At 39.0% G+C, this 72,089-nt stretch overlaps 1 protein-coding gene across 1 annotated transcript; it reads left to right on the forward strand.

The window, feature by feature from the left end:
* The first annotated feature begins 6,188 nt into the window (after window positions 1–6,188).
* On the forward strand, window positions 6,189–60,559 carry LOC121506313 (semaphorin-5B-like). Its single transcript, XM_041782062.1, has 22 exons — window positions 6,189–6,275; window positions 38,077–38,265; window positions 39,722–39,821; window positions 40,023–40,068; window positions 42,597–42,659; window positions 42,774–42,872; window positions 43,097–43,310; window positions 43,392–43,677; window positions 43,812–43,947; window positions 46,774–46,981; window positions 47,066–47,273; window positions 49,020–49,137; window positions 52,107–52,291; window positions 52,614–52,757; window positions 52,874–53,021; window positions 53,239–53,464; window positions 53,696–53,917; window positions 53,988–54,158; window positions 55,004–55,153; window positions 55,423–55,458; window positions 57,129–57,340; window positions 58,922–60,559. Exons 2-22 carry the CDS (start codon window positions 38,121–38,123, stop codon window positions 59,081–59,083), a joined length of 3,279 nt encoding a protein of 1,092 aa, XP_041637996.1. The 5' UTR covers window positions 6,189–6,275; window positions 38,077–38,120; the 3' UTR covers window positions 59,084–60,559.
* The last annotated feature ends 11,530 nt before the right edge of the window (window positions 60,560–72,089 follow it).

The following is a 72,089-nucleotide window of genomic DNA, read 5'->3' on the forward strand; positions in this document are numbered from 1 at the left end:
CTTGTAAATGATTGGTATCTGCCTCAGAAACTGCCTAAAATACTCTAGAAGGTGTCATGATTCAAATGAAAAACCAATGACAATCAGTGTTCTCTACCCCCCTTCAAAAAAACCATCACAGAGTGGCTAAGGGGATGCTGCTTTGACTGCACTAGGCTGTATCGAAATATGTAACTTTTAGAATTCAGTCTTATGTCACTGAATCAGACTGAGCATAAACAAAGTGACTTTCAAAGCTGATAAACACAGGTGAGCTCTGGAGGATGGATGTGATTTCTTTGTTTAGCTAAACTAAATGTTTGTCTGAGTTAATGACATTTGTTGTTGACTTCTGCTCTTTGTTCATTTGCACATTGATGATACTGCAGCTGATCGACCGGCACTGTGGCTTGTTTTTCCTCTGAATCATTACGTACTCACCTCAGTCACCTACTCTTTAGTGTGCCTTTATGTAAACTGATAGAGACTGATTACTCTTCTGTCCATAACCGCTTCTAGAAAGGCCTCTAACATTTAGAGTTTACTACTCTATGCGGTGGTTCCCAAACTTTTTTCTGCCAGGCCCCCCAAGGGAATAAAAATACTTCCAAGCTGCCACCATCTCCCACCCCTCACCATACACATCAAAACATAAATGTATACGACTTACACTGAAAAGCCCATCTCACTCAAGTAGAATGTGGAAAAAGGATGGAGTGTAGCTCTTTCTTTATAACGACTATCATTGCACAGGGAACCACCGCCTTAAAGGTCACATATTATGCAAACACTTTTTCAGGCTTTTCTAACAAAAATTTGTTCCCCTGGCCTGTTCACAACCCCCCCCCCCCCCCCCCCTTCAGAAAATGTGTGCTGAAACAAGTAGTTTTCAGGTTTTCCCCTCATGATGTCATGTGGGGAGTTAGTCCCGCCCCCAGGTTTGGATGGCCCTCCCTGCATGGAAGAAAGTACTGCCCTCAGCTTTCAGCTGAGAGGAGGATCAGGAAAGCCACATCCATAAAGCCACATCCATTTCCTGAGAGGGGTGTGGTCAGGGGTGGGGCTAGGCAGCTCATTGACATTAAAAGCTACAGACACAGGAACAGCCTGTTCTGAGCTGGACTGAAACAGAGACATGCAGTAATCCAGTACTGAAGTCTTTTCACAGGACCAAACTTCACAGACATGCTTTGGGGACCTCTGAATATAAACTTGTCTTAAAATGTTAAAATATGTGACCTTTAAGATTCAGATTCAGATGGTGCAGGATTGAGTTGTGATATTCCTGGAGTGAATGATTGTCCATGAGGAGGCCCAGAAGTGTGGTGTTGTCTGGATATTGTCTGGAACCCCCATGCCACTCCATATGAAAGACAAAAAATATGTGAGGGAATTTGTGTGAGGTATGTACGCAGACAACTTCAGCAGAGCATCAACATCTTTTAATCATGGCTGTCTGGAGCAGTGTCAATGCTCAGCCTATTTTCCTCCAGAGGATCCCAGAGAGGGGTCTCATGCTTCCCTGATCAGCTGAGTGACCACTGTGTGCTCCAGGCCCCCTGGAGGTTTTCCTGCTTTCGGCGTGTCAGCCTGCAAAAAACGCTGGCTTACTCTGGCCTTTAAAGTACTGCTTTAGCCGATTGGAAGATTTTTTTAACTCCGACTTTTTCATACTCTGTTTGTCTTGGAGTATATTACTTATTGCTTGTGTGATTTCAAGCACCAAGTCACTGGATTGTGAGTTAAGAAACATGACTCTACTCACCCCACTGCTGAGCTGCCTGAACTGTTAGCAGCCTCAGTGAAAAGGTCCTTGAGTTGGAGCAGAGAGTTTCAAATCTGTACAAAATCCAGGAGGCAGAAAAGCACTTGGACACTATCTTGTTTGGTCCTGCTTCGACAACCGCCAGTGCCGATGGAATGGATGACACAGCTTGTTGTTCCAGGCTGCGGCTTCAGGATCTACCTCCCATGCTCGGGCAGCTGCTACTCCTGCTACTACTGCTGCTGCTACCGCCCCAGCTGGTCCTGCTCCGGGCCTACTCCCGGGGATTGCTGGCTTTGGCTCAGGGCTAGACCTAAAGCTCCAGTAAGCTCCACACCATCACAAAAGGTGCCATGGGTTCTTGTTGGCGATCATAAAAAGAAGAACAGGACCATCTCCTTCAGTAACCCGGGGTCCTGTCCAGTCCAGCTGCAGAACAGGTTTGACACCTTTAATTTCCCTCCACTGGCCGGTAATCCACAGCAGGAACCTGCTCACTCCCCTCCTATCAACTCACCGCCTTACCTGGCCGCCACCTCGGAGCATGTACCTGGGTGGAGGGCTCGCACATCGCGCCGTTCCCTGCCAAACTTCACGCAAGCACTGCAGAGGCAGCGGGTCACCCACTCCTCTGGCTGTCCTGCGGCAATGGCTCTCTCCTTGGATAAGAAAGTGGCTTCTCCACCTGCTGCTGTGCCGTCACTGAGCATGGCACAGCCTGCATCCCCTCAGCTACTTTTCTCTCCCTCCACACTGCTCATCGGTGATTCCATCATCAAAAATGTGCAATTTTTTAATGTTGTCACACACTGTTTTCCTGGTGCCACGGTTAACTGCATCCTTAAACAACTCCAGGATTTACTGCCGTCACTCTCCTCCTCCATTGAAAGAGATATAGTCCACGTTGGAACAAACAACACTTCCTTCCAGCAGTCTGAGATGACGAAATCTGACTTTGAAAATCTCCTGAAGTTCCTTGCTTCTTGTGGGAAGTCAGTCTTCATCTCTGGCCCCATCCCCCCTCCATGTCTCAAATTTTGACCTGTTCTGGGAAAGATAGCCTTTTTTCAGGAGAGACGGCCTCCATCTGAACAGTATGGGTGCTAAAATGTTAGCCGCTAACATACAGCACGTCGTTCAGACTTTCACATGTGATTGACTGTTTACCTGTCACTCCCACACACACACTCCCAATCATGTCCCTCTGCCTCTCCTACGTCCTCCCAGACCACAATTTCTCATAATAGCCCCCTCTCTCGGCCATCACTGGAAGTTCCCCCTGCCCAGGTTCATCATCACGTTCAGGCTATAATCACTGATGGTGTTTCGCGCATGCACCGTGCACAGCGTTCAGCTGTGGTCGGGCCAGTCCTCCAACACCTGCGCCCCTTGACTAGGGCTTCTGCTTGTCAGAGCAAAAGGCCCTGTGGCCATTAGGATGACTTTGGTGAATGCTCGTTCTGTTGTAAGTAAGTCTTTTATCCTGAACAGTTATTTCACTGCCAAAGGCTTGGATTTTATGTTTCTGAACGATTTTACACTCCTGATTGAACTGTGTCCACCAATAGCAATTTTATCTGCTCTCCTGGGCTCTCAGGTCGAGGAGGAGGACTAGCAGTGGTTTTCAGAAAGCCTTTTCATTGTTGTAGAGTGAACTCATCAGTGGATTCAAAGGAGTGTCATACCACTTGTACGCTGATGACATCCAATTGTGTATGTCTTTCAGACCCACTGAAAATGATAAAATTATTATGTTGCTTGAGTGTTTGTCCGCCATTAATAATTGGATGAGTAATAACTTTATTCAGCTAAATACTGATAAAACTGAGATTCTCATTATTGCCTCAGAGAACTTCTCTTCTCAAGTTTAGAAATGTTTTGGATCTCTTTCTTCCTCCTCAAGAAAAAAAATGTAAAAATCTCGGGGAACACTTGCTAATGCTTTTTGATGAACATATCAAGTCACCGACCTGTTCTTGTTTCTTTCACTTAAGAGACATCTCTAAATTGAAATCTGTTGTGTCTCAAGCTGAGTTATAAATGCTGATTCATGCTTTTATATCCTCCTGGCTTGACTATTGTAACTTCACCTGCTTGAATTAATCAACCCTTAATCGGATCCAATGGTTCAAAACGCTGCTGCAAGATTACTGACTCAGTCCACTAGAACAGCTCACATCACTCCGATTTTATTTTCCTTACATTGGCTCCCAATTATTAATTCATTTTAAAATCCTTGTTTACGTAGAAAGACCTTCATGGGCAGGCGCCCAATTACATGCTAGACCTGCTCCATCTCTACATCCCCAGTCGATCACTCAGGTCTTCTGACCAGGGTTTACTTGTTGTTCCCCGAGTGCATTTAAAAACTAAAGGCTACTGTGCTTTTGAATATTTGGTGCCTACTCTCTGGAACTCTCTTCCTCTCCAGTTACACTCATCTGCTTTGGCAGAGGTTTTTAAAAAGGAGCTTAAGACACATCTTTTCAGATTGGCTTTTAAACATCTATAACATTGATCTTGATATGTGCAATTGTTCCATGGTTTTTCATATTTTTGATGCTTTGCTGTTGTTTTTTGTTGTATTTTCATTTTAACTGTTGTGAAGCACTTTGTGACATTGTTCTGTGAAAGGTGCTATACAAATAAAATTGACTTACTTACTCACTTACTCTGACATCCCTAGGATGCCTCCCTTCTTCAGCTGCATCAATGTACTTGTTCTCAGTGTTGTAGTCGAGTCACCAAACCTCGAGTCTAAGCCGAGTCACGAGTCCTCCAAATCAGTACTCAAGTCGGACTTGAGTCTGAGTCCAGGACTCGAGTACTACAAGACTGCTTGTTCTTTAAGAGCCTGTCATCCTTCTGCATAGGACCCTAAAGACGATCTTTCCCTCCACACTGAGAAATGGGGTGGATCTGAAATGCTCTAGCTTCTCAAGTTCTTCTCCTTGAAAATCCAGACACCCTCTGACTGCCTTCATTGGTCCACATTAGTCACATGAGCCAGCATCATCTCTCAACATCTTCCAGAGGATTCTGAGCAGCACTGGACAGCGCTTGAACACCTTATAGGGCACTCCACTGGGCCCTGAGGCAGAGCTGGCTCTTTCAAATTGACTGACTATTTTCTGAAAAAAATAAAGGGTTTCCTTTTGTGAAAGTAAAGGTACTTCTACAAAATGTAGTACTTAAAAAAAAAACCTAAAGGCCTTTCTACAGGTATTTTTGTAAAACTTTCAGTTACTGTTTAATACAAAGTACTAAACTTACAACTGAAGGCCTTACTGGAGGCTGTTCTCCAACAATAAGTACAATTAGAACAGTAAATAAGAGATAACTAAATATTCATTTACACTAGAACCACCGTGGATCTCTAGATACCAAAACAGCCAAATGGGTCAAATTTACCTGTCATTAAAGTGCCTTGATTTTTAAGAATAGCACTGATCAAGGACTGTTAGTTAACCACTGACATTGAAAATCATCTTTGGACTGATTGCTAATCCCAAAACTTCCTCATCACTGGATTCTTCTTCATTAAAAAGCACTGAGATTACCTTTTGACATTTAACAGTGGTAAAAGTATTTTTTTCCCTGTTATATCCATGTTGAAGGTTGATCTATCGACTTCTGATTAGGCATTGCTACAACAGAGAGAAGGTATTTCCATTGCCCCATCTATTTATTGCTGGTGTGAAATAAACCAGTGGGAAAATCAAGGCTTTCTCATGGGGTAAATTTGACCTGCATGGTGGTTCTAGATGTCCATTAACAAAATTTGGGTTTATGGAAAAAAGATTATTTTGACACTTGCTGCTATGAAACAAACGTTTAGGAAAAGGCAAAGACAGTCTTTCAATTTGTACACATCAAGTAAGATAAAATTAAAAACAGCCTAGGGTAAATTTTACCCATTGGCAGCTCTAGTGTTAAGGGAGGCATTTCAAATGATCAAAGGAGATGAAAGAGAGGTGAAACATAAAAATCAGTGGTTAAGAGCCAAATTGGGGCATACAACAAAAGGTTAACTAAGGAAATAGATCAGCTGATAGGAATTTACATTTTCTCATTGACTCTTGAACAGTTGTATTTTTCTGGTTATCAGTGTCTCCCCCTACTGGCCATTAAAACCCCGGCATCTGCACTTCTGAGACAAAAGTAAAGAACCGCTCCGTGCCTGTAAGACCATTCAGAGGACAAAACAGCCTGAATGAACTAATTTTTTTCTCAATTTCAGAGCCGTGTCTCTCAAAACATAAAAGTACAGACACGCTCACTGAGTGCCGACGTCCCGGCTATTCACAGAACAAAGTTTGCTCTGCACAAACAGGAACGCTCTGCTCCCTCCTCCCTCCTTCACGCCGCTTTGCTCCGTCCCGCCTCACACCCCCCACCGTCCTTCACACACTCCGGTCAGCGTGCCACTGTGTGCCGATGTGTAACAGCTTCTCCGTCCTCTCTCCCTCTCCCACCATGTGAAGCTGTAGAGAGCTGAATCCTGGATCATCGCTTTGGTGATGGTGGAAAAGTAAGTTTGATGTGCTGTTTGTCTCCTTTCGAGCACTTTCTGACTCTTTTGTGCCATCTTTTCTGCCCGTTTCCGTGTCTGTTTGTCCTCTTCTTGTGCTCTCGTCTCGTCTGATGACCTTAAACCTTCATCACCTCCTTTCTTTTTAATTCCATCCTCGCCTCTATTCTCTCACTTCCGAGCCTGCTTTGGTGTGAATAGACACCAACAGGGCACAGTGAAATGAGCTGTGAGAGCTAATATAGGGTGAGGGTGATATGAGAGAGAAAATCAGAGGGGAGACTGGCTCTGAAAACCTTGGGTTTCATCCAGAATTTTTGTCTTGATGAGTGTTTCCTCTTTTTTACTTTTAAAAAGTCTTCAACTTTGATATTTATAACAGTTCTTTCTTGCAGTATCTCCGTTTTTTGTAAATTTTTTCGTCGCTTAACCAGGCTGAAATCATTGCTTTCTAACATTTTGTAGTTTATGCTTTTGTAATTAGCTATTCTTGCAGAAATGTGGGTATTTAGTCTTTGGTCTCAAAGTTTGGCTTTTTGTTCCTATGAGGGTTGCTCCAATTGTTTAGACTTAAACAATTTAAGTGAAATACAGATGCAGTAAATAATTTTTGATATCATGGCGCCTTAAACACCCTTATCTCTTGTTTTGAAGCCCTAAAAATGCGGGCACACTCGTGCACACACTCTAAAACACAGAAGCATTGGGAGCATTTCCATGCTCTCTCCTCTCTTTCTTGCAGCAGCTTAGAGGTTAAAATATGATCAAGTTCCTGTTGTTCAAGAATGAAGAAACTGTAGGAAGATTAACTTAGATTTTTTGAGTACATTGATCAAAACTAGTCGTTGTTTACATTACTTTACATATTTTCTACAAACTGCTTCTGATCAAATAGTGATGGGTCGCTCAAGAACAAATCGGTTCAAAGAGCCGGCTCTTTCACAGGGATGTCTAAACAATGGCCAAATGGGGCCTGTGATCCACTTATGATTGACCCATAGCAAATTAAAAAAATATAGTGAAACATGGCCCACGTTAAAACATGGAGCATTAGCTTCACTGTATTGTACTTCTTCTTTTCAACAGGAGGCAGTGCTACCGTGCTAATTCTGTAAACAAACATTTTGACATGAAGAATTTTTTCAATGTGTTTTTAAAATTTGTGACTAAACTAAGATGACACTGTAAAGGGTAAAAACATATTGGCAACCAAAGTAAAAACAATACCTCAATAACCCTAATTGATCAGAAAATGGCAGCACCAATAGCATTCCAGGTGCATAGTCTGTGGTAGCCAGGGCCAAGCAGGGCCCTCTAAAATCGATGGGCCTCCCCAGAGTCCTTGAATTGGTTGGCTATTTGCCTAGGAACCACTAACTAGCCTTGTGAGGACTCACAATCACTATGAATGTTTAACCTATATTAGATTGGATTTACTAAGGTTCAGTATACAAAAGCGGCCCCACCATTCTTATATATTTCAGTATGTGGCCCTCAGCGTAACAATTTTGAAAACCCCTGTATTACTACTATTGTTATTGTATTAACATATGCTTATGTTTGTATCTGCATGTTATTCGATAGATCAGTAAGGATGATCTAATCTCAACACTACTCTACAGACACACCACACATTAAGGACTCATGATAAATGGCCTAACATTAATGTTTCATGTCACACAGCCCAGCCAGGGAGCAGATTTCATCTGACCTGCAGTGTTTTGGGTAGAGGTGCACTGATCGATCGGCCAAAATCGGAATCGGCACCGATTTCCTTAATTTTGGGGGATCAGTGATCGGCTGATACTTAGATAAGATCTGTGGATAAGATCGGTTTCATATGTACCTCTACCTACTAAAATGGGAAAAATGAAAGACTAAAGGAACTGATATAATTTAGTAGTTTGGACAGCAATGCTCTAAACTTTTCATTTATATTTGAGAGAATTATCTCATGTGCAGTTAAAAAAAACAAGTTTGTATTGTTTCTGGGGTATTGTTCAATGTTTTTCCATAAAATAAGATTGGAACGTTGAAGGTGTATGCTGTCAGTTATAAAAAAAAATTTGGTATCGGCCAAAATCAGAATTAGCAGGTCAGGCTTTTTAAAGATCGGTGATCGGCCAGAAAATTGCAATCGGTGCACCTGTAGTTTTGGGGGTACAGTACATTTTGATATTTTCATCATATTTTCATCGTTTGAAAATATGAGCATAGTTGAAGTAAAATACCCAAATATCAATTATGTCATGACATTGCTAATTTTGGCAGGTCAAACGAAGCCAAACTGGTACCCGAATGAAGTGCCGGCTCTCCGTGTTGAGCTGAGTCAAATGATCCGGATCACTGAAAAGAGCCATTTTTCCCACCACTAATTTCAAGTAAACCCAACATGTAAAATAACTAACTCAGTTATACAGAGTAATTAAACAAATAAATTTGTTCTAAATAATTCATCTTTCCCTCCCCCAGGAGTAATTTATTAGAAACATCTTTTACCATCCTAGTATACTGCCCTATTCACATGGGACTAGTAATACCTAGGGACCTCAGGTAGTTTGTAATAATCTCACAGGATGTCTGAGTTTTTAATCGACCATGTCTGTGATTTGTGGAGCAAAAATTCCAGGGCAAATTCCCCATCATATCTCAGTGTTAATTTCAGCATCTGTGTAAAAATGGCTTTATTTTCATATTTATTTAAACGCTTATGTCCAAATGTGCGCACACACTGCTGCTTTCTTCATTCGCACAGCTCTTCCTCTTACAAGTGTTTGATCGCATATCAGTTTTATTTAGCTGTGTAATTAATGTATAACACAATTTATGATTTGAAAAGTGTTGCTGTTAAAAGTAACAGGAGAGGTTTTAACATGTGTAACATGAGGTTAACTCTTTGTATAGGACACATGAAGAAAACCTGCAGAACGTGATCTGCATCTTTTTTGTTTGAATTTTGGCAATAAAAATTGTGCATTTTCATCACAGCAGCAGCTATGCAGCACTCTTATGTTTTCCTTCATAAATGTGAGTACATTATAAACTTTATTCATCCCGTATGAATGCACCACACCAAACACTGATGTCAGGGGGGAATTCACAAATTACCAGAGGTCCATAGGTAATACTTATCCCGTATGAATAGGACATAAGATGCCTATAACCATACTTTACACTTCCGTGACTTACCTCACAACTAAAATGATCAAAGTAAGCTTTATTTCACGCTTTTTAGGGGCTTGTATTTTTTTGAGCAGATTTTGAAATCACTTCTTTTACCACTACAGAACTGAACTACACAGTAACTCACAGCGAGAGAACAACTCCACATCACATCGAAAAACATCCGATGCCTGCTGGGATTGTTTTGCTCATGTTTCTGATAGATTGTTGTTGTTTTTAATATGAGGCACATTTGCACCATGAATGAAGCTATCCACTGAGCTGGAGTTCTCACCGTTGACTGCGTATTCTTCATTAGTGTGCATTGACTTTCCATGAAGGTGATTCTCTGATTTTTTCTTGCCAGGAGACCCACCTTGCCACAGATTTCCAGGGGATTAAAGACCAGCCATTTAACTTAAGTAAATTCTAACAAGAGTAACTGAATGTTTATTTGCGTTCAATAGTTGTGTACTTTTTCCACCTCTGGTCCTCAGTCAACACTTAAGCTATTCCTGTTTGGAACACTCTTTATCACTTATTTGAAAATGCCTACAATGCACCACAGGGGACTTGGATAGTTCATGTGTAATGTAGTTTTTTGCTTTTCAAAAAGCTGTGAAAGTTGCCCAAACAACAAACTAAGTTGCCCTCTCTTAAGCCTGACCATTATGCCAATCATCAATGGAACTTTAAAACTGAACGAGCTAAAGCCACATGTTGCCTCATGTTTTCCCCTATTCAGAGAATGATATTAACTACACAGCAGGTTCCCAAGATAACATTAAATTTGCCCTTATTTTTTCCTTTTCTCCCAAACTGATCACTAAGAAGAGTAATAGCATCACTGACTTAAAATGTTTTGCAGATTTTTCTGTTTTATGGTATTTTAAGCCATTACAGGAATATAATAGTCACATTCCTGGCATCGTATTCATCTATCAAAATATGCTTCTGGCTGCAGCAGGGGCTGGATTTTTAAGGACATTCTCCAGGGCAATAGCAGAGGATTTAGTATTGTTGTAGAAATTGAAAAGTCTAGAGTTAAAAGATGCTTTAAGTATGGATCCTTAGTGAGCTCACAGGAAATAAAACCCCTAATTTGTTGTCTGCAAATAAGGATTAAGATTGCATGAACTTGAACCTAATAACTTTATTTTACCATTAACTAGACATCCTTGAGTGGTTGAAAACATTACATAAACACTCTTAAACTATAATTGATTCCTTACAAACATATCGTCCATTCTGCCAGTGTCTTTTCTTCATTTTAAGGCCAAATGTTATGAGTTTTCTTTGACTTTCTCATTATAAAATCATCCTTGTGGACATTCAAAGTTAAACACGTGACTTCATTTGTGACACTGGGAACAATCTTGGACCCTTTTTCTTTCTGGAGCTTTGACCCAGATCTCACAGTCAGAGTCTGACCCAAAATGTTGTCATATGACAGCAGGAGGTCCTGCAGCAGAGAATAAAGGTTGGAGACAGCTATAAGGGAGTTACAATTGTTTGATTTTTAGAGGTTATTTTTGCATGCATTTAAATATATGACAAATTTTATTTCTGCAGCCTTTGGCTTCAATCTCATTGTCTCTGTCTTGCATGAGTTCATAAAAATATTGATATTCAAAAACATTTCATGATGATTTCTAGCCTGGGCATGGGAATATTTCCAGTTTTAATCATGTGCCAGTTTTTCGATCTTTGACTTAGATTGCACTTTTTGTTCTTGCTACATGTCAATCTTGCAGTATCTGTTACTGGAGGCTAAATTCATCTATTTTAGGGGCGCTCTGGGGCAGAGCTAAAGCCAAACAAGCTGAAAAACAGAAAATGGTCTGCATATTGACAGGATAGGTTTGATTTTGATTGCCAACAAATTCTTAGTGTAAAATTTTTTGACAATGCTTCAAATTTTTTGCAAGATTTGTGGCCTCAGTCTTGACAACTCTTCTAAAACTGTCAAAATTTTCAATACCTTTCAGTATAACCCATTTCTAAATCGTAAGTTGTATTATAAAGTTCCATACCTTTTTAAAGCCCTCCTATATCACAAGATATGAGAGAAAAAACATACAAAAAGTCTTAAAAGAATAGATATGTTAAACATGAAGAAGTAAATTTGGAGAGTGAAGGAAATCAGGATAGAGAGTGGGGTTGATGTGCTTAAACCTTGGCTGCCAGCTTCAAAGACTAGCTCCCAAAAATAGGGTGCAACCTAACCACAAGGCCCTGGATTGTTTAATTTTTGTTGAACCCTCAGCCTTATTGCCTGTATCTATAAAGATAAGCCTGAATCATCTTCAGTCAAATCTACACTGTAGTTTGGCATAGTGCTGAACCCTTTATAGAGGGGTTGGTGATTGGTAGCCAGTCTGAGTAATGCCTACAGACAAATTATGCCTACTCTGCTGTGAGATAAACAGCGTTAGATGGCGATAAAACTCATCAAATCCACTCACTGACATCTGAAAACATCAGACGTGCATTTTCTCATCTATGTCCCCTTTCTGAGCAGATTCAGCAGTCGTGCTTACCATCTCCTCTGATGTCTCTCTTCTTTTTTGCAGTCTAATCAACAGATGATCAATATTTGTTAGTTCCAGCTCCAACATAATCCACTCATTTTCAAAGTGCCAAAAGGGCCAGGAACTGGCATAAAAGCAGCCTGTGAGCGTCTGAGAGGAGTGTTTATGCACTAATATGTGGTGCTCACAGTGCTGTAGTAATGGCAAAGATTGAACTCTGAAGAATTAACCGGGCTGTATTTTATTAGATATCAGATACCACCTGATATTCAATATGTCGATATTTCCAAACTCATTTTAGCTGATCCTGATATGTTATCACCATTTTTATTATAAGGAACGCCAAGTGTCCATGTGAACCGGAGCTGAGAGAGGGACAGGGAAAGTCTGGAGGTTGTTTTATGTTTGGGGCTTCATTTTGAATGTTCAGGGCTCACACTGGGCCTCCTGATGTTGCAGTTGTATATCTGTTGAAATTTAAAGCTGATATATGATTTAAACGGCTACATTGTTACTTTGGCATCTATTTTGAATATAGTTTTTAGATTCAACCGTTAATCAGTTCTAGTTACAGCTATTTTCACCCTCTAAAGTTTCAGGACCGTTTTAATTGATGAAAACTGAAACATTGAAGTCCAGTTTGGTCAATAAAAAGTCCTCGTATTTAAGTTTTTATTTCTAGTCACAATATTTATGCCTTTGAATTGATTTTATTAGCAATGTGTAAAAGTAAATTTAAAAGTGAAACGCTCATAATAATGCTATATCAATACTTTCGTCACTTTAAAACATACTGAAGAAAGTACTGACATGCATTGCTTCTGGTTGCATTATACCCACACTGGAGAAATATCGTGGATTTTGACTATCCAAAAGTCCAGCACTTACACTTTAGTCTCTTTTTCGTCCCCTTATTAAAAAGTAAACTTACTTTTAGAGTTTTTAATAATCAAAGATCTATTTTCAACTGATCGTAGTCTAGCCTCCTTTATGGAAAAAATGTCATTGATAACACAGTAACATAACACAGTAATATATTGGCTGTAAATATCTGCAGAAATGTTCATATCTGCTGATACCACCATGACAATAATAGCATGCATTTTCCTGCTTAATTTTGTATGTGTAAGCAATATCTCAGGGCCTGTGTCTTCTCTTTTCTTTTGTGCCTGCAGTGCCCACATCAGCTCCAGAACTCTTCTTATGGCGTAGGTTGGTCTTGATGTGGTGTTTGGCCTTGATCGGGTCTTTGAAAGATATCCGCTCGCCAGCTGGGGTCGTGATCCTCAGTGTGGCTGGATAAAGGAAGCCATATTTCACGCCCGTACACCGGCAAAGCAATCCTCTCACCTCGGTGAATGCTGCTCTTTTTTTTTTTCTGACGGCGGCCGAGTAATCTGGGTATATGTAGAAATGCTTGCCTTTGTAGGTGATGGGACCTGCACTCATGGCCTTTCGAAGAACATCCACTTTCTCCTGAAAGTAGTGGAACTTGACAATTATTGGCCTCGGAGCATCCCCGTCCTTCGGCCCCAGATGCAGGCTCCTGTGTGCCAGGTCAAGTGTCGGTGTATAGTCGAGGGCCAGTGTTTCCTTCGACAATTCAGCCACGGCTCTCTCCTGACTTGAGTAGACAGCATAATAACTGTAGCTTCAAGTGCTACAACCTGGTTAGCATGGTCATTAGCTTCCTCCTCGAGGTCATCGATGCGGGTTGAGAATGTGGCGTTTTCTTTCCGCACTTCTTCAACAACCCTCATAAACTGTAAGGGCACATTTAGGATTTCTGTCCTTAAGTCACTCACCAAGTTATCTATTTATCTATTTATCTATTTTCTTCTCAGATGAGATGATCTTGGCTAGCACACTCTATTCTGATTGCTTTATGGTAGCCATGATAGATCAGACCCTGACCCCTCTTCCGTGGCCAGATCCACTTTGAGTGAACCTGAGGCGTCCGGCATTGGCTTCGGCTTTGACTTTTAGGCATTTTGAGTGGCTGTGAGTTAAAAAAAACACAACTAATTAGAGGGACTTGGCACTTTAGAGACAAGTTTGCACCGGGAAAGACAAAAAGGAGAGGAGGAATATTTACATAGTGTTCAGTCTAAGCAGAGCTCACAGAGACGCGTCTTCATATGTCTCTGCCTCCTATCTCTTTCATGAATCCTTTTCTAATTAAATGTATCATGTATTTTAAGCCTCTTTCAATTGAAGAAAAACTGTGCTTTGGAGTCACACATCACCAAAAGAAACTAAGAAGTTTTTTTAGGGTTTGTGTTCCTGAAACCAGCAGAAGTCATGTGACAGGGAAGCACGTGGCTGCAGAGCAGAGTTCACTTCATGGAAGGAACTTAAATAAAGAAAAATCAAGGAAAATTTGTGCTAAATAAAGAATATGTTTATTGATCATCATTTCCAAACAGCCCATATTTCCTCTGAATGTACAAATCAGTACCTGCATGGCTGGGTAGTGGGGCAGGTAACAGGGGCAGTGAACTGCGTAGAACCATTTGGCGATGTCCAGATCACTGATCTGAACTTTGCTGATGATGCTGTGATACTCTTGAAGACTGTATGTCTTTTGGGGGCTCTTAGTTTGCTGAGTGAGGAGGCTGATGTGTTGGTAATGCACATCTCCTTGGCAAAAAAAAAATAAAAAAATAAAGGATCCAGGCATTCTGGGACACCTTGGATATGTCCATCAAGTTTGTGTCGACGTGAGAGCCTAGAAGTTGTAGAGCAGATCACCTGTTGTGGCAGTGTAATCCATAAATCTGCTGACTATGAGGCAGAGATCAACTGCAGACTTGGACTTGTACATTGGGTGATGGCTTTGCTGAGCAAGACCGTGTGGCATTCTGGGCATGCAGACCAAAGTCAGGACATTGATGTTCTTGTGTTTCAAATACATGGGCCAGACGTGGCCATCAAACAGGCCGGGTGGATCTGGCACCGTGTAGTTCCTAGAGCATTGGTCCTTTCTGACTTACTCTTGTGAGGCCTGGACATTGACCAATTCAACGCATCTTTGGGGATTGTCAGCATGACCGTGCGTCTAATGCTGGCGTGCTGCTACATTTCCTTGGGCCTGATCAAGCTCACCACATACTGGGTGCCCAGGACCAGTAGGCCTGGTTCAGCTGCTGGGGATGCTCCTGTGCATCATGGAGAGGGTAGCTGGGATACCTGGAGAGATGGGGCATGGGGACGATGGCCATTGGAAGGCCAAAGCAGTACAGGACCGAGGCTGATGCAGCAAAGTGCTGAACCAGGGTCTGCTCCTAATCTGACCTACTTGTTAAAATGTGAAATAGGATTGTTGCTTTAAGAAAATTTGATTAAGCTTAATTCAACATTTAGTATTTTAAAAAGTAAATGTAATTTTCAACATTCATTTGAACATACTTCAATATAAAACTTTTACCTTATACAATATTTCATTGCATTTTTTGCTAAAGATACTCCCAATGCAACTTATGAAATGTGTTTTTCAAAACTTAAACGTTCCATCCAGAAATCGTCTGCGTCAACTTGAGCTTATGTGAAAGCAGCAAACGAGCAAATTATGGAATAACTTTTTTGGCAACGTGAGAAACATGGATGAAATTTTCTCTCTCCTTTGGCTCTGATGTTGAGCTAAACCAAGTCTTTAACAACATACATGTCCCTTGTAGTTCTAAATTAGGGCTGAACAATTTGCAAAATGAATCTAATTGTGATTATTTTTCCCAGTATTGTGATAGTGATTTATTGTGCGATTATTTTTAGGTTCCCTATCCTATGTGTTGTTTAACAAACATAAGCAATAAATCACTCTTTATTAAAAGAGCACTATATAAGATAAATAAAAACAGGAATAAATAACTTTAAAACAAGAAGAGCGAGTTTGATTCATATGGAAAATTTAATATCAATTGTTATATTGAAGGAATGATCTTTACTTGGTATTCTTGTTTTGAGTAAGAAAAACACATACATGAGAGAGAAAAGTAGTATTTTTGTAATAAAATAAAAATCCACAAAAGAAACTCTGTTTGCATATAGTGTAGAGCAGTGATACTTAACATGTGGCTTGTTTGTGATGATTTGTGGCTCTTTTATGTCTGAATCTGAAATATTATTCCCCCAGAAAACCTCAAAAAACTTGATGGCCATTTTCACCATTTTTGCCACTTCTCACCTATTTAAGCTACCTTTTGCCATTAAATACCCCTATTCCTTTTTTTGGTCCATTTTGCAACTTCTCTTGCCACTTTTTCCCCATTTATTTCACTTAGATCCAATTTTTTTCCCTTTTTCACCATTTCTGCCACTTTTTGCCCACTTAACCTACCTTTTGCCATTAAATACCACTTGTTTCCTGTTTTCCCAAATTTTTGCTTCTTCTTTTTGCCACTTTTTCCCATTTTTGCTCTTTTTTTCACCATTTTTTGGCCACTTTTTGCCCACTTAAGCTACCCTTTGCCATTGCATACCACTTGTTTCCTATTTTTCTGCCCATTTTTACTACTCGTGATTGCTTTTTGCTTATTTTAGTCACTTTTCACTCATTGTTTTGCCACTTTTGGACCAATTTTGCTACTTTCTGACCATTTTCCATGTTTTCTCCCAATTTTCGCCTCTTTTCACACATTTTTACTGCCTTTTGACCAATTTGCCACCTTTAACTTATTTTTATTGCTATTTCAAGTAGGGCCTGGACTTTATCACGTTAATTAAGATTAATTAATTACAGAAAAAATAACGGGATAAAAAAATAACGTATTTAATCTCAATTTATTTTTACACTCCAAACAGTACGAAACGTTTCTCATTGCACGAGTTCCCGGTATACCCGTAATACTGATGCACAGGACACAAACGACAAACACCATGGAAACCGATGAGAAGTCATTGCTGGGTTTGATGGGCGGAAAATTTAGTTTTAAAAAACTACCAGATGGACACCTGGATAAAAGCACAGTTGTGTGCAAATTGTGCAAGAAAGAATTTGCCTATCACCGGAGCTCTTCTAGCCTCTGCTGCCACCTCAATGCCAAACATGCTGCAGCTAGCACAGACAACGTTCCTAGTTCAAGCAGGCAGTGTCGCCAATCCACACTCGACAAGATGACTGGGTTCAGAGCCAAAATGAGCGAGTCCACGACTGACAAATGAACAAACTCACTGGCAAAATGGATTGAAGTGGACTGTCGACCACTCTTGGTGGTAGAAGATATAAGGGGCTAGAAGCGGTGCTACAGTTAGCGTTGTCTGACCCAAATTATGAACTGCCATGCAGAAAGAAAATTTCAAACAATGCAATCATAATAATCCTTATTTATATTGCACTTTATGTTAAAACTCAGTGATGAAATTCAACACGATTTTGTTGTTTAAGCTCATTTATGTGTCTATTCATTGGTTCAGTCACAGACCAAAATCCATTTCAATTGAAAAATGTTGCTTCTTGTGTCAAATATCGATATGTGATTAATTGAGATTAATTAATTATAAAGCCTCTAATTAATTAGATTAATCTTTTTAATCGAGTCCCACCACTAATTTCAAGCTTTTTTTTGCCACTTTTCACCACTTAGTTTGTGGCTCTTGCAAAGGTGTTTTTCAACAATTTGGCCATTTGGTTGAGCAGGGTTGACTAACACTGATGTAGAGCATAAAACATCTACTGCAAAAAACTGTATCTGGTATTTTGACACATTTCAGGTTAAAGAAATATTGCACTGTCTGTGATTGGAATATTGTTGCAGGCCATATTGCGATTTAATCTAATTTGCGATTAGTTGCCCAGCCTTACTCTAAATGTGTTCTCTTTTTCAGTGTTGGTCTGCTGTCTTATGCTGAGCAGGTTAATTGAAAATTTCATCATGCTTCAGGCAAAGTTGAAGATCAAAATATATGCAGGAGATGTTTTTTTCTAGGAGAAGAAGGCTTATTTGAAGGACATTTTTAGGATGTGCAGATTGAATTCTTTAAAGTATTTCTCCTCATTGTGTTGTCTCCAGGATAAGACAGAAACAGAGATGATGATAGCCGAGCAGAGAGACGGAAGAATAAGAGACAGATAGAGAGGCATCGTTGCAGCTGTGAGCCTCTTTAGGATTCTCACTCTCTACCTCCTCTCGCCGGGGCCAAACCGGCATCATTAGGTTTGGCAAATTACCCGAGCGGCCATTGTGGCGTGGCCATGGCACGTTAGTGTGTCTTTTTAACTGTGGCTAAACTCAGTCCATTCACTTGTAAAAGAGAGCAGCCATTGGCAGATAGTTGGCAGGTCGCACAGAGAGGCCATTCACCCTGGTAGGAAGGAGCTGAGAACAGCCTCGGAAATGGTCCTCCCTGAATATTTTGATGGAGAGACTCTGGATGCCCTCTCAGTGCACGTTTACTCTGATCTGCATGAGCTGACTTGCTCTGAAATTCATATCACTGCTCTTTAAAGGTGAAAGGCTCAGTTTGAACCGCTTCTGTCTGAGAATGAGAGACATTTCAGGGATTTTCTTCCTCCAGGAGCAGCTGCTGTTTTGTTTAGAACCTGAGGTTGATCAGGATGGGTTTTTTTGGAGGGGGTTCAGTGTTTCTTTTAATGATATTTGGATAAAATCCAAGAACAAGAGAGTTCAGACAAGAGGCTGATCCACACAGGTCAGACGCTCTACGCACTCCTTTTCTTCCCAGTGCCATGGAAAAACAAATTACAGAGCTTCCCAATGAGGAAATAATTACTTGCAATTAATTTTTCTGTCATATATCACCTCAGCAAAGAGGGTTTATCTCAATTTAATCAAGCGTACTTAAAGGGGAATTCTTTTGTTTTTACAACAAAGAGCCTGTTTTACATATTTTGGGATCTAAGCGTCTGTTAGCGATGAGAAGTTTTGGAATGGCTCCAGTAGATTGCTTCATCCTGCAGCAGTGAAATGGGCTGTAATGGCTGCAACATAATCCCTCTGATTGGTGCAAGTTCACTCAAAGTTCTTGTTTTTGAAAAATGACAGATTTTCAAAACCCAGTTCCAACCAAAAATATGGGATGAGATGAGGTGTAACTTCTTGCAACTCAGCGCTCTGCAACTTTCTGAAACTCAAGGGGAGACAATGCGTGAAGTGTACGATATGAATGAGGACAGTAACCATCAGATTCCATGTCTAGCTCAGTTGCAGGATTATTTCTGTGCTCTGGTTCATGCTTGGTGCATGTCTTCCCCCACTCTCTCTCCACATGTATCCTGACTCTCTTCAGCTGTCCTGGCCAATAAAGACAAAAGAACCAGAACGTAATCTTAAAATATCCTTAATCTGCATGCAAAGCTCACTCCAAAGTAGAGGGCTGCATTAGGATTGGGTCCCGCCGGGTCCTGGCGGTTTGAACTTTGCTGCGGATGGGAACGGGCGGCTAAAAAAAACACTGCAGGATCGGGATGTAGCCTAGTAACAGGATGATGGAGTCAACAGATGATGTAGCAAAGAAGCTCAAACAAGGTCTTTACAACAGAAAAAAAAAACAAGGCAAGTCTGACAAGTTCTGTTTTTGCAGACAAGCTATGATTGAATAACAGATTAATATCTACTGAATACTAAATGACGTGACAAGTACAGTTTCATAAATAATTATTTTAACTGAATAAGCGTGTTTTTGAAAGTTTAGTAATATTTATGCTGAGAGTGGCTAAATGAGCTGTCCTTGGTGCTGAAACACGGCAGATTTGACTGACAGGTGCCACTCAGAGTGAGGGAGAGAGATGCTTTCCATCGATGGGCGACTGGACGTGCTTTTTTGCGGCTGCTTCTTTTTTTTTTATCATTTAGATTAATAGACTGTTTGCAGTCACATGATCTTCTTGGCTCGTTTTTGCACAAGGCACTGTTTTTTTCCGTTTTTGATGTATTCTGTGACATTTTTGTTTACCCTTTACTGCTGGAACAACACCTGGTCTGCGTTTTGGGACCTGAAGATTTACAAATTAAGCACTGCCCATCAATCTCTATTAATAGCCGATAAAATGATGTGTTTTCTCCTGCGGGAGAAAGACACTAAATCAATGCATTTCTATTATTGTGCGGACATGAATTCTCAGGGTTTTGTGCATGCGGACGAGAGTGTAACACACATGTTGCGGGAGCGGGTGGTAATGGTCAGAAATTCAGCGGAAGCGGGCAGGAGCGGGATGAAGAAAACAGTCCCGCACAGGGCTCTACTCCAAAGCAAATAAACTTCAAACAAAAAGTAAGGCAATTTGTGTTTGGTACATTATTTCTTTGTTGTAGCGATGCTTCTTGGCAATAAATTTTATACCTATAGTCTCTGATAAACCCTGCTCTGTGGGGGCAAGTGTTGTCAATCTTGGAGGATAGAGTTCTTGCTGACAGGGTGAGAAAACAGTATTCTTGGGGTGTTGTCTTCTTGGGATGCCCACTTATATGCCTGTCTCTGACGTTCCCCATTATATGGAACTTGGCTTTCAGTTTGGAAATGGTACTAGGGTTCACTCCAAACAATGCCGCAACTTGGTTTTGCTGAACACCAGCTTGAAGTTGCCCAACCGATGGGCCCTATCCAGATCAGTCAAACATGGCATGCCGATTCTTGAAGCCGACATCTACTGACCACTGTAGCAGGTCCCATGCTCATAGGTGCTGCCAATCAGGCACCTGATTGGTAGCACCTGGGGGTACCAGAAGCCCAAAACAAGACTCAATAGCAACCCACATACTCAGCTCTGCTGCTCATCCCACAAATGCATGATCCTTACAAATGTGGCATCATTTAAAAGGGTAATAAACAGGCTTTCCAACGGTTTGAGATTTATTACCAAAAAGCAATGTTACAACAAAGAAATAATGTACCAAACACAAATTGCCTTACTTTTTAAGTTTAGTTCCATTTTAGTCTTTGCATTTCCACAGCACCCGTTACCATCACTTTACCATCACGTGCCAGGAGAAACATTACACTCAAGATATACATTTAGTCTGTTTTCTATGGAGACTGATGCCAAAAATATGTCAATTCAAGCAGCGCAGATCAAACCAAACAGGAACAACAATGAGCAAAGCATCTTTCAATTCCAAAACACAGTGCACAAACTTAAAAAGTTGGTATATTCTTTGTTGTTATTTTTTAATTTAATTTTTTTTTCTTAATTGCACCATCAGAGAAAGCATGTTGTTAACGTTAAAGAATAAAAACACACTCATAAGCTAGAATATCTTTCAATTTATTGGTGCAACTCAACATTGCTCAACTATCCTCAGTACTTAAAGCCAAAACAAACATTGCATAATGATAACATTGCACTGATAAATGGTTCAAGTACAAACAAAAAAGCCTTCAACTGTTTGCAGTGCTTCACTAGAAATGGATGTAGCTTTGCTAACTTTTCAGGAGGGACGTCAGCCTCCAAATGAAACTCTCTTCTTAAACCCGCTGACCTGTATGAAGCAGTAATGCTCATCCGTAAAGGCAAGCTGGCCTTGCTGGTATTAGCAGCAGCATTATTGGAGATGATGAACAAAGGCATCACTTCAGGTTACATTATTTTTTATGTATTTTTGCCCTTTTTGGTTGCATACCTTAGAGAGAATGTCAGTTGGTCCATTTTGTAAATGTCCTGAAATATTTCCTTCCATTGAGTGATTGTTGGTTCTTGTTTCAGCCATTTTCTGGTGATTTGCTTTCTGCTACCAGCTAGTGGTAATAAATATTTGTCTTGTTTCTAAAGTCCAGTTGGCACATTTTCTAAATATAGAGGTCATAATATCCACCCAGTAGGAAGAATAACAGGGCAATCCCAAATTTAACTGCAGCTTGACTTGCAAATAAATTACCTCACATTGTCCAGCATTGACTGTGCTCAGAATTGTTTTGTTGTAGTTAGACTTTAAAATGCTTTTCCAAATGTTTTCCCCTCCAAAGGTTTGATGTGGTTGACTGTATTTTACATTTTCCTCTCCAATCAGTTTAATGTCAGCATCTTTCTCCCATCTCACTTTGACAAACATTGTGGACAGACCCATCAAGCTGGAAACAAGAGTAGATTCTGGAGACAAACTACATCAACAAAAATCATGATCAGACACACCTCATCCTCCTCATCCTCCGTTTATCAAAGTACATTCTTAATCGTAGAAATCCTGCTACTCTGAATTATAGGTTCATGCAAGTTGTTAAAAAGAGTTCAAACCTTTCTTAGTGGATATTGAACAGTCTTAGGGGATCCCCTCATTGATCCATTGTTTGAAACTGCTGTTCGGTGTACATTTTAGGACATTCCCAGGGCAGAGTGAGGTGTTAGGCGAAATATGATAAAGCTTCAGGCCTTAGGAAAAAAAGGCATCAAGAAACAGGTCGCCAGGTGTCAGGAAAACAGGTGTCCTGAGAACTGACGCCTTTTTTCTGACAATAAGCAAAAAACTGCCAAAAAAAGAAGAAAAAAAATTTGGCAGGATGTGGAAAAATTGGTGACAAGTGGCAAACATTGGGCAAAAAATGTCAGGAGATGGCTAAAGTAGGGACATTTTGCAAAAAGAAGTTGCAGAAATGGGCAAGAAGGGGAAAATTGCAAATATGGACTTAAGGGGGAAAAAAGAAAATAAAAGTGTCAGAAATGGGTTTAAAAAGGGGAAGAAACTGTACATAACTGGAAAAAAGTGGTGCAAAATGGGCGAAAAGCAGCAAAAATGGCAGCCAAGGTTGGCAAAAAAGTTTTTAAAAGCATCAAAAATGGGTTAGAGTGGCAATTAGATGTGGCAATAATGGATGGAAAAAGTGGTTTAAAAATACCACAAATTGAAAATTTGAACAACAGATCCCAATAATAGCTTGACACACTTTTCATCTCAAACATGAAGTCACTGTTAGCAAGGATGCTACTGATCCAACACACAAATATTGTCATCAGCAATAAATCACAACTAGGGTGGGCCCATTCTCTGGGTTTTTCAGGGGCCCTGCCATTTCATTTGGCGTGGCCTGGTTTGAAAAGCCTCCATGTCCTCGTGTACAGTTTGGTTGCTAGCCGTCCTACCCGTTTCCATACTTTCCCTGGACAGATAATCCCTCGTCTCTTTTTTTATGTTGCAATTTTACCTCTAATTTTTTGATTCCTCCCCTCTGACACACTACATTTTACAGCAGTTTTGTCAAAGAACTAAATATTTGTTAGAGGGGGAAACAGACCACTTAGGCCGGCCACACACTAGATGATTTTTTAATCTGAAACGATTTTAAAACCGTGGGAGACCACAGACTTCAGGACAATTTCCAAAGATTTTTCATCTTCAATCCTCTGAATGCACACACTAGACGACTCAGCCAGATTGTCAGATCACTGGAGACCACACACCTGCCGACCTGCCTACAACCTCGTGTGATCACGTGACTTCAGAAAAAAAAAACACGGATGTCTGTCGATACTGTCTTGCTGTCTCTCCACAACAGAGTGTCCTAGCATGCATTACAGGTTCAGCAACAATCATAAAACACAGGAAAGACTCAGGAAGAAATCCTGGCTGGAATTAAGTCAGAGAATAACCGTGGTCCATCCCAAGTAAGCAGCATAAAACATGAATGAGATACAGCAACAGAACAGCAGCTTCAGCAATGAAATGAGAGGTAGTTGTTTTTTTCTGCATTTCAGTGCAAATATTCAGCATATTGTACCTTTAAAACAAGCGCCTATATATTATCAGGCTGTAATCCTGGAGGTCTCTCTTCTGACCCTTGGCCTCTGGCTGCATAACATCCTCTTAACCCTCTTCCCAAAACGCCCTGTCTCACTTAAGTTGTCCTATGAAGGGAAATTGCACAAAAAATACCTTTATTAATATTCCATAAATGATGTCATTTTGGCAGAATTTTAAATTTTATGTTGATATTGAATAATACAGGCAAGGAGCTTAATCAAACATCACTTTTTACTGATTTCACTGTATAAAACAATCTGCCACATGCCTTTTAGAGTCATCAAATTGATAAACTTGCTGAGTAAAAATAGATCCCAATGTTTGGTTTAAGTCCAAATGTAAATGAATTAGTGGTTTCTGGGAGTTGTTCCTCAGACAGTTCTTAAACTTTAAACAGACCCAGTAACTTTTACTCAGTCGAGTCTGTGTTTTCTCCCGGCGCGGCCTCATGTGACGTTTGAGCTTTGACTCTCAGAAACAGCAGCAGAAACACGAGTGAGGAGGATTAGTCTGGAGGGAAATCACACAGCAAAGAGCTGTGATAGAAGCTCAAAGATCAGAAATATCCTGGTCAGAGTTTGGTTCATGGATGCAGAGACACCTCCTCTTAAACTGCACATTTAATTCCACAGCAGTGTTTCTCTCGGTGGATGTCACGTGTTCCTGCCGTGTTTCTCTCCCACAGTCCAAACACTCAGTGGTCACATGAATCAGACGCTCATTTTCTAATCTCTTCTCAGATTGTAAAAGCTTTACTCTGTTTTTCCAACACATGCAGCTACACGAGTTAATGAATGTTCTTACTCACTCCTGGTACCAAAAACATCACGCCAGGGTGTTTGAAAGCTTTTATAGCCCGCTTTTTTCTGTCAACATCAGCTCCAAAATCTCTAAAAACATGGGACTACTGAGAGCTTTTTGACTGGTATGAATGGATGCAGAGCTGGGGTGGACACTCCAACATGTGCAGAAACATGGTGTTTCTTCTGTAACCCTGCTAAGACCCATGGGACTATTCCCTTAATCAACACAGGCAGAAATTCTCATGCTTACCTTTTTAGTGATCTTTAACATGGATGTTAATTAAATTACATTTATATCAACTTTTGTTGATTTTGAGCAGATTTAACAGACTGTTACCATGTTAGTGAAAGAAATTAATTTCTTTCTTTTTCAAGATGTTTTTTTATTGTGTTTCATTGCTTCACAACTTCTATGCTCTCGCCATTTAACAACAGCAGAGTCCAAGGCTTTTCAACATGCCTGGATCTTTGATTTGGCCCAGCAACAATTATGTCTGAATAATTCTCAAGTGTGTGGTGTCAACATGATCAACCCAAATCGTGTTTTAACCTCCCAGATCTAAAATTGTAATATGTATGTAATATGTATATATTCTAATATCAAACACGTTTGGTATTTATGATTCTAGGTCATAATGCCTCCGAGTAACCCCCATAACAACCAATGAGAGAAGACTGGACAGCTTCACCAACCTGGTGTTATGTACAGACCTCCAATAGAATTGACTGGGCTCCTGAAAAACCCAGAGGACGGGCCCTCCAGCTGTGGTTTATTGATGATATCAATAGCATTGGTGGCTAACAGCCCTGCTAACAGTTACTTAATGGAGTTGAAAAGTGTGTTTTTAGACTCTGATGTTGACAGAGTTGTTGTTTCTAATTTGTGCCATTCTTTTAATCCTCTCTACAACTTCCTCTGAGCATTTTTGCTACTTCTTTTCCAGATTTTTAACCTGTTTCTGCTGCTTTTTAAGACACTTTGGCCAGTTTTTCTTTTAGCCAAATTTTACAGTTTGTCTATTTCTGCCACTTTTCACCCACTTTTCCACCGTTTACCCATTTTTCCCACTATAACCCAATTTTTTACCACTTTTTGCCCATTTTGCCACTTCTCTTTGCTATTTTAATCCATATTTGCTTATTTTTTTGCCAGATTTAACCCTTTCTTTCCTTGTTGCACCATTTTTTGGAATTTTTTCCCCTTTACCCATTCTTGCGACTTTTCACCTCATTTTTTACGCTTTTCACCCCCTTTCATAACCCTGACATGTCAGATCGACTCTTTCAAATATCCATTGCATGGATATTTCACACTCATCTGGGAAAGCTCCCGTAGAAAGCGTTTAGGAAGGGCAGGACTCTTAAAAGAAAAAATCTTGGAAGGTGATTGGATGATGGAGATGTGGATTATGATGTCGATTAAATGCTGGTTGTTTAATCCACATCATAATAAACGCTGGAGCAAAAACTCCAAAAGGAGTTTACAGTGTAGCTCTTTGCTCTGGTTTCAATAAAGAAATGTGGTCCAATTCTGATTAAACTGCCACTTTACCAATGCTACAGCAGAGCTGGGTATACAGATGCACACTACAGCCTTCATAACCCTTGGAAACTCCCACTGAAGCAGTCACTTTTCCCTCTTGAACCATCTTTGCTTTTTGCCCCTTTTCAGTCATTTTTTGCCACCCTGTGTCCATTTAGCCACTTTTTACTTATTTATTCCACTTTTTGTCAATTCATGTCACTTCTAACCCATTTAGAAAAGGGGATGACATACAAAGGGCTGTATTGTACTGCAGCAGTAAAACTATTTTTTGTTGCTCTGGTTAGAGTGGTTATTATTCAGGTAGGTGTACTTTTGTGGCACACAAACATGAACACAGCTGTACCTTCCTTGCAGGATTTCATCCTGACACCTTACCTCGTTTCATGTTTTTTTGCTGTGAGTGTAACACATGCCAGGACAGTGTTCATTTTTCCTTCTGAAGTCATGTGATCATGCGCAGTGGTTGGCAGAGGATTATAAGATGAAAACTTGTTTGAAATCGTCCCTTTGTCTATGATCTCACACGTTTTTATAATTGTTTTAAGATTTTAGAATGTCAAGTGTGTGACCAGCCTCAGTTAGGAGATAAGATTGTGGTTGTGGTAAAACATGAGATACATTGTGTTCTGTTAGATACATAATAACATACTTAAATTAGAATGACCATCTAGTGTTATAGTACTTGAGAACAGTTTTAGACTTGAGACCGGTTTCAAAACCACATTTTGAATGTCTTGGTCTCAGACTAGTCGGACTTGGGATTTTCCATCAAGACTGGTCGAGACCAGCACTGATCTGCTATTCTTTGACTTCATTAATGTGATAATAAGGAGAAGAACTTGCTGAAACAACAAATAACTACACCTACAAAACTCAGACATCAGGACATCTTATTTCTAGTTAGAAATACCTCTGAACATTTACTTCAGGCCTCATTCACCTGACAAATCTAGATAAACATCTCATTCTCAGATATTTAAAATAATTCCAGACTTGTCAGTGGCTTTTAAATACATTAAAGGATTTATTTTTACCAGAAGTAAGTTGAACAAATTTGTTAAGTTTTGGGATTTTTGCATATTGTGCTTTGAAAGAGTTGCAGACACCTTTTTATACGTCAAACTTATGAAAAAGAAAACTAAATTAAAGAGAGAATGCTTTTTAACTGTTGAACTTTGTCAGGTTTTTTTTTTAAATAGATTTTTATGGTCTTGGTCTTGTCTTTGTACACTCTGGTCTCGGGCTTGTCTTGGGTAGTGCGGTCTTGAGTATAACACTGTGACCACCTGGCAGTAAGATGCCTCTACAAGGTATACAATTGCTTGACAGTGAAAGTAAAGTGATCAGTCAAGAAGAAGGGCTGTTTTTGGGGAAGAAATGCACCAAATGGTGCCAGTGCCTGAAGTGTCCACTAGAGCAGTGGTTGTCAACCTTTTCAATCTGTGACCCCAAAATAAAGGCGCCAGAGACTGGGGACCCCCACTGTACCTAAAGGTGGCTGAACACAGCCATGCACATTGAAGAATAGTCATGTGGAGACAAGGCTGCCCATTGGGGGGGGGGGGGGGGTCTAAAAAAACACACTTTCATTTGAACAGTAAGTAGCTCTCTTAAAAATGTCTATACTTTTGTTAAAATACATTAAAATTGGTTAATAATGGCAAAAAATGGTGGGAAAGACAGGGAAATTTGATTTTAAAAGTAGCAGAAATAGGTTAGAAATGCCAAAAATTAGGTTAAAGTGGCAAAAAAATAAACCCCCCAAAAAGGCAAGAAGGGGTTAAAGTGGCAAAAATGGTTGTATTAAGTTGTAAAAGGGTATTCAAAAGTGGCTGAAATGGCATTAAAGTGGCAAAAATTGGTGGTAATTTGGTGAAATGGGCATATCAAATGGGTATATCAAATAGTGAAATCTGGCTTAAAATTGGTCAAAGGGGTTAATAGTGGTAATAATGTGTCAACAGAGCCAACACTAGGTGGAGAGTGGCAAGATTTGGTTTAGTAGTGGAAAAAACAGGAAGAAAAAAAGTGGTGGAAAGGGTTAAAATGGACAAAAAGTGGGTTTTAAGTTGCAAAGATGCAAAAATATTAAAATTGGCAAAATTGGTAGGAAAACGTGATAAAAATTGGTTAAAGGAGACATATTATGCAAAAATCACTTTTTCAGGCTTGTCTAACACAAATATGAGCCCCTGGCCTGTCCACAATCCCCTCAAAGACCAGAAAAATCCACTCCCTCTCCCCCTCTCTTTCTCCACCTTTCAGAAAATGTGTGCTGAAACAAGCTGTTCTCAGATTTTGCTCCTGGTGACCTCACCAGGTTTGTCCGAATTTTGAGATTTATTGACTGAACTTTACATCTACTTTAGCCGAGGAGTCAAAGCTGAAAATGCTCATGCCAGTTGGCGTTTTGTGTCCTCTTGAGTTTGTTTTGGAGCTTTCGAGAATCTGCATCCGTACATTTCCTCCTGCCCTTGAAGAATCTGACTGACATTCAGGCGCTCCACCGTGAAAAGACAAAAATCCCAGAACACAAGGCCTCTCACTGGCCCGCCTCTGCACGGCGAGAGGAGCACTGGCACAGAACAAAAGCAGGGCCAGTGGTGAAGGCTCGGCTCCTGTCGCTTCATTAAGCAGTAAAAAACCTCTGCTGTACTCACATTCAGTCCTCCTGGTGAGCTGCAGACACTCACATTCAGTCAAACGTCTGCAGAGAGACATGCATCTGCAGGGAAACAGAGTTAAGGAAACAGATGGGAAAGGAAGAAGTTTAATGAATCTGAGACTTTATTTGGTGAATATGAGGGCTTGAGTGTATGCTTTTTTGGGCTGTTAGTTGAACAACTTTAAGTCAAAGGGGCTTAAAATAAAAGCATGACTGTTATGATGGTAGGGCGTTGGTAGTTATGGGTTTGTTACATGTGCAAGACTTATATGTTTCCATACATTTCAGTTTAATCCATTTTTTTTTATTGTTTTCATTTTTGATTGTTTTCCTGATATCCTGTCATATTTCTTTCATCATCCTGGAGTAAAAACATTCTCTTTCACATGTTAACTTGTTGGAATCATTTTTTATTCCCAGATCTTGACAAATTTTCATGTAATCTTTCCACAGTTTGTTTTTATGTGATAAGTTGAATTTGTGGTGTTCTAATAAGGTGGTTACTATTAACCTGACATACCAGATAGACTGTCTCATATATCCACTGCATGGATATTTCTCATTCATCTGGGAATGCTCCCATAGAAAGCATTTGGGAAGTCCAGGACTTTGCCAGAAATTCTCAGAAGGTGATTGGATGAACGTTCTGTCTATTATATTCATCACGTGCCAATCAGGGTGACAGGACATGTGACTTAAGCCAGGTGTACACTGCAATTTTCCTGCGATTCAGCGTCCTAAATTACCATGACAATGGCTGAAATCACTTTCTCATGCACCCCCATTATGCTAAAGGAAATAAACAAACAGGAAATATTCCTACCTGCAGACCTGCAGCTGACACAGAGGTGGTGCTGCGTGTGTGTGTGTGTGTGTGTGTGTGTGTGGGTGTGTGAGATCTTCTCCGCCAAGAGGAGCTTGCAGTATGGGTCTTTGCTCTTGTTTTAATCAAGAAATGTGGTCCAGTTCTAATTAAACTGCCACTAATGCGACAGCCGAGCTAACCACTACCCCCCCCCCCAAAATCTAGTCTACTCATTCTGAAGCAGGTAGGGAGGAAACTTGTTTACTGCCATGAAAAGCTGTCAGTATTGTCTCTTGTTCTCTAAAGAAATGTGGTCCAGTTGTGATAAAACTGCAGCTAACCAAGCTAACTGCGAGTAACATGGAAGTTGCTGTCAATTCGCAGTACAACTAAACCCCACCCATAGCTACCACCTCCTTCTCCTCAGATGTCTCTTATTGATCTGAACAGCATCTGGTTCACCACAGACGTTGCAGACGAGAGCTTTGAAAGATGGATTTGCCTGATGACAGACATGGAATCTGGCCGATCCAGCGGCTTTGCAAGGTTATATTACTACAGGCATTTGTACTTTCTGTGTTTTTTGTGTTGTGTTTGTTTTTGTGTTCTAACACACTGAGAAATTTCATCTAAACGTTCTGAGTGCCAGGCAAATAATTAAAAAAAAATTAATCAAGTTAATCACATTACTATTATTCACAGCATTTCTTTAGTTTTAGTAATTTTTTTTTATTTTTAAACGTTCTTATTCTCAAGTGTTCATTTTTATTATTTTCACTTTACACCGTGTTCCACATTATTATGCAAATGACATTTTTCTCTTATTTTCCTAAATATTAATGCAAATGACAGAATTTTTTTCAAGTCATGAGCCGTTAGAGCATAATTCAGATGTTTTTGAACAAACTTCATAATGATAACCATTATTTTTTAAAAACCTCAAAATGCACTGTTCCACATTATTATGCACGACAGAGTTTTAAAAGATTTTATAGGTTGTAAAGAAGTGAAAATGGTCATTTGTTGAATTTGCAGCAGTAGGAGGTCATATTTACTGAAATCAAAGCTATTTCAATCAAAAACATCTTAACAGGCCAAGTTCCATGTTAACATAGGAGCCCTTCTTTGATATCACCTTCACAATTCTTGCATTCATTGAACTTGTGAGTTTTTGGAGAGTTTCTGCTTGAATTTCTTTGCAGGATGTCAGAATATCCTCCCAGAGCTGCTGTTTTGATGAGAACTGCCTCCCACCCTCATAGATCTTTAGTTTTAGGATGCTCCAAAGGTTCTCAATAAGGTTGAGGTCAGGGGAGGATGGGGCCACACCATGAGTTTCTCTCCTTTTATGCCCATAGCAGCCAATGACACAGAGGAATTCTTTTCAGCATGAGATGGTGCATTGTCATGCATGAAGATCTAGTGCTACAGAAGGCACTGTTCTTCTTTTTGTACCATGGAAGAAAGTATTCACTCAGAAGCTCAATATACTTTGCCAAGGTCATTTTCACACCTTCAGGGACCCTAAAGGGGCCTACCAGCTCTCTCCTCATGAATCCGCCACAGAACATGACTCCGCCCCCTCCTTGCTGACGTCACGGCCTTGTTGGGACATGGTGGCCATCCATCAACCATCCACTACTTCTCCATCTGGACCATCCAGGGTTGCACGGCACTCATCAGTCAACAAGACTGTTTGAAAATGAGTCTTCATGTATTTCTGGGCCCGCTTCAACCACTTCTGCTTGTGAGCATTGGTTAGGAGTGGCCGAATAGTAGATTTATAAATGACTGCAAACCGCTGGAGGATCCTACACCTTGAGGTTGGTGGAACTCCAGAGGCACCAGCAGCTTTAAATACCTGTTTGCTGCTTTATAGTGGCATTTTAACAGCTGCTCTCTTAATCTGATGAATTTGTCTGTCAGAAACTTTCGTCATTATACCTTTATCTGCACGAACCCATCTGTGCTCTGAATCAGCCACAAATTTCTTTACAGTACGATGATCATGATTAATTTTTCATGAATTATCGAATGTTTTCATTCCTTGTCCAAGGCATTGCACTATTTGACGCAGAGAGATCCTTTTTATTTCCCATATTGCTGAAACCTGTGGCCTGCTTAATAATGTGGAACATCCTTCTTAAGTAGTTTTCCTTTAATTGGGCTCACCTGGCAAAATAATTATCACAGGTGTCTGAGATTGATTTCAGTGATCCAAAGAGCCCTGAGACACAAAACCATCCATGAGTTTAATTGAAAAACAAAAATTTGAATGTTTATGACACTAAAATACAATTTGCATTGTGACTATTGGGACGCGCTGTATGTACAGCACTTTCAAAGCGCTTTTTACTAAAAAAATGTATTTTTATTATTATTATTATTATTTTTATTTTTATTATCTATAAATTAACATTTAAAATACTTTGATATAAATAAGTACAAGTTTGGTGTTTAAATGAAGAAATATTAAACAAACTAAAGCTTTAAAATTTATTTGTGGTTTGTAAATCAGAGTGTCTTAATACACTGAGCAATAGTTATAAACTGCAAACGAGCCCAGCAGACAAACACATTGGGTAGAAAATAACTTGTGCTGTAAAGTGAATGATCAGGTGTGCTATTACCCCGAGGTAGCTTAAGTTACTGACTGATGTCCAGTAGTCTCTCGGCAGTGTAATAAATGGAGCTCGGGCCAGCTGCTCCGCTTTAGTTACCTTTTTAGTTGTCATACAGTTCACAGATTCTTGTGACAGTAGTTCTCGTAGGTGTTCTGTGGTATGGGTCATATGAGGCGACCTGGATGATGTCTTGAAGCCCCTTGTCGTCAACGATGTCGATGGTCTGCAGTCTCTGACGACCCATTAGGGATTGCATTAGTTAGCTTAGATATTTCCCTACTGGGGACAAATCCAGATCTGCTGGACTGGCCCGGTGTAGCCTGACGTTATGACTTGATCTCGTGTTGTTGTTGGTGTCTTTGCTAACATTAGCAACATAAGCTATCATGGCTTGATCCCGTGTTGTTGTTAGCGTCTAACATTAGCAGCATTAACTATCATGGCTTGATCCTGTGTTGTTGTTAGCGTCTTTGCTAACATTAGCAACATTAGCTATCATGGCTTGATCCTGTGTTGTTGTTAGCATCTTTGCTAACATTAGCAACATTAGCTATCATGGCTTGATCCTGTGTTGTTGTTAGCATCTTTGCTAACATTAGCAACATTAGCTATCATGGCTTGATCCTGTGTTGTTGTTAGCATCTTTGCTAACATTAGCAACATTAGCTATCATGGCTTGATCCCGTGTTGCTGTTAGCGTCTAACATTAGCAGCATTAACTATCATGGCTTGATCCTGTGTAGTTGTTAGCGTCTTTGCTAACATTAGCAACATTAACTATCATGGCTTGATCCTGTGTTGTTGTTAGCATCTTTGCTAACATTAGCAACATTAGCTATCATGGCTTGATCCTGTGTTGTTGTTAGCATCTTTGCTAACATTAGCAACATTAGCTATTATGGCTTGATCCCGTGTTGTTGTTAGCGTCTTTGCTGACATTAACAAAGATGCATTTTGCCTGGAGGTGGTACTTCAGACTTGTGCTTCGGAGTAGGGAGTTCATCACTGCAGTATGTACACACAGCTTTTGCTTCATCCAGACTTCCATTAAGCAGCTTTTTAAATCAAATTTGCCGTGAAGCAGACCTGGGTCTGTCTCCTTACTCATCACTGCTGGCTGCGTTTGACCCGCCTTTAACCTTTTCACCCCAGGGATGTAAACATCTGTGCAGGAGGACTACGGGAGGAAGCTTGGGTCAAATATAGTTACAAGATTAAAATGTGTTTCCTTTAAAAACGTTAAGCTTTCCAGATTAATCACAAGTGTTAACGCTTTTATATTAACAGGCCTAGTTACGAACTTGTACTGAGGAAACGTAACACTGCTGAATTGATACTGGCCCATACTTAATAGATAAAAATGTGACATCATGAATCATTTTTTAAGCTTTTGGAGAACTTTTGCAGGTATTTACAAGTGCAAATTCAGTGCACAATTGAAGGATCATATAAACATTAAATATGGGTCAATCTGAGCTCTCTGTCTGTACTTTGAGTTCAGTTTGTCTGTGTTTTGCCTTTTCTACCCTAGAAGAGGAGATTTTTTAAGTGGATATCCACTAGAGAGAATGAAGAATAAGTGGTTATAGCTGCATATATCCTCCACTACACCACCTCTTCTTGTTAATGTAATACCTGCAGCCTCTTTTTTTTAAATTGGACACTTAAGGCTTTATTATATTTTTTCTGTATTTTTAAGCTTCTAAAGCAGGGGCCATCAAGAACATTTGCACAAGGGCCAGATTTAGTCTTCACAGACTCTGGAGGCCAGACTTTCAAATAAACAAAAATTAAATAAATATTTTGCTCTGATTAATATATTATAGTATTAGTATTAGTATTTTCTTTCAAAATGCATAAAATTAGGAATTACCAGGGAGGTCTATCCATATTATCAATAATGCCGGAGGCCACAAGGAGACAGGCATGCTAATAGAATTGGCTGGCTCCTGTAAGTCCCAGAGAATGGGCCCTCCCGAATTGGGATGTAGCACCAATATTAACTCATTTTTTTACACTCTATAACCCCTTCGACTTGTTCATTTTGCCATTTCTGCAACATTTTTGCCACTCTTAACCCATTTTTGATTATTTTTTGCCACTTTTAATCCAATGTTTGACATTTTTCATCCATTTTGCCACTCTTTAACCCCTTCTCATTACTTTGCCAGGGTATTTTTGATATATTTTTGCCAATTCTAAACCATTCTTGATACTTTTTGCCCCTTTTCATTGCTTTTTTTGCACCATTTTTGTCACTTTTAACCAATTCTCAAAACTTTTCTGCCACTCTTATCCATTTTTACCATTACTTTGGGGGGGTTCAAGCCTTTATTTGATAGTGGACGACAGTGGATAGATTTGGAAATGGGACGAGAGAGTGGGGAGAGACATGCGGGCTTCCCGCATATGTGGGTCGTGCCATAGACCGCTAGGCCATCTGCATGCCCCATTTTTGCAACATTTTAACCTGTTTTCACCACTTTTCCTGCCAATTTTTGTCATTTTGTGCCAGTCAACGACCCATTATGACACTTATCACGAGGGATGCACCGAAATGAAAATTCTTGGCCAAAACCGAAAACCGAAAATGAGGAAACCAAGGCCGAAAACCGAAACACCAAAAGAAATTATTATGCCAATTATTAGTACCATTGCATTTATGGCTATGAATGTGTACTAACCCCACTAAAATCAATTGCAATTGCAAAAATTTATATTAATGCTTCAAAGAATAAATCAATTACAGAATTATGTAAATATTTATTAAGCACTTCATTCCAACAATAAACAATATAAAATAAAATAAAATACAAAATAAAATGTTTAACTTGACCGCAATCATGTATACATTAAATCAGTGGTTCTCAACCTATTTTCAGTCATGTACCCCCTGTGAAGTACTTTTTCAGCGAAGTAGCCCCTAAACAGCGCAAAGCTTTTTGGCCAAAAAGAAAGACATTAAAGAGTGCTGTGACAGCTGTCTGATTAATCAAACTTTGTAATTGATAAACACTTTCAAATTACAAATATTAGATTTTTTTTCATACATTTTAAATATTAAAAATGCATGACTAAAGTCATGGCACATCTTCTCATCTCTAAATGTGGGAATTCAAATAATGTAGCTGTTGAAGACAGTGACTGAAAGGCTTTAAACCCAGAAGTGTGCAAAACTCTGCTCAGCTGCAGTGGTCTCTCTGGAACAATTTTGAAATAAAAACAGAGTTAGAAAGAACTAAAAACCTGTAAATAATAAACAAATTATAAAAAAGACTTCTCTTTTCTCAAACTGAAATCATGAACTTAGTTATAGATCAGCATTTCTTCACAAAAATAAATCATAAACCTTTTTATGAATGGAGTGATTGTGAATGCAGTGATTGACAGGCATGTGCCAGTGTGGGTCAAACCATTCTGCCATGGGGGGAGACTCAGGGGGTTTTAGGGTGATTAAATTTAAGAGCCTACAAAATATTAACTCCAGTTTATAAACGTATGGTCCTTACACTCTATACTAATTTTTTCATGCAAATTATTTAAACAAAATATTTACATTTAGAACCTGTAGCGAGTCAAAGTAAGCTTCCTCACCTGCAACATCATTTCACTGCGGATATTTAAGTAGCCATTTGCGCTCATGTGGACATGTCGGGCTGCCTGTTGCCTGTCTCCCTCTCTACCAGGCAAAAAAAAAAAGAGGCAAAAACACAAACACTGACTACAGACAAATATGAGGAGATATCAAACATCAGGTGGTGTTGGAGAGCAGGACGTTTTTGTTCCTCTGTCTACCTTAAAAATCAGCACCACCATGTGCGCTTGTTGGAGCGAAACTCACACAGCTGGAGCTGTTTCTAAACTAACGGGACTTTAGTGAAATATTTACCAACACAGTCTCCTCTGACCTCAGACATACGACTTATAAAAGCTCCAGATCAACCAGCTAAATTACTCCTCTGAACAGTCTGGAACACAAACAGGTGAGCCAGTCTGTGCGCTGTCGAGAGAGTTAACTCCTCTCATCGCGAGCCTCAGCTGTGCAATACTATAACTCTTACTGATCATATTTGACATAGAATAAATGAAAAGTCAGTCCCTCCTCGTACAAACTTGGCTGGCAGAGTGAATGAAACCGTGGAAAAAAAACCGTCACTGACAGCCTGGCTGTGTGTAGAAGTGCTGCGTTACGCACAGAGTGAAGGACAGAGAAAACACACCGCAGACAATCGCAGCACGAATGTGATTTTAGAATGTACGTAATATACTCGCAAAATCGTGTCACTCTTGACATGCAAAGAAAGGCGCTATTTTTCTTAAATAGTCGGCATGTATTTTAAAATCTCGCCTAACCCCTGGAGTGCCTTCACGTAAGCGTACCCCTATTTGAGAACCACTGATCCAAGCGTGTGCTGGCCGCGGTTTTTGCTTGCGTCATCACAACGTCGTGTTTCAGCCTTGTTGTTTCGGTGATAAAAGTCTTTCGGCCGAAAACCGAAAATGCACTTTTGGGCCATTTTCGGCTGAAAATTTTCGTTGGCCGAATTTTCGGTGCATCCCTACTTATCACCCATCTTTTGCCACTCTCTAACTCCTTTTCACCACTATATCTGTCTTATTCTCAAACTATATCAATATTAGTTATTTTTGGGCTGCAGGCATTTAAAGCCAAAAGATACCCTTAAAACCACAACAACTTCTTTTCCTTCTTTTCTGAATGTAATGATCTTCTGGGGGCTGGACTGGAAGCTGTGGGGGGCCTGATATGGCCCTCGGGCTGCCAGTTGATGATCAGTGTTCTAAAGGAATACAAATCAAATTTAATCTCCTTTATTTTTACACTTTTACCAAGACTTGATATTTCAGATGCCCTAACTTTAAGATGCGCTCATTCATAAGTAGGTCAAAATTACACATATTACACCCAATATCTTTATTTTCCTCCACATCAGCAGATTTTGTGTTTGAATATCTTTAAATTTTTCACATTGAAAAGTTTCTTAAACAACAAAAACATTGCAAGGACCAACTTAACCAGATCATTTTTGAACAACTGTATCCTGGAAGCACAGGGATGTTTTTCGCTAACCTTCAAAGACAAAAATCATCCATGAAGCATCTAAAATCAGCACAAGAATTTTGGTATTTTTGATATTAATATTGGGAAAGAATAGTCCTATATCCAGTGTTTATGTCACAGTTGGATGTTTGTGCATCTTTTGGGGCAATATTTGCTTTTTTAGTTGTTTAAAAATAGGAAACTGAAAAGAATTGATAAGAATTATTGATTATTTAATTGTAAAGATGGACATCACAAACTTGTAAATATGTCGTATAAGTAATCTTAAAACCCCCATTTTGAAACCTAAGATTATAAATATTTTTTTATTTCATGATGTTTGAGTGAGATTATTTAACATTGCAAATCAAGCCACAACATTTCCTCACATCTTTGAGAGCCATTTTATCAGCCCTCTCCTCCGCAGTGACCCAGGCTAACCGTCCTCAGTGTCTCTGAGCCGATCCGATGAACACAGACGAGTTCTGATGTTGACACAAAGACCTCTCATGAGCCTTGCAGCTCAAAGTTCACACCCCCCTCGTTTGGCTGGCAGCCCGGGCTCGTCTCTGAAAGGATCTCATCAGTCATAAAGATTTCTGTTGATGGCGCCCACGATTTGAGACCCCACTTTAGAGAGATCGCTGGCCCGGGGCCTTTTAAGGTGAATTAGCTGTGACTGAGTCGTGCTGACACAGCTGAGAGCGGACAGACAGAGACAGCAAGATGGGTTTAGATTGATGGACATGCATGATGCAACAAGGCATGTCAAAGCAAGACAGTGTGGATATTTAATTGATAATGTTGATATTTTTAGTTAAACAATGCTGTCAATGTCATCGTTACTCTGCTGAATATCCTGAGGTGAACCAGCAGCAGAAATTTGCAGTGAAACTGACAGACTTCTCCTTCCCTACAGGCATTTCATGAGGACCTAACAGAAGACTGGATGAGGTTGTAGCTATGTTAACGTTCAGGTGGGGGGCGTGGCCTCTCTCCCCCTGTGGCCTTATGCTAGTCGTCTTTTCGTCTATGTGTCTGTCCCAGCAGACGAGCGTCAAACCTGCAGACTGCAGCAGGAAGGAGCATCCTGTCGTTGTGTATCAAGGTAAGTGCAGTCAAAATTAGTCTGTGATGTTCATCCTTCATTTGTTCTCTAAAGCAAGGCTGGTGGCAAACCAAAGAGGATACAAGTTTGTTTACTATTAGACAAAGACAACTTTTTAAGATGAACTCTAATTCTGCAGGAACCTTTTATTTATTAATCAAAATCAAACCGACCACTGTGGCACAAGGGTTGTGGATCAGAAATGTCCAAGCAAAAACAGAGTGTTAAAGAGACCTATTAATATAATTGCCTTGAGATTCTTGTTTGATTTTAGGCATTTGCGCTAAGCAAGCCCATACCATGCCCAAGCGTACTTGGGCCCCAAAGTCCACTTTATTTTACTACTGTGAGTGCTCCACTCCGGTTCTGGGCACAGTCGTTTTCTTGGCCCTGGCACAGCTGAAAGAGGTTTGCCTCAGCATTGTACCATGGTCCATGCACTCACAAACACAGATAAGCAACCTGGACATAATATTTATTTGCAAACCATTGCTCCATCTTGCATAATCAAGAAATCCTGGAGTGTTAGAAGGACATATCTGACCTGAATGACTTTCTGATGCGGATTTCTTGTCAACAGAGCAGTGCTTGTGCTGCATTATGATGTGAAGACATATTTAGAAGAGGTAACTGTGCTCAGGTACTGGGGAATGGGGACAGTCATGCTTAAGCTTGGTGCAGGGAAACTGGGCCTAGTGTGAGGGAGAGTAATATGGATTCCTTTTCCCTGATCATGATCCTTTATTCACCTTTAAAAACCTTTTCATTCTGAGGAACAGTTTGGCGCACATTGTCATGCGACAAATACGTCTGAACCATCAAAAAAAGAAAGGAGTCAAGTATTTATCCACAGACTTGCCTACAGTAATGCTGGCAAGTATTTGCCAACCACCAACGAAGAAGAGGAAGTAGCCGGCATATCAAAACAGATGAAGAAGAAAAGTTTGCTTTCGTGCTGCTTCAAGACTCGCTGCTCTTTTCTCCCTGTCCTCATCTCTGCGCTGTTTTTAAAAAGCCTCCTGATGCAAAACAGAGAGGGTCAAGAATATAACCACTGCTAAAACATTTTAAAGACTAAATGGACAGATCAAAGTAGAGAACAGTGACAACAAATGTGTTTTTTATGTTGTGCTCAGACTCTGTTGCAACGTCCCATCTTACGTTTACAGTAAGAAGGTCTGTGATCCTTCACTGACGAACACGGCTCAGGTTTCTGCAAGAGTGACCACTGCACCAGCTTTTTATTAAAAACTGTGTCACAGCACTCTTCATAAATCATAAATATGAGACATTTCTCTAAAAAGCATGTATTTTAATTGACATGTTATGTTGTGTTTACTTTTAATTGAAATATGTCTAATATCTCCAGATTGGAATCAGGAGATATTAGATCCTCCTACATTTCCCTCATACATTTCGCTTCTACATTTCTCTTGTTTTCTCTCATTGTGTTCAGCATTAAGGCCGTGGATGTCAGAGTTCTCTCATCGAGGAGCGAAGGATTTCTCCCAGCTCGGCCTCGACCTGAGCCGACAGCAGATCATCGTGGGAGCAAGGTGATACACTTGAAGCAGAAAACATTCAGATTTTTGTACTGATGAGTAAAGCTGAAGAGAATTTGTGGAAGGGTTTGTTTAGAACAAAATACCCAGAGAGAAAGACAACTCTTGAAAATCATGAACAGCTTATTGAATGCCTTGCAGTGTTTGTGTTTCTGCGTATTTATGTCTAATTTAAAAAATAATCTGTTTTTGCAGAAACTTTCTCTTCAGACTGAGTTTGAACAACGCTTCATTAATACAGGTAAAATTCTCCAAGACGGGCAAAATAAATACAGGTATATCCACCTTATTCCTAGCTCCCATGACACCTTGCATGAATTTTGGGTCAACTTCTGGTTCCTTAGGTTAGACTTTCTATCTTCAAAGATGCTAATCCTGATTGTTTGGGCGATTCAAAGGTTTAAATATGTGAACATCATCTGCTACACCTACACAGAGGCCTATGTAGCTGTTTATTCTGTTCTCTGCTGTGTTACATCTACTCGCCAACTATCAGATGTATATTTCCTCATCCATGTCTCAGTGACCGAAAGAGTGTAAAAAAAGTCCCCCTGTTCTCTGCCTCCGCTGAATTAGCAGCCTTACTTTCCATCTCTCCCGATGACCCCCCTCCTTCTTCTTAGCAATAACTGCAGTATAATCAACTGATGATCAATAATTGCTAGTTTGAACTGCAACAAAATATGTTTCAGTTGCTTGGTATGCTGTACCCAAACAAGCAGGAAATGTGTCACCAGGGCTTAAAAATTGGACTGCTGAGGAACGTTTGGGTGCAGGATTGCAGAACAATAGTAGAGACCTCAGAAATAATGAGGATATCTAGGTTCTAATGGTGGTAAATTTGCATGAATTTCCTCCCTTATTACGGCTGTCAAATGTAGGGATGAAACATTCACTGGTTTCACTGACAACCATTATAATCTTCCCTCATGGTTAGCATACACTTAACATTTGAATTATCATTAAAACTGTGCTTTAATATCATGGTTAAGACATTTCACTATGTAGGGCCTTTAACTGAGATAAATGGAAAAAACATCCACAGGTTGATCAGAGATGTAAAGAAATGTGTCAGGGAGGAGGAGACATGGCTGTGTCTCTTTGTTCTCTTTCCTGCACCGCTCACTTTGACTGAGCTCAGAGCAGATACACAGACAGACACTTTAGCCATGGGCTAATCAATTTAAAAACTCTAAAACATATCATCATTATGAATCAAATTAAAACAAAAAGCAGAAGTCTACCTTAGACTGTCAGCTTGAGGTGAAAAAAAAAATGCTCAAACTGTGGGAGCAGTATTCACTCACTCCTCATCTGCTCAGAGTCCATAGAAAACCCCCCCTGAACTTTTGAGCAGCTTAGAAGTCCGCTGATTAAAGTTAATCAGCCAACAGTTACGTATGTTATGATGTGTTCAAGGACAGTAAGAAAGAAACAATAACACAAATGTTGCCTAAATGAAATCACAATGTGTTCTAATGTCACATGAAGAAAACAAAAGTTCAATTGAACTTTTGTGAGGACAAAAAAAATGTATTTGCTTTTATTTCCCCCCGGCAAAATAAAAATAGGTATAACAGATGGAATCAAGTCCCTTTTAAGCTTTTATCTCAAAATGTATTTATCTTATACGACTGTTAGAAGTGGATTGTTTTGTCTTTTTATGTTTACTTTTGATGTTTATACAAACAAAAAGTGCCTAGTCCCAGTGTTGCTAATTTGATCTATAGTGTATTTAATATCGAACTTGATAAAAAATGATTTCAAATGATAATTCTTTCCCTTTTGGATTTTTAGCTTATTATAAACACACCACAATAATAATAATAACTGATATCTCAGGTCATTATTGTCATGATATGAAATCTTAATATAATAGTCAAACGATTTGACTATTCATCTCAAAATATGTGTTGTTAACCCTCTGGGACCATTCAAATATTTGTTACACTTAGGACCTTTAGCTCATAATATACGCTCCTCATATTGTCGCTATTAAATATTATTCATTTATATTTAATTCTCCTTTCATGGAGCTCATTTTATTCAGCTACCTCTGACCTAAATATTGATATAGAATATTCTTAAAATTTTAAAGATTTTAACCCTTTAAATGCCAGATATTTGTCATGATGGCACCATGATGGCACCATGTAGAAAGTAGAATGAAATACAAATCTATAATATTTTCAATAGCGACAATATGAGGAGAGCATATTATGTGCTAAAGGTCCCAAGTGGAACAATTTCTTGTACACAGTGTATTTTAGACTTACTAAACCCCCTGGGACAAGGGTCCCAGGGGGTTGATTCTGATTAATCTTATTTTTTAGTCAAATTTAAAAATTTCACTAGTTTGTATTTAAAAACTGCCTCTGTTACATTTAAAGTCTTTGTACTGTCTTAACCTAAGGGTATTTTACTTCCTGTTTAACTTTGAAAGAATAAAAGGCACTTCAGGCAGGACCAATAGTGTGACATTAACTTAACTATGAAAAGGAAGTTGTTATAATTGAACAGGGAATAAAGGAGCACTGAAAAGCTAATTATTTGATAATGCAAGGTCCAGATGTTCACTGAGCTGTCTGTGAGTTTATGTGAAATGATACATTGTAGAGCAGTGGTGGACTTATTTTGCATCACTGTGGCTGCAGGGAGACGCTGGTGTGACTTCACCAAAGTGCACTGAAATGGACAGTAAAGAATGGAATTAGTATAATTAATGCATTAATGCTGACAGCCTGACTTTTTACATGTCATGTCTGCCAGATGACAGAGTGGGCGCCGGATGAAGAAACAAAGCGCTCATGTCAGAGCAAAGGGAAGACTGAGGTAGTCTCCTGCATCGATCTCTGTTTTTTTTCACTTTATTCATCTGAAAATGCACAAATAAAAATGGTCTGAACAGATGATCCTCAGACTTTGTGATGTTTTATTTATCTGCAGGAGGAATGTCAAAACTACATCAGGGTATTGTTGATAAGCGGGACGACCCTCTTCACATGTGGGACAAATGCTTTCACCCCAGTCTGCGTAACCAGACAGGTTGGTACCAAAACAAGACACTTTTTGGTTCCTATTTCTGAGTGCACATTAAGCATTCCTTGGTCATTTTAAGTCTGAAGCTGAAGTAACTACATTTGGACAAGCAAATTACATTTACGTTTTGGGTTCATCATTTACCTGTTCGTTATTTGTTTAGGACAAGCATAGTTTAAAGAAGTAAAAAACTTTTCGTCACATGTAACAGCCTCTTTTGTCTCTGTCAGATTGAAAACATGAGCCAGGTGTTGGACACTGTAAATGGCGTTGCTCGATGTCCCTACGACCCTCGGCATAACTCCACTGCCATGGTAACAGAGCGCGGCGAGCTTTATGCAGCCACAGTGATCGACTTCTCTGGACGTGACCCCGTTATCTACAGAAGTCTGGGGAACATGCCACCACTTCGCACCGCTCAGTACAACTCCAAATGGCTCAACGGTAAATGAACACAGCACTGATCTGTCCTGCTCTTCGTTTCCAATTCTTAACGTCATATTTTCTTCATTTTTTCATCCTCAGAGCCACATTTTGTGTCGGTTTATGAGATTGGTCGCTTCGCCTACTTCTTCCTGAGAGAAACAGCGGTGGAGAATGATTGTGGGAAGATGGTGGTGTCCCGTGTGGCCCGAGTCTGTAAGAACGACATGGGCGGGCGTTTCCTGTTAGAGGACACCTGGACCACTTTCATGAAGGCGCGACTGAACTGCTCACGCTCGGGAGAGATCCCTTTTTACTTCAACGAGCTGCAGAGCACATTTTACCTCCCTGAGCAGGAGCTGATCTATGGGATCTTCACCACCAACGTGTAAGTGGTGCTCCATGATTTGACACTCAGAGTTTTACTTTAGAAACCAACAGCAAGAAATGGTTTTTAATAACTGCCTTATTTCTCACTAATTCATTGATAACTAAATATGTTTCTGTCCTCCACTCTTTTAGGAACAGCATTTCAGCATCTGCTATCTGTGCCTTTAACCTCAGCTCCATCACTCAGGCCTTTAACGGACCCTTCAGATACCAGGAGAACCCTCGCACTGCCTGGCTTGCCATGCCAAACCCCATACCCAACTTTCAGGTACAGCACATTTGCACATTTGGAAACAGACTGCAGGCATTGCTTCTTTTCTTAGCTGACATTGGAATCAACTTAAGAAGTCAATGATAGATGCTAGACAGCCAATAAAACAACTTTGTCCTTCCTTAATTTGCACAAATTCTTCAGAACTTTTAAAGACGTTTAGAAAGCACATCTTAGTGTGACAGGAGCAGAGATAGTTCATTATACATATAGTAAAAGACACAACATCTGTGTTAGATTCACCAAATATACCTCAAACACTCAGTGCCTGGCAAGGATCCTGATGTAAATTCAAGATGCTTTCAAAATCAGGCTTTCTTCTCCTGAGTCAACATGTGGTTGTTACCCACGCCGATGAAGGGGGTTATGTAAAGGGTTCCGTATCTTTTTGTTCGTTTCTTTGTTCTTTTTTTGTATGTGTACAAGATAACTCGAGAAATGCCAACGGAAAGTCGGATCTTCACCAGACTTTCAGGGAATATTGGGATAGTGACAGGGAAGAATCAATTAGATTTTGGTGATGATCCGCACACCTGTTTGGTTTTTCTCGCACTTCGAATTTTGAACACCATAGTAATCAATGGGAGCATGAGTTCCTCGGTGGCGCTGCTTAGGCGTGGGTCTGCCGCCTCAGACGGCCATTCTAGTTTTCTTATTTTTTGGTTTCAAGCTTGCTTTTATTAGTGTAGAGCAGAGGTTCTCAACTGGTCTGGCCTCATGACCCACCAGTCTGTGTTACGACAGATCGCAACCCAAGTTTCCGAAACATTTTCAACAAAACATTGTTTAGGTAATTGAATATGTCGCAGTTTGGAGCATGATTGGATCAAAACACCTGATTTAAAAAGAAAAGGGATAAAACTGACTAATTTTGCACCCTGTTTACCCATCATTATGTGTCAATTTTTGCCAATTTTGCAGAGAACTTGTAAAATTATTTTTTTCATGGGAAAAGTAGCCATTTATTGCAAGAAAAGGAGATAAACTTGTTGAAATATTTATCAAGCATTTAAATTTACCTCATTTCACAGTAAAATGGGGCAAAATAAAAGGTATTGATGCACGTTTAATAAGAACTTCAGAACTTCTGCCTCCATTTTTTAAGCCGCGACCCACTGAAAATTGCTCCGTGACCCACTTTTGGGTCCCGACCCACCAGCTGGGAACCACTGGTGTAGAGAATGTAAATATCAGTGAAGTTTAATTTTTCTTCCTCCCTGCTTAAGTGTTTGTCAAAATAGGCTTTAAAGCTAGTCCTCCATTTAGGTTTATCTGTAAGGTGCATGCAAAAAAAAGTTATACCATAGTTTTCATTCATCTAAGTGAAATGTGACGTTTCAAAGGGAATCCAATTATTTTTTATGAATATTTTAACCATATTATTTGCAAAGTGACATTTTTGATGGGAACTGCTCCATTAAAGTTCTCCAGCTTAGGTCAGGTCAGATATGGGAGCATGTCAGTTCTGCACTTTGCTGCTCCAGCCTCCTGATGACCATTGACCAGGCCTGCTCCAGGCCCCTGCCCAGGTATCCTCTGGACTGACCTCTGCACTATGCACGTGGCCACCCCGAGGCCTGTTCCAACCCACCGAGCACCCAGTATCTAGTGATCAGTGGTGCCTGTGGAAACAGAGCAGCTGCTCCTACATTCCCCCTGCTGACCCTTCCTATCCCTACTCTCCTGAGCACATCAGCATTAGAGAACAAGACCAGAGCAGAGGAGTTCATCAGTCAGTGTCCAGACCTCATAAGAGTATAGTACGACCAAAAGACTCAGACTTTAATCTGCAGGCTCAGATACCATGAGCACCACTTGCCCAGCCATTGCCTCATACGTAAGTCCAAGTCTGTGGTTGATCTCAACCACAGTTAAATGATCGATGCTGCCAAGATAGGTGAACTGCTCCACGACTTTTACGCTCTCACCATCCACAGACACAGATTCAATGGCAGTATCCAAGGGGTCCACTAATGTTTAGGTTTTTGTTTTGGCCCAGGAGACATGCATTCTCAATGCTTCAGACCCCACAAGGACATCAGCAGCATCATCATCTCTGGAAGGATCACAACACCAGCAGCAAAGTCTAGATAAATGATCTGGGCATCACCAGTGCCCTAGTTGGCTTCCCCTATTACCGGGCCCATTGTTCAGTCCATGCAGGTTTTAAAGGGTGCAGGGGCTAAGACGCACCCCTGCCTCACTCCAGAATCATCTTGGAAGAAGCCTGCTTGCAGCCTTTAGCTCTCTGCCTTGATGATCCAAACTGGACTGGCCGCAACAAAATCCTCATCAGCCAATGTGGCAGATCAAAATTTATGACTAAATATGTTTTATTGTATAATTCTAAATGTCTAACAAAATAATGAATACTTTTTTTTTTTACAATTACAAATAATCTAGTTTGTCTGGAGTGAAATCCAGTTTTAAAAACCACAAAAATCTTTTAACTTTGTTCACAACTTCAACTTAAAGAAAACAGGGGTTGTTCTCTGTTAGTTTTTGTATTATTGTGTGATACACAAACTCAGTGTTATAGCACCAAAGTCAAATAAAAGCACTAAAAATACTTGCGGGTCAAGGGGTTGTAGACCTGCAGCTACTGTGTTGTGTTAGGTTTAGTTGTTGTTTTTGTTTAAGTAGTTTGGTAGCTCTGCAGAGAGTGAGTCAAAGCTGTTTTTGGCTAAAAATGTTTCTCCTTGTTTTGATTTGAGAGGATTTTAAGCAAAGAAATGCATTGCTTATAAAAAAAGAGAAAAAGTAAATAATAAATACTGCAGAATTTTTTTTATGTCCCAAACTGACCTCTTCTTGTCTCCTCAGTGTGGGACTTTAGAGGAAGGAGGCCCTGGGGGAAACCTGACCGAGCGAAGCCTCCAGGATGCTCAGCGGCTCTTCCTCATGAATGATGTGGTCCAACCGGTCACCATCAACCCTCTGTTCACCCAGGACAACCTGCGCTTCTCTAGGCTGGTGGTAGATGTTGTGCAGGGCCGAGACAGACTCTACCATGTCATGTACATTGGCACAGGTGAGCCGAAGAAGACAAAGGAGGAAGACTTTGAATGCATGAGATAGAAATTGTACAAATTAGTTATTCTTTTTGTCCGATCAGAATATGGCACCATCATGAAAGCTCTATCCACCACCAATAAAAGCCTTCATGGCTGCTACCTGGAGGAGTTGAGGATCCTCCCTGAAGGAAAAATTGCTCCAATCAAAAGCCTGAAACTCCTCCAAAATGACAGATCTCTGTTTGTGGGGCTGGATGATCGACTGGTGAAGATTCCGTTGGAGCGCTGCTCCAGCCATTGGTCAGAAAGGTAAGGATCCTCGATACTGAAAGGTGTTTTTTCCTTTGAACTAGTGTTGTTTTCAGTAACTAAGGGTCAAAATTACGGATTTGAAATTTAAGTGATTTTTTTTTTTTTTTTTTTATTAAGGGTTGAAAAACTGTTTTGAAGTTCCTTCAGCTCTCTGCTTGTTTGACATGTCTGGCAACATTGCAGAACCAAAAAAAGGTTTTGTTTAGCCTGCCTGAAGGCACCAGAATTCTTAATTCTGAGATAAAAAGTCAAAATATTAGTTTAAAAGGTCAGAACACAAAATCAAAAGTGAAAATAATATTTTGAAAAGGCAAATATATGAGATAGAATGTTAAAATCATGAGTTTAAAAGGTCAAAATATGAAATAAAGTATAAAATCATAAGTTTAAAAGGTCAAAATATGGGATAACAAATCAAAGTTAGGAGTTGAAAAGGTCACAATATGGGATAAAAAAATCAAGATGTTGAGTTCAAAAGGTCAAGATATAACTTAATATTTAAGATTGTGAATCTAAAAGGTCAAAATATGAGATGAAATTCTAAACTGTCAGTTTAAAAAGTCAAAATATGGGATTAAAATTCAAAGAAAAGAGTTCAAAAGGTCACAATATGAGATAACAATTTAAAATGTTGAGTTCAAAAGGTCAAGACATAACTTAATATTTAAGATTGTAAAACTAAAAGGTCAAAATATGCGATGAAATTCTAAATTGTGAGTTAAGAAAGTGAAAATATGGGATTAAAATTCAAAGTTAGGAGTTAAAAGGGCAAAATATGAGATTAAATTTGAAATCATGATCTTAAAATTTCTAAATATGACTTGAAATTTAAGAATGGAATCTAAAAGTTCACAATATGAGATAAAAAGTCAAAATGCTAAGTTTAAGTCAGAATTTTGAGATGCAAATTGAAAATATTAAATGAAAACACAAATTAATTTCTCTCACCCATTCCTTCCTTTCTATCTTATTATTTTTACTCTTTACTTTTACAAATTTTTACGACTAATAACAGATTTTTTAAACGTTCAAGGTTAAATTTACATTTCTATACTGGAGGAAATCTGCAGACATCAGACCTGCGGGCCAGGTAAATCTGCACCACGGGCCAGATTTGGCCACTGGGCCTTCAGTTTGACACCTTTAATTTAAGGTATAAAGCAAAAAAATTTCTGATATCTGCAGTCAAAGCTTAGTTTGTGAGCTGCTTACAGTTTTTCAAATTTACTGACTCAATTTAAAATACTAAAAATGATTTATTATAATCATGCCGATGTGTAGGAGTGCTGCAGTAAACACTGACATAGATGATTATGTTAAAAGCCTTGTTCATTTCCCAGATTACAAACTGCTGCTGAAGCTGCCATTTATTATTTTGGCACAACAGTGCAAAGCAGGAGTTTTAAGAGTTTGTCAAAAAAAATAAAATCACGGCCAGATTATTTTAAAGATCTTGTTAAATGTGAAACAACAAGTGTAGCGGTTTTTTAGTATTTATTCATTCATGAATCACAAAAAGTTGTCCTTTGATACAGAAAATAAAACTTTTGCGGTAAAATTGCAAAACAGATGGATTTGCCCATTTCCGTGTGTGAAACAACCCCATCTGGCATGTCAGGTTAATTTATATGGGCAAAAATGTGCAGATAAATGTAACATTTTTCAAAGGGAAATGGTTGAGTCTTAGAGACACTTTATGGTTCCACAGCTGCATTAACGTCAGACTGACTATTTTCATTTCAGTCAGTGTTTGGAGGCTCGGGACCCGTACTGTGGCTGGGACCTGAAACAGAAACGCTGCACGACCATTGAAGAGAGCTCCAACATGAACCAGTGGATCCAGAATATCACTGAGTGCCCAGTAAGACCCTCTTTTCCTTGGTTTTTGGGCTTAACTGTTTTAAAAATCTGTAAAGAAGTAGCTACAACTGAGGAGTACTATGGAATCAGCTTTTGGGCTGAAGAGAGCTGAGGAAGAAAAAATTAATAAAGTTGAGGAATTTATACTCCCCTAGTACTCAACAATCTGCTTCAGCATTTTGTAAGAAATTGTCAAATAACAACAGTAGAATCTGTGAAACTTTAAGACTTATATATTGCTAAAGGACCTTGATATGGAAATTGGGAAAGATTTATGGCATGAAATTAGGTCAAATGTAGGATGGGCCACGAGAGATGCGAGAAGTAAATTTATTCATTATAAGACTGTACATAGATATTATTTTACACCTCTGAAATTATGTAGAATGGGCTTAGCAAAGGATAATAAATGCAGGAAATGTAAAAATGAAGTAGGCACATTTCTCCATGCTATATGAAGCTGCTCCATGGTTTTGCCATATTGGAAGTTGGTGCTGAAAAGTCTCGAAGACTGGCTGGAACAGCCTATACCTAAGTCTCCAAAACTCTGTTATGGGACAAATCTGTAATACCTGCAGGTGTTATGAAAGCAGAGTCAGTGCTTGTAATTAAATTATGTATGGTAGCAGCCAGGATAATTCTGCGTAACTGGAAAAATCCACAGAAGCCAGAGATCATGACAGAAACAGTGGCTTTTGAAAATATGATTTCCAGATTAAATGATAGCCAAAAAAAAAAAAATCACAGTCAGACATGGAAAGCATTTATGGCCTATATTAGGGACTTAAGACCCTGTGAGGGGGTACAGGAAGCGGTCATTTGAAATATATATGCTTTGATAAAGAAAAGAAAGAGGGGAGAAGAAGGACAAAGGAAAAGTAAAGTAATATTGATGCAAACGTATCTGATTTGGAATGGAATATAAGTAAGCAAGGAGATATACCTCTTAATATGTATCAATATTTGTTGGCATGTATGTAGATATGTATACGGATTATGTTATCTAATGAAATGGGGGGGGGTATGGGTGAATATGGACACTTTTTTCAAAGAGCTGTCTTTGGGCTTTTTTGTGTGTATTTTTTTGTTTTGGTTTTGTTTTTGTAAGTACCACCTTTAGTGTGGAATGTATTATTTGTGTTGTCATATCCTAGGGGGGTCAAAAGGGAAAACCCCTGATATAACCCTTATCTCAAAATTTAGGAATAGGGATTTACGAATACACCAATCCACCACACCTGTGGCACTGCTGGGTGTTAGGAAGCCCAGGTTACTTTGATAGCAGCTTTTAGCTTATCTGTATTGTTAATTCTGGTGTCTCTCATCTTCCTCTTGACAATACTCCAGAGATTCTCTACAAGATTCAGGTCAAACCAGTTGGATGGTCAATCAAACACATGGTCAACAAACCAGTTTCTGGTGGTTTTGGCTTCACTGTGGGTAGATGCCTTGTCCTGCTGGAAATAAGTATCTCCATAAATCTTCCCATCAGATGGAAGCATGAAGGTCTCTAAAGTCTCCTGGCAGATGGCTGACAGTGTTGGCTCTGGTCTTGATAAAGACCAGTAGACCAACAGCAGCAGATGACATGGACCCCAGACCATCACTGACTGTAAAAACTGAAAACACTGGTCTTCAAGCACCTTGGATTCTGTGCTTGGATCGTCTTCCAGACTTTGGGACCTTAATTTCCAAATTATATTCTGTCATCTTAAGGACTTTGGACAACTGAGCAACAGTCCAGTTTCTTTTTCTCCTCAGCCCAGGTAAAATGCTGATGACATCTGTGGTTCAGGAGTGGCTTGACACTAAGAACACCACACCTGTAGTCCACTTCCTGGACCTGTTTGTGTGGTGGCTCTTGACTCACTGACTCCAGTCTCAGTCCTCTTCTTGTGTAGCTTCCCTAAGGTCTTGAATCTGCTTTGTTTGACAAACCTCTGAATTGCACTTTTTCTTCCCACACTTTTCCCTTCCAGTCAACTTTCTATGAATCTGCTTTGATACAGTCTCTGAAAACAGCCACATAGTTGATGTGTGTTCTGTAAGTCTGTCAGCTTCACAACAATGACTGCAGGTTCTGAGGGCAACTAACGCATGTTTGCTAGCAGAGTGCAAACTCTTAACCCGACATGCAAGATAGACTGTTATGAAATATAGAAATGCAATGGATTTATTTAATATTTATCTGGGAAACCTCCCAAAGTGTTTGGGAAGTGCAGGAATTTTTAAAAAGTGACGGGCCAATCAAAACGACAAGACAAAAGGAGGTAGTTGACATGTGCAGCTCCAGGCCACCTGGGCTGTCGCTGTATTTGAATGGCTGAGCTTGCCAATGGCTAAAAGTCATGCCCAAGCCAATTTAAAACTGCGCAAAAGCATCTCCCCAGCAAAGAGAATCTTTCTGTGTGGCTGTTTACTCTTGTTTTAATAGGGAAATGTGGTCAAGGTCTGATTGGACTGCTGCTTTTATGCAGCTACATCCAAGCTAATTGGTAGCTGGTAACAGCCATTATATACACCACATGCAGTGCTACTCAACCCCAACCATAACGATCGCAAACTCATGCCGAAACAGGTTGGGAGAAGAGGTGAAACATCTTTTCCATTATACAAAGCTCTCAGTGTGGCTCTTTGCTCTTGTTTTCATAAAGAAATCTGGTCCCGTTCTAAGACTGTTGCATATTACTGCCCTTGTAGCTACATCATAACATCAAGGTCTAATTTCAAAGACACATTTTAATGACCGAAAGATGAGAAATCTACAGGAAATGTTCTTAAAATTAAATGTTGATACTGTAAATAAACTTTTGCTTGTAATGAATACATTTTAGACAGATTTGATAAATAATTGGCAGATGCAAATAATTTGTTTTACAGCTAGCATTTTAGTTTTTGTTATACCCCTAAAAAAAAACACAAGGGGTAGAAGTTGTAAAAATTGTAACCTCTCTGAATCACTCTCCATAGATGAGGAATCTGACACAGAATGGCGGTTTTGGTCCCTGGGCTCCGTGGAGACCTTGTAACCACGATGATGGGGAGGGCTCTGTCAGCAGCTGCATGTGTCGGTCTCGATCGTGTGACGGACCCGTGGCTCGGTGTGGAGGAGTAGAGTGTAAGGGGTCCACTATCCAGGTGGCAAACTGTTCCAGGTACAGTTTCTTTATATGCAGATTTTTGCTAAATAAATGAAACCAGACTGATTCAAGACTTCCTTGGAAATAAAAGAACATGCAGAAAGAGCAGAAATGCTACACCAGTAGTAGAACAGAAATGCTGTCACTCCTGCTTGCTTTGGAATTATCCCTCTGTTTTTTGACATCTGCTCACCCTGAAATTTTTTTAGAACTTTTTTAAGGGGTTTTGTTAATTTGTGAACAAGTCTTTTGATTCATCATTTATCCTTTCAGCCAGGAAAGGAGTATATAAGGTGTTTTTTATTAATACATCTCCCTTTCATGTTGTATTCTTCAGGAATGGCGGCTGGACTCCATGGTCATCATGGGGTCAGTGCAGCAGCAGCTGTGGGATCGGATTTGAAGTGCGACAGAGGTCCTGTAACAACCCATCACCTCGTCACGGGGGTCGCATCTGCGTCGGCCAGGGTCGAGAGGAGAGGTAAGGAGAGATATTGAAACTTTCAGCAAATGGAGGTAAAAATTTTGTCATCGAAAAGAAAAGTTCATTTCAGACATCACCAGGAATGATATTAGTATTTGTTTGTGTGTTTCCAGGCTTTGTAATGATAAAAAGCCATGTCCCCTCCCTGTGTTATGGACGTCTTGGGGTCCCTGGGCTCACTGCAGCGCTGAATGTGGGGGAGGGGTTCACTCAAGGACAAGAACCTGTGAGAACGGAAACACCTGTCCTGGATGTTCAATGGTACTGTGGTGCCTTTGTTTACATTAAAATGTACAATAATGAAGAAGAGTTGCAATATTTTTTTGAAAGGACTAAAAGATGAACTATGGTCATTTAAAGATTAAAAAATAGCAAATTGATGCTGAACAAATGACTCAATTTCTTTTGTTTGTCCGAAAACATCAACTTGAAGCATGAAGCAGTTTTTCCACAACAGCGTCTGTGTCTTGTTTTCCAGGAGTATAAAGCCTGTAACTTGGAGGCATGTCCTGAGGTACGTCGTAACACTCCCTGGACTCCCTGGATACCCTTCAACGTCAGCCATGATGGGTCTAGGCAGGAGCAGAGGTTCAGGTACACGTGTCGGGCCCTGCTCCCTGACCCTCAACAACTCCAACTTGGAAAGAAGAAACTAGAGACCAGATTCTGTCCCAATGATGGATCTGGAGCCTGCCAGACTGATGGTAAATATTCAAAGGAGCATTGAAAACACCAGCCTGACAACTATTTGTTCCTTAATTATTAAAAGTAACATCTAAAATACCTAAATAATAGGAAGAAGGTTTTTCAGTTTGACTAATTTGAGAGTTTAATCCTCCTAAGACCCTGAAATCCAGAGTCAATCCAGCGGCATCTTCAAAAGTTCAAAAGTTTACAAAACACAAAGTGGAGGTTTAACTAACTGTGTTTTGCAGCTCTTGTCGAAGGTTTGATGAAGACAAGTGGTCAAACTTTGTCCCAGCCACAAGGTGTGCGGTGGGAATCTTGGGAAACGTGGTCCACCTGTTCCCAGCCATGTTCCAGAGGCTTCAGGACGAGGAAACGAAGCTGCTCAACGGCTGAAGGACGGATCAATCCCAGCTCTTGTGTGGGATCACCTGTGGAGTATCAGGACTGTAACATGCAGCCCTGCCCAGGTAACGAAGAGTTCCAGACAGATATCAAAACATAAAATATAAGCTTTAGATTAATGCATGTGTTCTCCAGTGAATGGAGCGTGGTCCTGCTGGTCCTCCTGGTCTCCATGCTCCTCCAGCTGTGGTGGCGGACACTACCAGCGTACTCGGACGTGCAGTAACCCACTGCCTGCCAGTGGAGGGGACATCTGTATTGGGCTGCACACTGAGGAGGCACTCTGTAACACTCACACATGTGAAGGTATGAAAACTTTTTTTTTTAAGGAAGGTGTTCTACAACCCCAGTTCCAAAACAGTTGGGACACTGTCTAAAATGTAAATAAAGACAGGACGCAATGAAACCAGATTTGATTCACAATAGATCGTAAAAACACATCAGATGTTTAAAATAAGACATTTCACCATTTCATGAAAAATATTAGCTTTTGAATTCGATGTCAGCAAAACATCTAAAAAATGTTGGGAGAAGACAACAAAAGTCAGGAAAAGTATGGTTTTTACAGCAACATATGCTCCCATCCTGACAACATCTCTTTCAGATAAGACCTCACTTTTGTCAGCAAGATTAAAAAAAAAAAAAAAAACACATACTACATCCATCACAACAGCCTGGCTTCACAGTAGAAGAGTCTGGATGCTGAACTGGTCTGCTTACAGTCCTGACCTTTCACCAGTAGAAAACATTTGGAGCATCACAAAACAAAAAATCAGACAAAGACGACCCAGGACTGTTGAGCAGCTTGAATCCTACATAAGACGAGAATGGGTCAACATTCCTCTCCAGAAACTCCAGTAACTGGTCTCCTCACTTCCCAGACTGTTGTTAAAAGAAGAGGGGATGATACACAGTTGTTAACACGTCCCTGTCCCTACTTTTTTGAGATGTACAGCTGCCATCAAATTCAAAATTAACTGATATATCTCTGAAATTATAAAATATCAGTTTCAACATCTGATATATTGTTTATGTTCTGTTATAGATAAAATATGGGTTTATGAGATTTGAAAACCATACATTTTAGACAGTGTCCCAACGTTTTTGGAATTGGGGTTGTAAGAGCCCATCTTTCTTATTTTGGCCCTCAGGTTGGGGTGAGTGGACAGGTTGGGGCGACTGTGATGATGACGGTCTGCAGCATCGTACTCGTCACTGTGGAGACGACCAGGAGGCGGAGTCAGGGCTGTGTCAGGGAAACATCACACAGTCTCGTCCTTGTCAGCCTCATGAGGTGCCTGGTAAGCTCTCAGATGCTTTTATTTTTCTGTGTGTGGTAAATTTTCTGCAGACTGTTGCCAATATAAAGTGAAAAAAAAACCTTACACAGTAAATGCTGACCGGTTCCCTCGGCAGAAATTGAAACAATGAATTAATGAAGGCATCAGCATAAATCCAGAACAAGGGAGGTTTTTTAGAAATTAATTTGTCGCTTCATTTTTTGTTGTTTGATCTTTTAGAGCTGCAGAGATTTTGCCTCACTGCTTTCTTTCTTTGTCTATTTTTTCAGTGATTTTACCAGGACAGGAGAACCAGAGCTGTGGAAGTGAGTGAAAACTAATTGTCTGCATAAATAACTCAGATTTTCCCTGATACTCATGCATGTTTTTGTCTTCCTTAGTTCACATCCGAAAATCTACTGCCTTCACTCTCGTGATGTGAAGTTTCATGTTATCACAGTGGTTTAATTGCTTTCTGTTAACACGTAGACACAGTAGGATTAGGAGGGAAAGCAATGCCTGTGCACAAATGATCCAAATGTTTCTCACACTGGCAGGGCATTTTCAACAAGCTAGCCTGTACCGGACCAAGAAAAGCATGGGGAAGACATTCAAGATAAAAATCTAGACCAGGGGTGTCAAACTCAAGGCCCTGGGGCCAAATCCGGCCCATGGAACAGTTCTTCATATTTCTATTATAACTGGCCCACCAGTATGAGGTTTGCAGATTTGATCCAGTATGAAAATGTAAATTAACCTTGATGATTTAAAATATCCTTGTTAAGCCATAAAAATCTGAAAAAGCAAAGAGTTGAAATATTAAATAAAAATCAAGAATGTGGGGAAAGAAATTAATCTGTTTCTATTCCATATTTTCAATTTTGCATCTCAATATCATGACTCTAGCTTATGATTTTGACTTTATAATTCATACTTTGACCTTTTCAACTCATAATTTGGACTTTATATGCCATTTTTAACTTCTAGATTGACAATTTTAAAAAATTTAAGTCATATTTTTACCTTTTGAACTAATTATTTTGATTTTTGTCTCATATTTTGACCTTTTCAACTCCTTACTTTGGCTTTTTAATCCCATATTCTGACTTTTAAATCCATGATTTCAAATTGTTTCTCATTTTTTGACATTTTAAAATCATCATTTTTACTTTTTATGTCATATTTTGATCTTTTAGATTTACAATTTAAAATGACAGTCATAATTTTAACTTTTTAAGTCATTATTTTGAATTAAAGCTCATATTTTTACATTTTCAACTCCTAACTTTGGCTTTTTATTCCCATATTTTGAACTACAGATCAATTTTAAATCTTAAGTCATATTTTGAGTTTTAAACTCATAATTTCAAATTTTATCTCAAATTTTGACCTTTAAAACTTATGATTTCAACTTTCTTCTCATATATGTGTTTTTTAAAAACATATTTTTTTTTCTATTTTTCATAATGTGTTCTGACCTTTTGGACCAATAAGTTGGACATTTATCTCAGATTTTGAGCCTTTAAAACTTATCATTTTTACTTTTTTGAATTTCCAAAGATTTATCATAAGTGCTGTTTTTATCATATTTTATTACTGGTGAAAATGAGGATGACAGTTTAAGGTTTTGTTGACCCTAGTAGGCCCTCAGGTTAAACCTAAATCCAGAATCTGGCCCCTGCTGTGATTGAGTTTGACACCCCTGATCTAGACGATTTCAATGATTTTTTATGTGGATTTCCACGATTAATCAATCAAACTGAAATTATTCAGGCCTAGGTTAGGCCATAAGAAGCTTGTAACATTGGCTAACAAGCCAGAGAGGTAAACCACCTGAACAGGTGAGGATATCTTCCCCAATGAGACCTATCCACAAGGCCATCAGCACCCCAGTCAGTGATGACTGAGAGTGAATACTTGACTTGAGAAATGACTTTTTGGGAAATTCCTCTCCTACAGCTATAACTCCTAAGACATTGACCCCTCTGTGTTTCAGCCTTCACTCTGTTCCAGCTGGTTGCTGTTGGTTTGGCCAGTTTCTTTGCTGCAGCGTTACTGTCAGCGCTCACCTACTCGTACTGCTACCACCTGAACCGGCCGTCTGCAGAGTCCGCCGTCATCCACCCCAGCACCCCCAACCACCTAACCTACAACAAACAGGGCAACGCCATGCCAAAGAATGAGAAGTACATCCCCATGGAGTTCAAGGTGGGTGAATATGAAGTGTTTCTACAGTTTGGACTAGATGTCATGAAAAGGTAAAGTTGTAATCAGAAGTTTACATACACTGTAGAAAAGACACATAACCTTTTTCTTCTCGCTGTCTGAAAGCCAAATAAATCAGCTAAGATATCAGGAAGAGAATTAAGGGCCTCCACAACTCTGGTTCATCATTGGGTATAATTTCCAGATGCCTGATGGTGCCATGTTCACCTGTTTCAAAAATTATACACCAGTATAAACACCATTAGAATGTCCAGCCGTTCAGGAAGGAGACAGGTTCCGTGTCCTAGAGATGAACCATAGAACAAAAGCTAAAGAGCTTGTGAAGATGCTGCTGAAGCTGGTAAGAGAGAGAGTCATTATCCATAGTGAAACCAATCGGGAAAGGCTTCTCAGCCATTAGACACCATTACTCCAAAAGCAAAAATGCAAAAATGATCAGATAAAGTGGTGAAAAGGGGTTAGAGATCAGCAAAAAATGGGTGATAAGTGAAAAAATGGGTTGTGGAGTGACACAAAGGAGCAAAAATTGGCAGAATAAGTCATGAAAAGAGGTTAAAATGTGACAAAAATTGGTAAAAGAGGAAAAACAGGGGCAATACGTATCAAAAAAGAGTTAAAAAGTGGCATCAATTGGTTTTAAAGTTGCAAAAATTGTTGAAAACAATATATAATTAGAAGGGATTAAAAAGTGGCAAAAATAAAGAGTGGCACAAAGGGCATAAAACATGCAGGAAATGTGGTTTAAATTTAAAAATAGCAAAAATTGGGGTAAAGAGGCAAAAAGTATCAAAATTGGTTAAAAGTGGCAGCAATTGGTTTTAAAGTTGCAAAAATTGTTGAAAAAATGTAATGAAAAGGGGTTAAAAATGGCAAAACAGGAAGAGATGTTACAAAAATTGATGAGTGGCACAAAGGGGATAAAACATGCAGGAAAAGTGGTTCAAAAGGGGTTAAAATCTTGTAAAAAGTGGGTTAAAGAGGCAAAAAGGGGTTATTAGTGTCAAAAATGTCAAGTCTGTCTCCTTGCGGTCTGCTGCATTTTAGATAATAGAGATAGATCTCACTTTTAAGGACTAAAATGATTTGTAATGAAATACAAATACTACTACAATAATATTTCAGTTAGACCAAAATATTTCTTCAATTTTTGTGTATTTGACATTCCGGCCCCCAGAGTTACTGTTAAGACTAAATCTGGCCCTTGTGCAAATGTACTTGAAGAGCCCTGCAATAAACATTGGACCCAAGTCATACCAGTTTAAAGGCAATGCTACCAAAAACTAAGGAAATGTATGTAATCACAGAAGGTTCTGTGTCTTTTTATAAAGAGTATGATCACTTCTGGTTTCAACTGTATGTGGAGAGAAACATGAAGAAGTTGGCCAGATCCATGGTTTAAGGGAAAATGTCTGGCTTTAGGATGTCAAGGTGGTAACACAAAAACATGCCATCAATAACATGGCTCAACCAAAAAAACACATCATTGTATTCAACTATGAGAATAATCAGAATTCACCTCCTTGTTCTGACTTTTTCTTTCTTTTCTCTATCTTTGCTCTCAAGACGCTAAACAAGAACAACCTCCACGTGAACGACGAGACATGCAACCACTTCCCCTCCCCACTCCCTGCCACCAATATGTTCACCACCACCTACTACCCCCCCAGCCTGAGCAAGTACGACTTCCACCCGGACTCACCCTGCAGGACCTACCTGCACAGCTGAAAGGAAAGCACACAAACACCAACCTTCTTCACTCACCCAATAACACTCTATCCAGAGAACAGAGAAATCCTTGGATTGACCTGAACAATTCTAATCAGGACTTTCTCCCTGATCATTTGGGAGTTTTTTCTGACCTAAAATCAGGCTTCAAATAGTCTGCCTTACCTTGCAGGATGGGAAGTAATTTCAAGAAACAAAGATGTTTATGGAAACCAAATTTAACAGAAGTTAAGGCTTTCCAGATAAACATCCATGTTAAATTTAACAAGCAAAGTCATACCAGTAATTAATGATTAACTCATTCATGGACGAGTGTTCAGCTCTTTTACATCACCCAGGAGAAACTTGCTTTGCTCTTTGTCTGAACATACTAAACTGGGTTTTCACCACACTTTTGAAGTCCCATTTAAAGGCTGGGGTTTTTTCTACTTCCATTCTTTAAGAGAAGCGTTCTCTGTGTGTTCTGGGCAAGAAAAAAGAAGTAAACTTGAGAATCTTTGTGTAGTCAGGTAACATTTTCAGGATCTATCCCCGCCACAAAGACACGATTGCAGCAGCATAAGCTAGCCAATACAAAACAACCCTTTAAAGGACATTTGTTTACTCCTTTCCTTCTTCTACACCTTCTCTGAGGCGTTTGGGACACTAAACACGCGGTGAGGACTGGGAGTCGACCTTTGTCTTTCCCTTTTTTTCCACTTGACTGAAGGTTTCTTTTGTAACATGTTTACAGGTGGGCGTCATGGATGAAATTTGACTCGGACACTTTAAGTGCAAGTTTCAAAAATGGACATCTGAAGATGTGAACAGAGTCTTGTTTGCTTTAATTCTTCATTTGAGCAGAATCAGCCAGAAAACAACACTGAAGAGGACACTTTGTTTGACTCACCTCACTTTGTACTGTACACTGTAAAAAAAAAAGATCAAATGTGAGTGGATTTTTTTGTGATTTTGTCAAGACAGTAAGCATTTTGTTTTTCAGTCACTCTTTTCTGGATCTAAATGCAAAAAGGTTTGTTTTTCAAGAATCACCAAATATAGTGCAGATAAACTTTTATATACAGTATCAGAGACACTTACCAGAAGTTAATGTTGCAATTTTTTTTAACAAAATGTCACTGTTTGATGGTTTAAAGGTACTTTTTAAGCCTGGGCTGTTTTTTTTGTTTTGGTTTTTAACAAATGTATGGGATTTATTAGTACAGAAAGAAGTAGAATATCTCCTGTAGATCAGGGGTGTCAAACTCAATCACAGCAGGGGCCAGATTCTGGATTTAGGTTTAACCTGAGGGCCTACTCAGGTCAACACAACCTTAAACTGTCATCCTCATTTTCACCAGTAATAAAATATGATAAAATCAGCACTTAATGATAAATCTTTGGAAATTCAAAAAAGTAAAAATGATAAGTTTAAAGGCTCAAAATCTGAGATAAATGTCCAACTTATTATTTCAAAAGGTTAGAACATGTTATCAAAAATAGAAAAAATTATGTTTTTAAAGAACACATATATAGTAGAAAGTTGAAATCATAAATTGAAAGGTCAAAATATGAGATAAAATTTGAAATCATGAGTTTAAAAGTCAAAATATGACTTAAGATTTAAAATTGTGAGTCTGTAGTTAAAATATGGGAATAAAAAGCTAAAATTAGGAGTTGAAAATGTAAAAATATGAGCTTAAATTCAAAATAATGACTTAAAAAGTTTAAAAAATGACTAATTTAAAATTGCAAATCTAAAAGATCAAACTATGATATAAAAAGTAAAAATTATGGTTTTAAAATGTCAAAATATGAGAAACAATTTGAAATCATGGATTTAAAAGTCAGAATATGGGATTAAAAAGCCAAAGTAAGGAGTTGAAAAGGTCAAAATATGAGACAAAAATCAAAATAATTAGTTGAAAAGGTAGAAATATGACTTAAATTTTTAAAATTGTGAATCTAAAAGAAAAAAAATGACATGTAAGTCCAAATTATGAGTTGAAAAGGTCAAATTATGAATTATAAAGTCAAAATCATAAGCTAGAGTCATGATATTGAGATGCAAAATTGAAAATATGGAATAGAAACAGATTAATTTCTTTCCCCACATTCTTGATTTTTATGTAATATTTCTTTACATAAAATATTTTTCTTTTCTGTAAGTTTACTAACTAAGTTTACATTTTCATACTGGAGGAAATCTGTAGACCTCATACTGATGGGCCAGTTGTAATAGAAATATGATATGATATAGTTGTTCCATGGGCTGGATTTGGCCCCCGGGCCTTGCGTTTGACACCCCTGCTGTAGATTCAGCTCTCACGCAATGCAGTTCTCCAGTGAAAACGTGCCTGATCAATGCATGTTAGGTGAAAGTAGTTGTTTTTGTCACCAACAGGCTCAGATTGTTGTTTTAAGGGCCTGTTCAGACAATGCAGTCAGATATAGAGAGACTGCACTTCAGTTTGTGAATCCATACTCTTCATTACATCTTCAGTAGTGACTTCTAATCAGAACTCACCATCCTTCCTCTTATTCAGACAGCAGCCCATACACCACTCCTGTTGCTCTCTTAGCTTGGTATCCTTACAAAATTAGCCAAACGCTAAGAGCGTAGCTGTGCCTCCTTAACAGCTTTTCTTCCTTATATCGCTATAAGCAAGCTTTTAAAGGACACACTATTTAGTCAAAATTCTTGTGGGATTCAAGAATATGGCCCACATCAGAGCATGAAGCATTCGCTTGAGTATATTGTACTTCTTCGTTTTAGCATGAGGTGGCCGCATGCTAGTTCTGTAAAAAAACATTTTGACAAGAAGAATTTTTTTCAATGTGTTTTTTAAATTTGTGACTAAACTAGGATGACACTGTAAATCAGGGATGTCAGACTCATACTAAAGGGGCAGTTCTCATAAAAATATGATATGATCTGGTGGTCCAGATATAACTGTAACACAGGCCGGATTTGGCCCTCGGGCCTTGAGTTTGACTACCATGCTGTAAATAGTAAAAACAAATTGGCAACCAAAGTAAAAACTATATCTCAATTTATAACGCCCTAATTGATCACCGCAGAAAATGGCAGCACCAATAGCATTCCAGGTGCATGTTCAGTGGTAGCCAGGGCCAAGCAGGGCCCCCTGAAATCTGATGGGCCTCCCCAAAGTCCTTGAATTGATTGGCTATTTGCCTTGTCAACCACTAACTAGCCTTGTGAGGACTCACAATCACTAAGAATGTCTTAACCAATATTAGATTGATTTTACTAACTTTAATACCCTCAAGGTTTGGTAGACAAAAGCAGCCCCACCATTCCTGTATATTTCAATATGTGGCCCTCAGCGGAAAAAAGTTTGGACACCTCTTTTTTAAGAACATATAAAAGTGACCTTGCAAAGCTGATGGACTGTCTAGATTCCATGTCTGCCATCAGGCTGATCCATCTTGTGAAGCTTCAAGCTGATACGCTTGTTCCTGGTCAGAAAATAACCTGGCCAATTAATGCCATTTGAGAAGAGTGTCTGCAAAGCCTGTAAACAATGGCGGCTGGTGAAGAGATCAGTGTGGAATGCAACAATAGCAGCAGATTAATCAGAACTGGACACCATTTCTTTATTAAAAGAAGAGCGAGTAACCACACTGAAAGCTTTTTTATAGAAAATGTTTTTGCTTTTCCTCTGAATTTACCAACTGGCTACACTGAAGAATAGTAGCATGACAACAGCTGACTGTCAGGCTCATGCTTTGTAGGTTACTCTTGTCCTCTTCAAATATATTGTCAGAGATTCTTCTCTTCCCAAACACTCTACAGCATGGATGTGAATTATATCCTGGCCATGGATAGGGGAAGGAGTCTATCAGACATGTGAGGTTACAGACTATCACCAACATCAAGGTGTAAAAATTATGATTTTTTTTTTTTTTTGGATTGCAGGTTTAAGAGAAATATCCTTGATAAAATTTGTTTCGTTGAAAGTTTAGGAAATTTGTTCTTTCTATAAATGTATCCTTTTTAGTAAAAGAAGCTGTAAATAATGTGTAAACCTAAACCTGACTAACAGATTCCACTATAATTAGAGTTCAAATGTGTTAATTTCCAACTTTGTCTGCTGAAATCCACACCAGGCTTTTACATTTGCAGGATTTGTAGGACTTTTGCATTTTTTTTTTTTTGGTTGCATCAGTAACATTTCAGCAGGCTCTGTCTTTATAATCAAACTTGCCTTGAAATTGTCTTATTTTCCTAAAAATGTCTTGCAAATATAAATGATTCCACAACCACAGAGAAGACCTCAGCATTTGGCGTTAAAATGGCATTTATACTTTGTCATCCTGTCACATTCCAGTCCTGTTTTGTTCATATGTAAGTTATCATGTTTTATAAATTGTTCATTGCTTATTTTGATTTTTTAACTTGTAAATATTAAGAAATTACTTTTGGGGGTTTTGCACCTTAAGAATGTGATGTAGCATCAAACATACCGCCCTGATAATGTGTGTTTTTGAGTTCTGGAGCCAGTCTTGCATGACTTTTCTATAAAAGTTTGCCTGAATTAAACAAAAATGTTTGAAAAGGTTGGAATTCAAATGTGCAAAGGGATTTTTGCTAATTACCCAAGTTAACTTGATTTAGACACTTCTGTTAATTATGATGTGAATTTGACTGAACACGGCCTTCTGGACACTTTTGGTACTTTATATTTTTGTATTATGTACACTGTAAAAAACGATGAATAAATCCATGTTGGTGCCAGGACTTTTGATGCAGCTGTTTAAAAAAAAAAAAAAGGAAAAAATTATGCATTCTCTTCTTCACTGGGGCTGCCCTTTTCTTTTACTTTAAAATATTTCTATCCATGTGATTGACACAAAAAGGATTAAAGATTTTAGGAAGTATGATGCTTAAAATATGCAGAAAAATGTTATTTAAATGTTTTGAATGATGTAAAAACGAAAAGAGAGGTTAGCTTTGTAATGGCTTCTCTTCCTCAGCGCCCCCTCTGTCATCAATATTAATCATTTATAGAGAAGAAATGCATATAGGTACCTTTTCACCAGGCCTATCTCCTCCATTTTTGTCCTGTACATCCTGGTCATATTTCTGTTTTTTCATATGTCCAGGTTAACTGATTGTAACTGTTGAATAATAGAAGATAAAGGAGTACCTGGAGAAGGAAACAGCTGCTGATTCAGCATCAGATACAAAGAAGGACATCCATAGCTGAGGGTCCTTACCTGCAGAATCCTGATCGCTATAACTCAGGTATGTTCTCACACCAGCCGATCAATCCAGAGGTTTTCGTAAAGTCTTCACTGGTAAAATAATGACCATAATGATTGACTATATGAAGACATTGACATTTAAAGGCATTCAGTTCTTACAAATACAGGTACATCTCAAGAAATTAGAATGTCATGAAAAAGTTCAATACTTTTTGTCTCTCATTTCAGAAGGTGAAACCCATTTATTATATAGACTCATTACACAAAGAGTGAAATATTTCAAGTCTTTATTTCTTGAAATGTTGATGATTATGGCTTACAAATAATGGAAGAGCAGATGGATATGCCCGTTTCCTTGTTTCTCACTGGTGAATCCATCTTGCAAAGCTCCCGTCGCCAAGGTTCATGTTCTATAGGGTGTTTATTCCTGGGTAGCTGCGCACGCACACCTCGGTAGCAGCAATGACATCACGTGTTTTGTTGCTCTCACTGGCCCGTAAAGATGTTACAGAAAGTTCATCCAATCACCCTCTGAGTTTTTTCAAAGTCTCTGCCCTTTTCCCAACACTGCCTGTTGAAGGTTTTCCTGATGGATGTGTGAAACAAATCCATCTGGCGTGTCAGGTTATCTCCCAGCAGTAGTTAATGCTTTTTAATGTAACAGTCTGTGACGTAACATCCAGAGTTTCCATGGCAGAAATAAACACGACGTGTCTTTCTTGTTACTGTGACAAGAAATATCCCATCACAGCGATAAAACTGAAGGATTTACTAGCTTTAAAACTGTTGAAATGTATATGACATAGGAGTAATCATTTTTCAGTAAGGCTAATGTAGACATTTCAGTGCACAATTTTGATGTACTGTTCCTTTAAATCCATTTGGTTACCAAAATAGACAAACCTCCTGAACTTGTGCCCTTCATTTTTATATTTATTCACCTGAACGTTTGGTTTTCCTCCCATTTAGCAACCTAGAAAAGAGGTACAGACTCCTGAAATATTCAAGAGAAGAGAGTGCTCCCATTCATACAGGCACTCTGCTTTTTTAAATCCCTGATGTGAATAAATCAGATTTTTTTAGTCTCATTTCTTCCATATTTGAGAATTAACAATACAAAATGTAGAAATTATATTCTCACTAGTGTAAAGGTTCATGGTTATATCTCTGCTGTTTCCTGATAAATTACCAACAACACAAGCACCAGAGATCCCCACACGTATCTTTTAACACTTTATTTCAATCCTTTACTGTAAAATATTCTGCATTTCATTGATGATCATGACATATCTGAATAAACAGAAAACAAATTTTTGTTTGTTTCCTCAAAAGCAACTTTTTCTTAACCACACTACACATTCATTATTTGATTTTGTCTAACATTTTACTTTCTTAATTTAGCAGCCAATTTTGCTAATATTGCTTACTTCCACTTCATATAAAGAAAAAACTGTTTAGTTTTTTACAAATTTTGCAGAAAATAAGCTAAACTTCAGAACATTTTACATTTAATTCCTGATTTGTTTATATTTTTATGGTTTGAGGTGCTGACATTGCTGCCTAACTCCTGGATAAAAATGTTCAATGTTAAAAGAAGGACTGAGTCCGAAGCAATAAGCGCCATCAAAGTGGTTTATCTGTGCACCATTACTCCTCAGATCTTGGCTGAATAAAATGCTGAAAAAGAGGGCATGGCTATTTAAAGCATTTAGAGTGCAGAAATTCTCGAGCAAATCTCAGAGAAGGGGATGGATGTGGAGCACTAAGTGGAAGAAACGTAGGAAGTAGCGTGTAAAGATCAAAAAGGTAAAAGCTGCAAAATGGGTTTAAATAGCTTCAGATAGCATCAAATAGTCTTTAAAGATAGAAGTTGAATTTGTTTGTTGCTATATTTCCAAAGCATTTTAGCAGGCAATGCTAAAAAGGGATCCCTGGCTTGTGTGAGTTTGAAGAGCATAAAGAAATGAATGCAACCACAGATTATGGCAGAAATCTGGCATTTGCTCTTCTCCACTCCCTACTGGACTCTCTGACTCTAAATAAGACCACAGTTTACTGCATGAACATGCTGTGTTAAAAAGGCTTGAAGACCAAAACGTTATAGAAATGTTTACTGAAGAAATGAACCAACAGAGAAGCAGGTTTATTTTTCATGTGATCGATAAGATCACTCTACGCTGGCCAATTAATATGATTTATTTCAATTCAAACCTGACGTTGTCTTGTTTATTTCAGTTTTCTCAGTGCACCATGATGTTCAAATTCATCTGTGAAGATTAAACTTTGTTTGGACATCAGTATGAATCGTGGTCTCTTTAGTGAAGCTATTACAGTATGCATACTCTTATCCAAACTCACGCTGACAAATACCTGTCCGTGACTTCATGGGATACTGCTTTAAGGGTTTCAAGCCAACCAAAGATGTAAAGGTCCATGTCCAAGTTTGCTTGTAGCCCCATCTTGTGGACTTAAATGGAACAACAGAAGAAGCGGTGTGGAGGATTGCAACAGCTTACTAACAGTATAAACTGTCATTTGCATTAATATTTAGGAAAATAAGAGAAAAATGTCATTTGCATGATAATGTGGAAAGCGGTGTACACTACCACACAGTTCTCATGAATTTATTCTTTATTGGAATCAAAAGAATTGTTATGAACCACAAAAAACACCAACACTCGGCAAAACGATATGAGAAAGGCACAACATGCAATTACTTAGGGGAAACTGTTGAGGTTATTGCTGCCAAAGGAGAGTCAACCAGTCATTAGCCTAGGGGTTCACATACTTTTTCCACCATGCACGGTGAATGTTTACATGTTTTGTTCAATAAAAACATGAAAACATCATTTTTTTGTGCAGTATTAGTTTAAGCAGACTTTGTCTATTGTTGTGAATTAGATCAAGATCGGAGCACATTTGATGACCAATTTATGCAGAAATCCAAGAAATCTCAAAGGGTTCACATACTTTTTCTAGCGACTGTAACTTCTCACCTCACAGGTACCTTATTTGGAATAACAGAGTCATCCTATTTAAGAATAAGTCACTTTTTTCAGTCAGCTGCTCAATGGAGAGGGACATTTGTTTTCTTATAGAGAATTTTTAGCTACCTATAATTTTCCAGTCACTCCTAAGGAATTTGCCATAGTGTTTGATGCTATCCCTTTAGGTACTTAAATGCTCTTCAGAAATCTTTCTAATCTTCCACTCCCTTCAGTCTCTTTATCTGACCCAACTACTCACCTATTGGAAAGATCTGTTTTTCACCACTTTCTCGTAATAATAACAGACATTTGCGTGCTTTATTTCAGAAAGATGTAGTTTCTGTTTCACATGTGATGTCATATTGGAATCGTTTTGTGAATGACATTGACTGGAACAAGATTTGGACGATTCCACATAAATACCTCATCACTAACAAGGTGAAGGAATTATCCTTCAGAATTATTCATAAATACTGTCCTGTTATTAACTATATGGTAAAATTCAACAGAGACATAAATGCGGACTGCTCTTTCTGTGAGGACCACCCAGAGACTGTGTTGCAACATTTTTGGCACTATGGAAGGACTTCAGCAGATTTATCAGTGATTATGTTTTCAAGGACTTTTTTCAGGACTCTGGTTTACTTTTTTGTCAATAAAAAAAAAAACTAATTCTTGGCCACGAAGTAGGTACAATATCCTTCCTGGACAGCTGGGTAAGCAAATCGAGCGCAACTTCTCTAGAGCCTGCAATAGCCTACGTGATGTCCATAAGGTGAGTGTCTTTTCTTGTTTTGTTCTAATCAATATCGTGTCATCCCGCATTAAGGCAGTTATTTTATTAGGCCTGTATGTTTGATACTTTGTTACAACGGGTAGCCTATCTGCTTACAGATGTTAGCCGTAAACTCATTAGTGTCTGATGGAGCTGCAGCCCGGCACACACATCAGGGCACTTTTCAAGTAGAGCTGAGGGGTGTAATACTAATACTGTGTACTTACTGTACTGTACTGTACGTATTTCTGTGTAATACTATGTTGAGCATAAAGTCAGAGGTTTCCGTTTCATGACGGCATCTCTCTTTTAATCTGGCAAGATCACCATGCCAATTTATGCTGCAGACCTGATTCGGACCAAATCCTGCTCACAGTTTCAGCTTGAAATCAGCCAAAAAGTGCCTTTCACTGATAATCTCCTTTGAAAGTGGCATCATGTGTGTCTGACCCTCAGCTGATGGAATACACAGGCTATATGAGTCGCAGCGTTTAATTGTCAGTTAAAATCAATAAATCTCTCTGTGAAATGTCTTTAATATCTACCTTCACCATTTAAAGCTGCAGACAAGAAGAAGGACAAGAAACCTCAGTCTGTTTATTTTAATGACAAAGCAGAATATAAAGTTAATCGAGAACAGAAAAAAAACTCCATTTCTTGTCTTATTTGGACACTTTAAACAGTATTTATAATGTTTTGTTTATCTTTGGTGCATATATTTTTGTCTGAATCCATTATTTCCTTTTTTTTAAAAAGTAATCAGTTTGTGGCATTTATCAGTTTGTTCTTTGAAACCTACTCTGAATATATTTTAAAAGTTTAATTGAATAATGTAAATTTCATATTTTGGCATTTGAAACTTGAAAGTTTTAAAAATACATTTCTTCTAATAAGGAGGGGTTATCACATAAAAAATGATAGTTGACAAGTTCTCTTAGGTGAGCAGGTACACTTACCCTGTCATGGGGTGCAACCAAGGTAAATCAAGTCCATTTATTATACCATTAAATTCTTCAATTTATTTTAAAAATACATATATCCACTTTCTAGTTAGAGCAAAGGAACAACATGTGTCTAAGTATTTACCTGTTCAAATTAGTTGCAAATGTCAGGTGGCGCAACAGTATGAGGTATGAAGCCTTAAATGTCAATATTTATCCCCATAACAGTTGTTCTTGCATATGGAATCATGACTGCACTGCCCTCCGGTGGCAAAATATAGAACTGCAACAACAAATGCAGTCTGGCTAAATTCAGCTTTGTAGCTGTTTTTGTTCACATTAACATGATCAGTGAAAGCTAATATCAAACTATAAAGTCCATTAATTAAATATCTGCAGGTAAAACTAGTGTTGAAAGCAACTAGGTTTAATAAGAAGGTTTTTTAGAAACGTTTTCTAGTGTTGTGAAGTGAAACTACTGGCTTGCTAACAAGAAACTTAGCCATGTTAGCATGCCACTTTCGTCGGTATTTCACAAACAAAACAAAAAGAACATGTAACAAAATAGTAACAATAATAAAATGGCATCAAATAATAGATTAATCATAATTTATTTCGTTTTTGTAAGCTTCAAATTGTATATTAAAACACCCAATAAGAGATGTGCCCACTCAAATGTCAAGAATTTTTAATGCCCTCTTGTGGACAAAGAGAGAACTTATTTTTTGGTAAAGCTGACGTAAATGGCAAACATTGCAATGAGCTGCCATTTCCGGTACGTTCTTTCAAAATAATTTCAAACAGAAATAAGACTCGCTTACAAGCATTTGGAAACAAAATATGAGGATAAAGGGGGAAATGGTCTTGATATATGGCGTTGATTAAAATATAAGAGAAAATGTATCTGCTTATTTTTTTTAGCATGCTGCTGTTGCATTATTACAGCAGTGCATAAAAGAATAATACAAGGCAAGCGCACCACTTGAAAACCAGTGCAAAGTACATGAATATTTTTTAATGATGCCAGTGTGTTTTTTTGTGTGTGTTTCCTTCTTCCTATAGCTCTCCACTCTCCTCCATGGTGTTTGGAACAAATGCTCTGTTCACAAAGCCCGCTCAGGCTCTGGCCCCAATGTTTGTGGTGAATATCCTCAACCAGTTGGGATATGAGCAGCTGAAAGATGCAGGAAGGGATGCAAATCCAAGGTATGGACAGAGTATAAACCAAGTAGACTAAAAATTGTGTAGAAATCCCAGAGACAGACTGTTATTCAGTCCGTCTATGTTATGGTTAGCTGCCACCTACTGACACAAACACTGCAAAAGCTAGTTGGCCATCTAATATTCAACTAAAAGCACGAGAAGAGTAAAAGATATGACCCTCTAACACTGGCTTTTATTTCAATAATTTAACCGTATTGTACATATGAAAATTTAGAGCAAATTAAGAACCTGATTTGTTAAAACAGATACTTGTTTAACAATTTACAGAATTTGGAACGTGGAGATGGTTCGTGGTTTTATTCGTCATTATTCATGTCAACATTGAGTACATTTAAGTGCATTGTAAAATGCATGTTAAAGTGGCTACAGGTGCCATCACAGATACACCAGCATGATGCTCAAGGCCAGTGGTGTGCATGGGGGACGGTTGCCCCCCCTCGTGGCCCAATTGTTGAAAAACAGGCGCAAAAGTGACTTCTTAGGAGGCAAAACGCGCACTAAAGTGCCCTCTTGGGAGGCAAAATGCATGTAAAAGTGCCCTCTTGGCAGGCAAAACGTGTGCTAAAGTGACCTCTTGGGAGGCAAAACGTGCACTGAAATGCCCTCTTGGGAGGCAAAACGTGTGCTTAAGTGCCCTCCTGGTTGGCAAAACACATTAAACTGCCCTCTTGGGTGGAAAAAACATACTAAACACCAGAAGACCATAAGGACCAAGAAATAAACATTACTGTTGCAATGACTTTTTTGTTGGGCCCCTTTCTTGATCTATACTGAGCCAGAACTATATCTTATAGAACCAGTTTGCATTATCTGGTGCTAATATAGTGTTAAAATGCACTAGAATACAGGAAATGACATCTACTTAGTTGAAACTGTTCTGGGGGAAGACCCCCAGATCCGCTAGGGATTTTAACGTTGAATCTACACAGTTCTTGTGGATGCTGATCCTAACTACAAACTAACTTGAGTAGTCTGTCTAGTTAGTCTGTTTTAAGGCTATATAATGTGCCACTTGTATAACATATAAACATGTCTAAAGTGCCCATGAAAACACGCAAAACTTAGTGCCCTTTTCAGTGGCGAGAACGCGCTGTATGTTCCCTTTTTTTTTTCTTTTCCCCCCTGCCCTTAAAAAAGTCTGTGCCCGCCACTGCTCAAGGCAGATGCTCAGCTGCACAAGGCCTTAGTGTATTCTTGCTATCAGCAGCACCTAGACCTGGTGCTCATTTGTTAGTCCTTTAATGTGATGATCATTTTTTTTTTATAGCTCTTGGTGTGAGCCACAATGAGTGAAAATCACAGCAGCTCAACACCGTGTACTTTCATTTAATAAATCACACACTTGTGGCTGGTCAAGTCAGCTAAATGTAACCAAATATTGTAAGAAATGGTTGATGACTTTATAGTATCAGAAGTTTATTTGTAAAATTGAGGAAGAAAAAAGTCATTTCATCCACCTTTTTTCTTTCTCCTTTTTTCCTCCTCAGTGTGTTCATGAGCCACTGAAATTCAAAAATGACCAAGAGAACCAAATGAAAAAAAAATATCCCTGTCACCTAAAAGAAGTCCACCTCAAAAGAATACATCAGGTTACCTGTACACTATATTTGGAATATTTTCAGTTCTTTACCTGGTGGGAAAACAGCCGTTTCTTTTGACACTAACCTAACTAACTGTATTCCTACGCCTAAAGTGCATCTGTGCCTGCTGCACACTATATTACTTTGGTTAGTGCCAAAAGAAACAACTACTTTATGAGTGGGGGAAGAGCTGAAAATATTCCAAATATAGGGTACACAGTTAGTTCTACAAACTGGGAGAGTGCTGAGCACTATCTGCTGCAGCTAAACTTACCCTGAATCTCCATATAC

Source organism: Cheilinus undulatus, linkage group 24 (genome assembly GCF_018320785.1).
Source record: "Cheilinus undulatus linkage group 24, ASM1832078v1, whole genome shotgun sequence".
NCBI lineage: Eukaryota > Metazoa > Chordata > Actinopteri > Labriformes > Labridae > Cheilinus > Cheilinus undulatus.

Excerpts from the sequence above, each read along its gene's own strand:
- LOC121506313 (XM_041782062.1), top strand. The coding sequence starts at position 38,121 with ATGTTAACGTTCAGGTGGGGGGCGTGGCCTCTCTCCCCCTGTGGCCTT. Across the intron at positions 43,311-43,391 it reads CAACTCCAAATGGCTCAACG|AGCCACATTTTGTGTCGGTT; the intron begins GTAAATGAACAC and ends TTTCATCCTCAG. Across the intron at positions 47,274-49,019 it reads TCCAGCCATTGGTCAGAAAG|TCAGTGTTTGGAGGCTCGGG; the intron begins GTAAGGATCCTC and ends TTTTCATTTCAG.